The sequence below is a fragment of the Bombyx mandarina genome, chromosome 28, assembly GCF_030267445.1.
Source record: "Bombyx mandarina strain Sakado chromosome 28, ASM3026744v2".
In the NCBI taxonomy this organism is placed as follows: domain Eukaryota; kingdom Metazoa; phylum Arthropoda; class Insecta; order Lepidoptera; family Bombycidae; genus Bombyx; species Bombyx mandarina.
In genome coordinates, this window is record NC_143233.1 from 3,508,436 (window position 1) to 3,563,480 (window position 55,045).

Below are 55,045 nucleotides of genomic sequence, written 5' to 3' on the forward strand. Positions count from 1 at the left end.
TAATTTTTTGTACGTTATTACAAAGTTAAGTCGTACACTATGTGCATTACTAATTTGTACGCTATTACAAAGTCAAGTCGTACACTGTGTGCATTACAAATAAAAATCTTACGTTACGGACGTTTTTTCCCGGTTAAGGTACCCCTCCGCATCGTCCCATAAGGAACTTCGTTCCAAAAACTAGCTGTGCCGACCCCAGCTAGTGGGACAGGGGAAGAAGAGACTTTCATAACGATTTTCTTAGGAAGATTAGTTGCAGTGGTTTCCCCTTGCCACATACACCAGTCCTTTTGGAGATCATTTAGATCTCCAGGCTACTGAAGCCTCTTCTGGAAGGCTTCCCAGCCAGGTGTCAGGGGTTATACCGCCACATCTTGGTCACTAATTCCTCGTCCGTTGTCTAGCTCGTGAGGCACATAACATCTGGCCACAGTAATGATACTGAATGACGACTATGACCACTCTGACAAGAGTGATACGACAAACAAGAATTAGCTTAATATGTAACGCCAATTTTGAACGTCATCTTCGCCGACTTCAAAATGTCTGATTAACTTGGAAATTCGCTCTAATATTCTGACCAGTACTATAATGCTATAGAATAAAGCTATTCTATATTAATAGATTATGTATTTTTAATGCTCAGATCGGTAAACAAGCTCACCGCCCAACTGATTTCATAGAAATCACACAGCGTGAATATCTTTGTCTCAAGAAGAAGGCAGGATAGTGATACTTATCTCTGCAGTCTTAAGAGACGCCACCAATAAAATATATGGTAGTATGAAAATTTTCCTTTCCTTGATGTGGCTGTAGGCTAAATTGTCAGGGGATGAAACACAAAAAAAGATAAAATTGATTATTTTTCTCCTTTGGATAGTTTACGAAAACATAATTAACTCCACAATAATGCAACCGCCAACTAATTGAAAAGTTTAATATTATTTAGAATTAACTCCATTCTATATATTTTTAGCCGTTCTGTCACCCAACATTCTAAGGTCAGAGATTTAGCTAAGCAATTTTGACTGTTATATCTTCCGCTACAAGGTGCTACAAGTTTCCATATTGTAGACAGCTTTTATTCTAAGAGTCGAACGGCGTCGCTTCAGTATCAAGAGTCCAAATTAAAATGAACCTTCTCCTTCGATTTTCCGTTTGGAAATTCTGGCTTTCGTCGCGTTCATCGGATTTCAGAGGTCTGAACGAACTGGTCACGAAAATATCCTGTACTTAAGCAAATACTAGCATTTAACTTTTATGGAACTATAACATACATATTCTTTAATAAAGTTATGTTTTCTGTTCTGTCTCGGGCTTTACTTAGAATTACTATTATGTTTTACTTAGAATTTCTCACGAAATTACTTGTATCATTTTGACTTTGTCTACTACTATTGGCTTCTAATTTTCGGAGGACTTTTTTGTGTAGGCTTGTGGACAAGCTTATAGACCGCCATAAACCTTCAGACACGAGGGTTAGATTAGACAGCAGAATGATTGACCCACGATTTTTTTTATGTCTTAGATGGGTGGACGATCTCACAGCCCACCTGGTGTTAAGTGGTTACTGGAGCCTAAAGACTTCCCGGGATCTGGACGAGGCCCACAGCACGCAATGATTGCGTGCTGTGGGCCTCGTCTGCGAGGGAGGCTGGACTTCCACCGGGCGCGTCCGTAGGTGGCGGATCACGGGATCCTCTGGGCGACATTCCCAGAGGTATCGTCCGATCTTTTTCGTTGCAAGGATTCTGTGGGTGTAGGTCCTAGGTTTAGGATTAGGTTTATATGCAGTTTGAAGTCCTAGGTGTAGGATTAGGTTTAGGTTAGCTTAGTTAGGCTTTGCAACGAAAGAGATCGGATGACGCGGACCAAACCAGCACTAGGAAGAGCGGAAGGACTGCGCCCTCCACACTCTTCACTAAGTGAAGAGTGCTCCTTCTGGAGAACGCAGCTTCCGATGGCACCGGTTCGCCGGCGTGCCGTGAGCGGTGGCACCCTGTGCCCCATTGTGGTGAAAGTGAGCTGGCGTTGCATTTCTGCAACTGCTTGCCGCTGGTTGCCATGTCCCCGGCTTCGGCTACAGGGGAACGCCCCCCAGATATGGGAGGTACCGGTTCGCCGGCGTGGCTCCGTGGTTGCTCGTATCGAGCGTCGGGCGGTTGTCTGCTGGGTTGCCCTGTGCACTCGGTAGCCTTCCGGCCAACCCGTAATCCCCACTGTGTGGGGGACGGTGGCCGCTGCCGTAAGGCATGGGGTCGCGAGGACGTAAACCTCTATAAAAAATGCCCCAATCCTAAGCTCCGATGCCCGGCGATGGGATGAATGGCTGGAGGGAGTCCAGTCCCGAGGGCATCACCTGATCCCAGGGGACCTCACCCCTGGTTAAATAAGAAAGGACAATTATGAATAATGGACAATTGTAAAGAGAAATTACCCCAGGAGGGTACCTCCCGCTCAGCGGGAGGAGAATCCCTCCGTGCCTACGAGCAATCGGAGGCATGCAGCCCCTCGTATTCTGGGGGGGGCAACAATTGCCAAGACGTAGGAGGTGGTAGCACGAACCGCGAAAGGGAGAGGATCCCATTCGTGCAACTTGAGCGCTGTGACAGCGCGCTCTCACTACGCTCAACGCGAAGCTCCGCAAGGGGATACGCGTCAAGCGGTCGAGAGTCGCCGCTGTTCCTGCAAGACAGCGTTGGGCGATCTATCAGCCGGAACCAGGCTGAACCAAGGACTCGGAGGAAGCGGAAGACGGTCCAACGACCGGCGACCACCGCTCCTTCCGACTCATCGGAGGTTGAACCCGCGCCCGCCAAATTCATGGCGGTTGAGGAAGGGCCGGTAAACGTTGTGGTGTGTTCGGCCATGGAACGTAGTCAGGAGCTGAGGCTGACTTATAGCATACCAGCTGTTACCCCTTCGGTGCGAACCGATGCCCCCCGCTGTCGGACAGCGGAACGGACCCGAGAAGGTGAGGTTGAGCGGCTGACCCGCTCCCTCATGGAGATAGATCCAGATGACCCCGGAGGGAAGTTTCATGTGCTGAAGGAAATTGTCTCCTCAGTGGCGTCCAAGTCAGGCTCTTTAAAGGGCACGTACGTCCGGGCCCTGAAGTGTGTAGCCGCTACCCTGGAAGTATATCTGGAGGCTTTCCTTCAGCGCACAAGCACGGAGGAGGTAGCCAACCTGCGGTCGCAACTGGAGCGGTTGCACTCAGAAAATGGGGAGCTACGGATGGAGAGCGTGCGTGCGAGAGAGGAGTTGACTGATATGCGTGCGACCCTCGATGGGGTTGTTGGATGCCAAAGCAATTTGACAATTCCGCCACCCCCGCTAGAAGACATCCTACAAGAAAAGGATAAGGAGATCGAGGAGCTGAAGCGGCAAATCACGATCCTGGAGGCTCGCACCTCCAAAGTTGAACGCGCGAGGCCATTGCTGGCGCACGAGCGCCCCGCGCCTATGTCATCGTCACGTGGAACAGTGGCGGCACCAGCGCCTTCAAAAGCCACAGTGACCAAAGTGGGTGCAGCACCCGCGACGCGCGCTTTGGCTAACTTGGCCGCACCGGTCAAGTCTGCTAGCAGGCGAGTGCATGCTCAGCCCGCAAGGCCGCCGACCGCCGCTCCTGCCCCACTCCAGCCAGCAAAAGCGGGGCCTGGAAGGAGTCGCGCTAAGCAGAAGAAGGGCCTGAACGCCGCCAAGCAGGCGCAGACCCCCCAGCCCCGTCCGCTACCATCCGCCCCGTCCAACATGAACGAGGCGTGGACCACAGTGGTGAGGCGGGGTGGAAGGAAAACACAAACTTCGCTTGACCCTCGGCCCGTCCTTGTGGCCGCCGCTCCCCAGACTATGGGTCGAGAGGCAGCTAGGACAAAAAAGAAGGGGCGGAAGTCAAAGAAACCGCGCGCCCCACGGTCGGCGGCAGTAGTTTTAGAGCTGCTGCCGGCTGCGAAGGAAAAAGGCTTCACTTACGGGGAGGTGATGGCCCGGGCGCGCTGTAGCGTTGATGTAGACGCTATAGGCGTAGAGGGTGGCATCCGAGTCCGGCACACAGCTAACGGGGCTCGGCTGCTTGAATGTCCCGGTGCCGACTCCAGCGCGGCTGCGGACAGACTGGCGGCCCGGCTTCGCGAAGTCCTGCCGGACCCGGAAGTCGTGCGAATCGAGAGGCCCGTCAAGATGGCAGAGATTAAGGTGACGGGCCTGGATGAGTGCGCTACTCAGATGGAAGTGGCCGCCGCTATTGCATCGCAGGGCAACTGCGCCCTCGCTCAAGTGAAGGTGGGAGAGCTCCGGAGTTGTTACTCTGGGGCTTTCACCGTGTGGGCGCGTTGCCCCGTGCAGGCGGCCACCCTCTTGGCCACGCCTCCACAAGGTCGGCCTGCCGACTCGCCGGGGAGGCTGCGCGTGGGTTGGGTGATAGCCCATGTGCAGCTGCAGGAGGCACGTCCATGGCGATGCCTCCGGTGCTTTGGCACCGGGCACGGCCTCGCCAAGTGCCCGTCGGCTGTGGATCGCAGCGGACTTTGCTTCCGTTGCTGTCAGCCCGGACACAAGGCAGCCTCCTGCACCGCTGCAACACCGCACTGCGTGTTGTGTGATGCAGCGAAACGGCGGGCCGATCATCGGGCCGGGGGTCCGGCCTGTCTTTCCGCACCCTCCTCCACAAAGAGGAGGCGTGGCGGGAAAAAGAAGAAGTCAGAGGAAGGGCCGGCTGCGTGTGAAACAGCCGGCCGGTCAGTTCCCGCCGCGGCCGCCGGGCCGCAAGGCGGGACGGAAGACGAGGGAGCGATGGACGTGATACCTCAATAATGGATCACGTCCATCGCTTCCTTCAAGCCAACGTGAACCACTCCGCCAGGGCGCAGGATCTCCTCGTCCATACCATGGCGGAGTGGTTCATCGACATCGCGATCGTCGCGGAGCCATACTTCGTACCTTCCGACCGGGAGGACTCCTGGGCCGGAGATGTCGATGGCTCCGTGGCGATCGTGATGCGACAGTCGGCGGCGTTACCCCCCTTGGAATGGTGGCCAGGGGATCTGGGTACGTCGTAGTTAGGGTCGACGAAACCGTCGTGATCGGGGTGTACTTCTCTCCGAACAGGAGTCTCGCCGAGTTCGAGCAGTTCCTGGGTGGGCTCGAGGCGTTGGTTCATCGCTTCGAGTCTCGCCCAGTGATACTAGCGGGGGACCTCAACGCTAAATGTACGGCGTGGGGATCCCCCCGCACGGACTCGCGTGGCGAGTTCCTGTCGGAGTGGGCTTTCGCGACCGGCCTCTGTCTTCTAAACAGAGGTTCGGTCGCGACCTGCGTGCGGTGGAACGGGGAATCACACGTGGACGTATCGTTCGCGTCCCCGTCCGCCGCGCGCCGTGTCTGTGGTTGGCGTGTCCTCGAGGGGGCGGAGACGCTCTCGGATCATCGGTTCGTCCGATTTGAGCTCTCCGTTTCCATCTCGTTGAACGCGCCGGCCGAAGACGCCCGCGGCGAGGAGGAGCTCCCGCGTAGTGCTCCCCGGTCATTCCCGCGATGGGCACTGAAGCGCCTAAACAAGGTGCTTGCGGTGGAGGCGGCCACAGTGGCCGCGTGGGCGCCGATGCCCGCGCGTCTAGTTGACGTGGAGTCGGAGGCCGAATGGTTCCGGGGCACGATGCGTCGCGTCTGCGATGCTGCGATGCCCCGGGTCAGCGGTCGCGCTCCGCGTGGCGGTGCGTATTGGTGGACGTCCGAGATCGCGCTCCTTCGAGAGGAGTGCGTCCGGGCGCGCCGCCGAAGCGCTCGCCACCGCCGTCGCCGCCTTCGCGATGCGGACTTCGCGGAGGTGGCGACCCGCCTGCATGCCAACTGCCGTCAGAAGCAGGAGGCACTGCGGCGGGCCATCGGCGAGGCCAAGTCTCAGAGCATGAAGACGCTTCTGGAGACGCTTGACCAAGATCCTTGGGGGCGCCCGTACCAAACAGTCCGCAAGAAATTGCGGCCGTGGGCGCTCCCGGTGACGGAGCGTCTCCAGCCTCAGCAGCTGCGGGAGATTGTCTCCGGGCTGTTCCCGCGGATGGAGAGGAGCTTTGAGCCCCCTTCCATGGGCGCGCCACCACGCGGTAGCGTGAGCGGTGATGCCCCTGCTGAGGTAGTACCTCCGAGCATCTCGGAGGAAGAGATTCGTGCGGCCGTGTCGAGGATGCGGAGGAAGGACGCGGCCCCCGGCCCTGACGGTGTTCACGGCCGGGTCTGGGATTTGGCCTTCGGTGCCCTTGGGGACCGGCTCGTGCGGCTCTTTGAAGCCTGCCTCGAGTCGGGACGGTTTCCGAAGCAGTGGAAGACGGGCAGACTTGTTCTGCTGAGGAAGGAGGGACGCCCTGCGGACTCACCTGCGGGGTACCGTCCCATCGTGTTGCTGGACGAGGCGGGAAAACTGCTCGAGCGGGTGGTGGCCGCCCGCATCGTCCAACATCTGACGGGGGTGGGTCCCGATCTGTCAGCGGAGCAGTTCGGATTCAGGGAGGGCCGCTCGACCATCGATGCGGTGATGCGCGTGCGTGCCCTCTCTGATGAGGCTGTCGGCCGGGGCGGGGTTGCACTGGCGGTGTCCCTTGACATCGCCAACGCGTTCAACACCTTGCCCTGGTCGGTAATCGCAGGGGCGCTGGAGTATCACGGCGTCCCTGCGTATCTCCGTCGGCTGATCGGGTCCTACCTCGAGGATAGATCGGTCGTGTGCACCGGGCACGATGGGACGGTGCTCCGCTTCCCCGTCGAGCGCGGTGTTCCACAGGGGTCGGTCCTTGGCCCTCTCTTGTGGAACATCGGCTATGACTGGGTTCTGCGGGGCGCCCTTAGCGCTCCTCTCCCGGGTCTGAGTATAGTTTGCTACGCGGACGACACTTTAGTCGTGGCCCGGGGGAAGGATTTGCGCGAGTCTGCTCGTCTTTCTTGCGCGGGGGTGGCCTTCGTCATTGGCAGGATCCGAAGGCTGGGTCTGGAGGTGGCGCTCGATAAATCCCAGGCCCTGTTGTTTCACGGGGCCCGGAGAGCGCCGCCTCAGGGGGCCCACCTTGTGATCGGAGGCGTTCGCGTCGAGATCGAGGCGACCGGGTTACGGTACCTCGGTCTCGTACTGGACGGTCGTTGGAGCTTCCGCACTCACTTTGAGAGATTAGGTCCCCGATTGATGGCGGCTGCCGGCTCGCTGAGTCGGCTGTTGCCGAACGTCGGGGGGCCTGGCGTGGTGGTGCGCCGCCTCTACACGGCGGTGGTGCGGTCGATGGCACTGTACGGGGCTCCCGTGTGGTGCCACGCCCTGACCCGCGACAACGTTGCGGCGTTGCGACGTCCGCAGCGCGCGATTGCGGTCAGGGCGGTTCGTGGATACCGCACCGTCTCGTTCGAGGCGGCGTGCGTGCTAGCTGGGACGCCTCCCTGGGACCTGGAAGCGGAGGCGCTCGCTGCGGATTACGCGTGGCGATGCGATCTCCGCTCCAGGGGGGAGCCGCGTCCTGGCGCGGCGGAAGTTCGAGCGCGGAAGCTTCAATCTCGGCGTGCCGTGCTCGAGGCGTGGTCTCGCCGCCTGGCGGACCCCACCTACGGGCGACGGACCGTCGAGGCGATCCGCCCGGTCCTCTCGGACTGGGTGAATCGCGACCGAGGACGTCTCACCTTCCGGGCGACGCAGGTGCTCACGGGACACGGCTGTTTCGGTCGCTACCTGCACCTCGTCGCCCGGAGGGAGCCGACGCCGAAGTGCCACCACTGCAGTGGCTGCAACGAGGACACGGCGGAGCACACGCTCGCGTACTGCCCCGCTTTCGCGGAGCAGCGCCGCGTCCTCGTTGCAAAAATAGGACCGGACTTGTCGCTTCCGACCGTCGTGGCTACGATGCTCGGCAGCGACGAGTCCTGGCAGGCGATGCTCGACTTCTGCGAGTCCACCATCTCGCAGAAGGAGGTGGCGGAACGGGAGAGGGAGAGCTCTTCTTCCCTCTCGGCGCCGTGCCGCCGCCGTCGAGCCGGGGTTCGGAGGAGGGCGTTTGTCCAGCTCCAGCCCCTATGAGGAGGCAGTCTCCTCCCGGTGATGGTCACGGGGCGACCTAAGGGGGTTGAGGCTGCGCCGCACGCTACCGTCACTCTAGCGCGCTGGCACCAGGAGGACGGGACGGCGCGTCGGCGGCTGCGGACTGCGATGCGGTCCGCATTTTCGTCGTCGCTGTCGTCGCCGAACATACTGTTGAAGAGCAACCCGGTCGGCGGTGTATCGCGTTCCGACCCGGCAGGCTGGTTCTGGCCCAGCGGGGTATCCCGGAACACCAGCGGCACCGCCCGGGCGGCCTGGTAGGGCCGCCGTACCGCGAAGACTGACGTCGTTGGTCGTCGACTATCGCCTCGACGACCCGTCGGTCGGGCGTCCTCGGGGTGGCGCCGCGTGTCTGGTTGTAGTGTTGACCGCGGGAACCCCCCTACTCTGAACGGGTTCTGACCCCGGACGGAGATCGGACGTCGGGTGTAAGAGTGCAGGGGAGTCGTTTAGTGGGTGGGCCCTAAAATCCTTGGGCCCGCGATCTGCTCTCAACACCTGCAGATCGTTGAGTCTCACATACCCCGCGCGCCCCCTAGGCGCGGGGACCTCGTAGGAGGTTCGGCCCCCGGCCCGAAAAAAAAAAAAAAAAAAAAAGCCTAAAGACTTAACAAGGTTAACCAGCCGTATTAATGTAGATGGGTAATTTTTTTGTGGATCAGGTAATAAGAAGTTGTATAAGTAACAAATAGGCTTTTTATTAGTTTAGAAAAATAAGTTGAAGTGTGCAATATGATAATACTGGAGTATAGCAACACCGCCAATACTGCCACACCAGGAATCCAGAAATAGCCTCGCTGTCCCAATTAAATTTCACAACAGTTACCCTACCCTTAGAAGGGGCGGTAGAAGTAGGCAGAACATTTGACCGCAGCCAATATTCTTTACTAAGTAAACGCCGTTTGGGGATTGCGGTATTCTGGTAAAATACCAATATAAAGTTGTTACCAATTCACTTGTGAATCTCTTATTCACCTTTACGACATCCAAGAAGTAGAATACAAGTAAAAACGAAAAATGTATCTCGAAAATGCATCACAAACATGATTTGTAAGCTTACTAAGCCGGTCGTTGTCATCAGGTGACAATTTGAAAACTCTGAATTATAAAACAAAATCTTTCATCGATTCATAAAATATCGTTGAATAATTTTCCTGCTGGAAGAATTTGCACGAATTTCCGAAACTTTTGAAATTCATTACGAACGAACTTATTGAAAGTTGAGGCGACGGGGGTCCCTTAAGGTCGCCGTTAACTCGTCTTAAGTAACTTTGTTAACTTTAATTATACCCATTACGATGATTACTGTTGAATTTGTCGTCTATTGATGTATTTTAATATATTTTTTCATCTAGAACCGCTGAACATTTTAAGGTAAACGCAACTGGCGTTTCTAACATTAATAGTATCTTTAATATTCCAAATTACAAAATATCCAGGCATCTTCAGCGAATCCTCACGGATAAAGTTTGCGACAAAACGCCTGCAAGAGATATTAAACAGATAAATTAGCTTGAAGTATGTGAAGTTGATATCAACAGACTTAAAGAAGTTCAACATGGCGAGAAAGGCGGAGAAAGGTATTTTTAGGCCATGTAGCATTCTCGTGCAATAATTACAATAGCGGCCAAAGCGAGTGGTCATAATGGAATAAGTATAAATCTAGCAGGCTCATTGAAAATGCCGAGGCTGGGCGCCCTAACACTACCATAGGTAAAGCCATCGCTGAAGGTGGAGACAATTAAGTGAATGTGGACTCGTTTCATTTATAATGATCGTGTTTGCTTCTGGATACGACTAGAAAACCATCTACAAATGATTTTTTTTTTAAACTATATTTTAATGAAGTGATTATTAATCTCCTCTAATCACATAATGTTATTTTGAGATATTACTGTTAATGCGAAGTAGCTCGTATCGTATTCAAGTCCCATCTTATTTATTTCCATCGCCAAGTAATTCCGTTTCAATTTCGTCGACTGTATTCATAATGTCAATATCATTGACAATGTCAATATCATTTTAATCTTATGGATTTGTACGATTTCTCTTCCATATAATAAGGCTCCTATTGGTAGTCACTAAATTCTTATTGACGAGAATTCTTTTTGAACATGTCAGGTAAAATTTTACTAGGGACACTTTCTTTTCTTGCTTATAATCACAAAAGTTTTTCTTTGAACGTTATTATGCATTGTCAGGAGTATGTAAAGACGTGTTTTCGTGAGATTTGCGTTATTTGTCGGTCGTCTATCATATTATAGAATGGATTTGACTTGTTTGCCCAGAAATAACAAATCTTTAAATTAAAAAGTGTCTTGTTCAGAAATATTTGGGGATGATAGTAGTTTGCCTGATCTATCTATATATATAAAAATGTATTGCTGTTCGTTAGTCTCGCTAAAACTCGAGAACGGCTGGACCGCTTTGGCTAATTTTGGTCTTTAATTATTTGTAGAAGTCCAGAGAAGGTTACAAGGTAGATACATGTGAAAGTGAACGTAATTAAATAAAAATAACAATTTTGTTTTCCCTTTGATGTGTCCCCCGTTGGACGGATTCCTTTTGTTTGTTTTAAGTTTATTTATAATACAAAAGTTTAGGTCTTTTATTTATCGATTGAGGCACTACGAAGTCTGCCGAATCAGCTATTTGTTAATAAAAAAATACAGAGATGCAACTCCTACCTTTCAATTTACTTGGTTATTGCACTAGATAGATACAGGAACAGGACACCTCAGTTGCTCAGTGGTTACTGAAACCCAGACATTAAAACATAAATACGGCCACTGACCTGGAATCTCGAGGTAATGTACTCTAATGGCAATATCAGCCTTCAAATCAAAAGGCTTTGCGGTGGCACTAGGCGAAGCTAAAGATCCTATGATGAGTTCTGATGATATTACTCTTAACTTTTCTCCCCGCAGTTTAACACCAACGTCCAGCTTGCTTTTGCTTCATTGCAGTCAGATCAAGAGACTCAAGCTCAAGAGAGATCAAATAGACTGATTTGAATTATGGGACTGGATTTTGACCTTAAAACGAGTGTGACATCAGTGAGTTCTACTTACACCAAACGATCTAAATTTATTAAAGTACTCTGTTATTCTGATCTCAGTTACCAGCTTTTAATCTTCTTAGTAATCATTTAATCGATAAAATGCAAATACAAATAATAGCATTGTTTCAAAGACTGGAACTTTAAAAGCGTGTCCTCGAAGACATTCAATACCCTATGTCAATGTTTGTTCAAGTCTGCAAACATTGGCGGAGAATTAGAACGGTTCTATTGAAACGATAATCTATTGAAGATTGGATGGGGTTTGGTGCAATTAGGTCTTTGGAGAAATGATCTGGTTTTTATCATTGTTAAAGTCGTTAATTTGGGAAGTTTCATGGTATATGGTGGTTTTTATTTATTTTGAGAGTTTGCGACTCGCAATTAAACCGGTTATCGTTCATTCGCACTTCATGTAATTTCACTGTACAATTTCCGATGAATGGAATACAGTTTTCTTGATCGCAGACGACTAATAAATTTGCACATTAAAGACGTTTGGAAGTCGGGCAGTTTTTTTCAAATTTTAATTTTCGCGTTATGAGAATTGCTTGTGCCAGATAAAAAATTCTAATATAGTTAAGTATATATATAGGATAAAATAGTTTTTACATTCTGAATATTCCCAAATCCGTTTAGTTTGCTGTTTGTACTTCGTAAAATTGAAAAAGAAAGTTTTATTATCGATTTAATTGGTGATTATAAATCCATTTTGAGTGTGAGACCGACCTTGTCTAATTCCACTGAAAGTAGAATTACTAGTGGAATTACCACTTTTACTGGTGGTAGGACCACTTGTGAGTCCGCACGGGTAGATACCACCGCCTTGACTATCTCTGCCGTGAGGCAGTAATGCGTTTCGGTTTGAATGGTGGAGCAGCCGTTGTAACTATACTGAGATCTTAGAACTTATATCTCAAGGTGGGTGGCGCGTTTACGTCGTAGATGTCTAGGGGCTCCAGTAACCACTTAACACCAGGTGGGCTGTGAGCTCATTCACCCATCTAAGCAATAATAATAAAAAAGGTACTCTTGAGATAAGGTTAGGACGGAGAAACTTCAAAGCTCTATTTTACCGAATTTATTTATTTATTTTTTCCATGTTTCACTGCCTTTTTAGAATTACTGGTATTGCAAGAGACGACGGCAAGAGACCGGATGGTATGAGTTTGATTCCATGGAAGATAGGCCGGGTGCTGGTACGGGATGCAACCTGTTCAGACACGCTGGCCCCTTCCCATCTACATGAAACCAACAATAGAGCTGGTGCAGCTGGAGCGGCTGAAAAAGCCAAAGCATGCAAATACAGGGGTCTAGGCTCGGAATATATTTTTATCCCATTTGGTGTGGAGACCCTTGGTCCGTGGGGTCCTAGCGGCCTAAGGCTTTTTAACGAAATAGCGAAAAGGTTAGTCGACACCACAGAAGACCGAAGAGCTGGCAGCTACCTTGGACAAAGAATTTAGCTAAGAAGCTATTCAAAGGGGGAACGCTGCCAGTATCTTCGGAACATTGCCTAAAGGGACTCCTTTTAATAATTTCCTATTCGTGCACTCTTGACAGAGTGGTCGTGGTCATGCATCAGTCGGATCCTGCGATACCGATGCTCTCGCGATGCGACGCCATGTGGCACGATGTTTCGCAGAGTGAGAGCAAACATTTATGTTGGAGTGAGTAACAGATTTTATGAGGTCGGTCCATCGTGTTGGAGATCGTCCGCGAGATCCTTTTAATAATATATTTTAGTTATTAAATTATTATTTTTAATATTTATTATTTAATATTAATAATATTAATTTGGTATTTAATTTTAATTTAATATGAGATATATTAATATGATTGTCACAATTGTCAACAAATTGGCGATTACTAATTAACAACACATCCATGCCCGTTATTTTTTCGTATTTGCTTCTATCAATACCAGTTTCCTTTTCTCTCGTGTAACTCTGACGTCGTATCTAAAAACAAATTAATATTTCATTCCGGAACATAGAAGCGGTTTTTCGTATAGCAGAGTGTTGCTTAAATCATTTTCGCGTTTGTTGAATATTAATGACGGCCGATATGCGTGGTCGGAAACCTTAACTTTATGTACGGAATCTCACCATGAATATTCACTATGAAACATCATGTATAAGTACTTATGTATAGTAATAAATTGACGTGTTTCCGATATATCTGGGTTGTTTTGTCAAGGCTGCAGATTTTTGTGGACTTAGTTTAAAATTTTATCTATCTAAGGCGAATGTAGAGCTTTTTTTTTATTGCCCTTGTAGGCAGACGAGCATACGGCCCACCTGATGCTGAGTGGTTACCGTCGCCTATGGACTTCAGCAATGGGCAGAGCCAAGCCGCTGCCTACCGTTTACCTCCTTACCTCCTTACAATTACTTGTAAAGTGAAGTTTATGGAATAATTGGAATTCCAGTAGACAGATACAAGATATTTAGGGCTATGTTTAAATATTCAGATGCAGATATTTAAAAGCCTACGATAGTAGTTAAAGTTCCTGAATTAAAAGCGGTCTGAGAAACTTAACCTGTTTTGTGCTCTTTCGCGTTATGCATTATACGTCTGACACATTTACAAGGAAAGAACATGCACGCACAGATTCCGCAATGAAATTGTTTTTGGTATTTAGGTCTACTGGCTGGGACTCGAGCCCCGGAAAGGTGAATACGCTCCGAAAAAGAACTTTGTTTCAGATATAGATAGATAGAATAGATTAGATGTCCCGAAACCACACATCTTTAAACTTCATTGAATAAAGTACATTGAGCCTTGGCTCTCCCTAGAAATTGACTTATAGAAATCAAAACGTAACAAGATAACGCTAAACATCCATTATCTGACCTCCTTTTTTCTCCTTTGAATATAAAAAATAAAATAACATGAAGGATATTTTTTTTATAAAGGTTACCTTTTTTAAAGTCACTAACTTCGTTTCTAAGGGATGTCTCAGCGGCACAAGCTGTATCTGAATTCCTTTGTTAATATAAAAGAAATTGCACGAAAGGCACAGATATCACCACTACTCACAAAACATTACCTTAGACAAAGATATTTAAAACTAAAACAGACTTTAAGACTAAAACAGTCCAGATCTAGATTGTCGAATTTTAATCAAGAAACCTTTGTCCAAGACCAGTCCTTAATTCAAATCCAGTTTAATTCTACTTCTATGTGAATTCTAAATAAAAATTCCATCACTACTTAATGTAAATGTTTCTTAGATTTACAAATTACAGAATACTCGGAGTACCTAGTCTCTAGCGACTAAAATGCCTAGTCTATAGCCTATAGGTTCGGGTAAATATTTAACACCTTATCTTCAGTGAGTTCATTTACCTATTTAGCGCAATAAAATAAAAACTATGCATCAGGGTTTCACTAACAACCATGCCTAACCGGTATAAAAAACGGTTTTCAGTCCAAGGATTTTCATATTCTTTAGTTTCGACATAAAACCTAAAGCTACAAAACATACAATGGTTAGTACGTGTAAGCTACGTCTATCTATGTCTGAGACTACGACACGATCTCAAGGAACGGGCGATTCAAACAGTATCTCGCTGGAATTGCTTGTTTTTATTAAATTTATTCCGCCAGTGCCAAAATACAATTGCTTTTCCAACAGCTACGAGATAGATAAAATAGATTGTTTCGCAAGAATAATATATTTGTAGTTGTAGTTATTAAATTTAAGAATATTGAGTGTATTTCGTTTGTAGATCTATCGATCGACAAACCACAAAAAACACACACAATGTTAATCTAAATTTTAATCTACTAAGGGACAATGTGAAAAATCTTTGCATGCATAAACAACACTAAAAAAGGATTGCGGCAATATAGTAGGAAATAAAATAAAATATTATTGATTTATTTCAAACTGAAGTAGATTCTTATGCCTAGTTTTTTTAACACATTGTTTATTGGTGATTGGGAATTGTGAGTCCGTACAAGTCCTCTTTCTTTACTCATATATGCGGTGCAGCAGTTGAACTTTCTATTGTCAATACAGGAATAAAATTTAAAAAAGCTTAAAAGTGCATAATATTTTATTTCCCGTTCGGTAGGTGAAATTTAAAATGTAAATTTTTGAAGAATATTGTATTTTCATTAACTATTAGGATGATAAGTCGGTACGCAGTGGCTTAGTATTGCTCTGCCCCTAGTATTGCTCACGTCCATAATCGGTGGTAATCACTCACTATGATATGGGCTGTATGCTCATCTGCCTAAAAAGGCTATAATTTTTTTTCAATACTTTGCAACCTACATCAGCTCGTATCCTCCCCGAATCCTGATCATGCAGGAGCCAGTCACCGTCGACGCCCTAGACACGTCCTTACGGATCCATTAGATCCAATAACCTTTGCATTAGACGCCTTCAGCTCTAACACTAGGAGCAGGCTTAGGGACCCCGGTAACCGTACTCGTCGAACTCGACAAAGAGTTCGCCGTGCAACCTAACCCATGAATCAGCTCGCTGAGTTTCTCGCCGGATCTTCTCAGCGGGTCGCGATTCCGATCCGGTAGTAGATTCATTCGCGAAGCAGCTGCTCTTAAGCTGTTAGGTCTCCTTCGGAGGCGCTCGGGTAGCTGTTAGTAAATCCCACCCCTCCTGGCTGAGCCTTTGCTCGCCCACCTGTCCTGTTGAAGCTGGAAAGGCCTTTGGGCCACCAGTAATCCTTCAATCATAAAAAAAAGCTCGTATCCGCAGGAATGCTGTGTTAACCTTGAAAGGAATCATTTGTATACACTTAGGTTATCGAAGATCAGTTAGTTTTTTTTTAAAAGAAATATCTAATTGTATGTTCATTGGGTTTCGTTGTGAATGATCAAACCGTGGAATAAATGGTAAGCATTCGACATTTCCCCATGTTTTAGATGTTAATTCGTATTACGAATCTAGCTTGTTCGCATGTCCTCTTTGGGTCGGCGCCAAATGTGATGCGTGGTGCCTACGAGCCGTATTTGTAGGGTGAAATGTAATCTTTTAGTGCAATGCGAAGTTTTTTTTTTTAAGATCCTACTAGACTTAAATTCCAGTATCAATTTATACACATAATTGTAATAGCTGTGTCATTGTTCATTATATCTGTAGTAGCATCTAAGTTTTCGCAGGTCGCAGACAAAATTGCATCTACTTTCTATGTAATTTGCTTTTTTAATATTTTGTCATTGTCGTGGCCTAAAGGATAAGACGTCCGGTGCATTCGTGTTGCGCGATGCACCGGTGTTCGAATCCCAGGCGGGTACCAATTTTTCTAATGAAATACGTACTCAACAAATGTTCACGATTGACTTCCACGGTGAAGGAATAACATCGTGTATTAAAAATCAAACCCGCAAAATTATAATTTGCGTAATTACTGGCGGTAGGACCTCTTGTAAGTCCGCACGGGTAGGTTCCACCACCCTGCCTATTTCTGTCGTGAAGCAGTAATGCGTTTCGGTTTGAAGGGTGGGCAGCCGTTGTAACTATACTGAGACCTTAGAACTTATATCTCAAGGTGGGTGGCGCATTTACGTTGTAGATGTCTATGGGCTCCAGTAACCACTTAACACCAGGTGGGCTGTGAGCTCGTCCACCCAAATAAGCAAAAAAAAATCGAATAGTGAACTGATTTCGTGGTCACGGACAATAATGTGATGCCAAAGGATGTCCTTTATAGAATATTGCCCGATGTTTCCCCTTAGCAAAATGACTCCGTATACAAAAAAAAACTTACAGTATTTTTAGCTCATATAGTTTGTTACAATTTTATTCACGATTATTAGTATGACTACGATAAGTTATATTCAAAGATAACGGCCGTCTGGTGTAGTGGTAAGTGACATGGTCACTACACAAGGGGGTCGCGGGTTCGAATCCCGCCAAGGGAAGATATTTGTATGATAAATATAAATGTCTTTTCCAGGGTTATGGATGTATATTAAATATATGTATGTGTATAATAAAAATCTTACATTTATTTCCGTTATCTGGTACCTGTAACACAAGTTCTTTACGAACTTATCACGGGACCAGTTACCGTGGCGTAATTGTTAAAAAAAAATATATGTTTAATAAATAATAAATTAATAATAATAATAATAAATGTTTAGGCTAAGCATTCAATGATTAGAGGCTGAATCCGACAAATTGTAACAATGTTGTTGATACTTTAAAATTAAATTAATAAATGTTTTATTAATGTTAATCAAGGTCAAATGAGACGCGGTCATTAAGCTCTTAGATAAGATATTAAAACTTATTGTAGATAAGATTAAATATAATAATATACATGCATATAGAGATACTAAGCTTCTAGAAGCATAGCAAACGATCAAACAATCAAACAGAGACTGGCCGGACATGTTTGTATGTTTTGCTTTTAATTAATTGTACTCCTTTTTTTTTCTTCTTTATTGCTTAGATGTGTGGACGAGCTCACAGCTTACCTGGTGTTAAGTGGTTACTGGAGCCCATAGACATCTACAACGTAAATGCGCCACCCACCTTGAGATATAAGTTGTAAGGTCTCAGTATAGTTACAACGGCTGCCCCACCCTTCGAACCGAAACGCATTACTGCTTCACGGCAGAAATAGGCAGGGCGGTGGTACCCACCCGTGCGGACTCACAACAGGTCCTACCACCAGTAATTACGCAAATTATAATTTTGCGGGTTTCATTTTTATTACACGATGTTATTCCTCCACCGTGGAAGTCAATCGTGAACATTTATTGAAATCCTAAAATGTGTTCCTCATTCTATAATAATTGATTAATGAAAAATTATTACGCTAGATAGAATTACGGTAGTGGTTAATGCATTCATTTTAATAGCATGTTATATTTGCTTGAGTGTATTTCATTACTGGTGGTAGGACCTCTTGTGAGTCCGCACCAGTGAAGCAGTAATGCATTTCGGTTTGACGGGTGGGTCAGCCGTTGTAACTATACTTGAGAGTAGATGTCTATGGGCTCCAGTAACCACTTAACACCGGGTGGGCCGTGAACTCGTCCACCTATCTAAGCAATAAAAAAAAGTGTCATTTTCCAGAGAGGAAACAGAAGAATACTCTCGTATAGAGTACACGCGACACCAAATTATTCTTAACAAAAAATAATTGATACTCAATATGGAATACGGCTTATCTGGCACAGTCCTGCTCTGGTACATTCGTCACTCAAACACCAAACATCATAAATCATTTTCGTGTAACAACTATTTTTCATTTTCGCCACTATCATGTACCGACTTGATTTATTCAACTATTATCTTATTGTGTGTTACGCTGTGGCTCGAGATAAATAAAATTTCACCAAAGTACAACTTAAAAACTGTATTCAACACTTAGAACACTTAAAATAGTAAAAAAAACACTTTAAAACTCTCAATTCGCTTGTTCCGCTTCGCTTCAGGTGATCCGTTCGATGTTTCGCTTCGAGTATAACGTATATCTCAAAGTGTTTTTTTTTTTATTGCTTAGATGTGTGGACGAGCTCACAGCCCACCTGGTGCTAAGTGGTTACTGGAGCCCATAGACATCTACAACGTAAATGCGCCACACACCTTGAGATATAGTTCTAAGGTTTCAGTATAACGGCTGCCCCACCCTTCAAACCGAAACGCATTACTGCTTCACGGCAGAAATAGGCGGGGCGGTGCGGACTCACAAGAGGTCCTACCGCCAGTAATTAGGCAAATTATAATTTTGCGGGTTTGATTTTTATTGCACGATGTTATTCCTTCACCGTGAGAGTCAATCGTGAACATTTTCTGAGTACGTATTTCATTAGAAAAATTGGTACACGCCAGCGGGATTCGAACACCGGTGCATCGCTCGATACGAATGCACCGGACGTCTTATCCTTTAGGCCACGACGACTTCAAATGTCTATGGGCTCCAGTAACCACTTAAAACCAGGTGGGCTATGGGCTCGTCCATCCATCTAAGTAATAAAAAAAAAGAATAAAAGAAATCGATTTTAAATTTAACCGGAATTTAGCAGAAATTAGCCTTATTCTTGATGATCATTTTAAAATAAATTTGTTGGTAAAAGAGTCGGAGGAAGATGACTTAAATTTTGTTCAAATTTAAAACCTACTCAAATTAATATAGTTACTTGTATGCGTCACAAAATTAATACTGACGCATGTTTTGGCCATAAAGTAATCGTGCGTTTTATTTTGGTGGACGGGAAAACCATTTTACCAAAGTTTTAGTTATACTAGTGGTCCCGCAGTAGTCGAAATTCGACTATAATTAATTGGAATTGTAAGTTTGTACACTATTATGATTGTATTCTATACTTCTATAATCACAAATTTCGCCAAGACTACACTATAAAAAATATTAACAAAGACAAACAATATTTATTCTATTCTCAATTTGACAAGAGACGTCAAGAACAAAAGTTTGACAATAAATAGTATGCATGCGTGTGTGCGTCAAATACATGGTATGTAGTGTGTGTTATGTTTTCTTTATTGATTTAAAGTATCTCTTAAGCATTTTTTTAAAAAAAATTAGCATTGTGCACTTCTTCTCTATATTCTCTATAAGTGTGGAAAATTTGCTACTCCTCCGTCCGCGCAATTTTCATAAAAAGGGATACAAAGTTTTAGCTTCACGTATTCATATATAGATAACCAGACTAGACGCTTTTTTTTTTTTTTTTTTTTTTTTTTTTTTTTTTTTTTTTTTTTTTTTTTTTTTTTTTTTTTTTTTTTTTTTTTGAGGAAATCGCCGGACTTCCGCCCTTTTCTGGGGATACTGGGCGGGGTATGTCAGAGTCGAACTGACTAAAACCTCCTGTCGCTCAACAACCAACGTCCAAACCTCGCATGAGACAGAACTCATGACAAGGCGGGGGGGGGAAAGTGAAGCGTTTAGTGCGGAGCACATCTCTCCCATCACCCTCCCCCTCGGGACGCCGGACTGGCGGTCGTCGGCGCCACGACCACCAGCCCTCTCGGTCGGCAGACTGTCCGAAGCCCGCCTAGATGGCGCCGGTTAGAGTGGGTTACCCTACGGAATACCCCGCTGGGCCAGAACCAGCGTGGGTCGAGGATAGCCGGCCTTCCATCACCCGGATGCTCTTGCGTAAAACGCGTGCAGAGCAGCTTGCACGTCGTCTTCTTAGGCCCCCCTCGCCGGTCCCCAGACCGACATGTGAGGGGGACCCGAAACACTTAGAGGGCCAGGGCTTGGGCGAAATCCGCCTCCCTGGCCCCCGCTCGACGGCGCCGGGATTGTGCGTCTCTCACGCGCCCCGCCGCCTCCTTCTGCGAGATGGTGCACTCGCAGAAGTCGAGCATCGCCTTCCACGACTCGTCGTCGCCGAGCATCGATGCCACAACACTCGGCAACGACAAGTCGGTTCCTATTTTTGCGACGAGGACACGGCGCCACCCCTCCCATGCGGGGCAGGCGACGAGCGTATGCTCTGCCGTGTCCAAGTCGCAACCACAATGGTGGCACTCTGCCGTCGGCTCGGCTGTGATCCGGTGCAGGAACTCACCGAAACAACCATGCCCAGTGAGCACCTGCGTAAGCCGGAAAGTGAGGCGTCCTCTGTCACGATTCACCCAATCCACAAGGACCGGGCGAATCGCCTCGACGGTCCTACGACCAGCCGAAGGATCAGCCAGCCGTCTGGACCACGACTCCAGCACGGACCGCCGAGATTGGGCCCTCCGTGCTCTGACCACACTGGGGCTGGGACGCGCCACGCCCCGGGCACGAAGTTCAGCCCGCCACCTATAGTCAGCGGCGAGCGCCTCCGCTTCCAAAACCCAAGGCGGCGTCCCAGCCAGTACACACGCCGCCTCAAAGGAGATGGTGCGATAACCACGGATGACCCTGACCGCGATGGTGCGTTGCGGCCGTTGCAGCAGCTTCGCCACCCCCACGGCCAGGGACTGGCCCCACACGGGCGCCCCGTATAGGGCCATTGATCGCACCACCCCCGTATAGAGACGGCGCGTCACCTGGTCAGGCCCCCCGACGTTGGGCAGAAGCCGGCTTAGCGCGCCGGCCACCCCCAACAAACGAGGGACCAGGTTCTGAAAGTGAGCACGGAAGGTCCAACGACTGTCCAGAATGAGGCCGAGGTACTTCAACTGCACCCCGACCCCGATACGGACGCCTCCAACCACGATATGGGCATCGACAGGTGGCACTCTCCGGGGCCTGTGGAACCACATGGCCTCGGATTTACTGAGCGCCACGTCGAGGCCCAATCTCCTAATTTTGCCGACGACATGCGCCACCCCAGCCGTAGCAAGACGGGCAGACTCAGCAAAACTCCCCCCCCGGGCCACGACCAACGTGTCGTCCGCGTAACATATTACGCTCAGGCCCGGGAGGAGGGCACCTCTCAGCACCCAGTCATACCCGATATTCCACAAAAGGGGGCCGAGCACCGACCCCTGTGGAACACCGCGCACGACCGGGAACCGGTGCAGGATCCCACCATGTCCGGTACACGTGACCGATCTGTCCTCTAAGTAGGAACCCACCAGCCGGCGAAGGTAGGGGGGCACTCTATGTCGTTCCAGCGCCCCCCCTATCACGGACCAGGGCAGGGTGTTAAACGCAGACTAGACGCTTAAGCGGGTTCTATTCTATTCTAAGTGCGGGTTGTCTGCGAAAATGTCAGAGAATTTTTTTAGGTATAAAAAAAACAGTACAGCGAAAATTCGGCCCTACCGTTCGCAAGTAAATGTTTTTAATTAATTTACACAGTTTTAATGGAAGGAACCCATAGGAGAATTCCAATTATGACTCAATAAAGATTTCTTTGTCCATTAAAGAAACAAAAAGATAAAAGATCTTTTTGCCTACGTTGTAAGATATCTTGGTAATTATTATCCGAAATTCGCCTTAAGGGCCCAATTATATTTTTACTTGAATAATTTCATTTTCTCGTTTTCTTTTAAGCATTAAAATCGTGTATTGTGTAATGTGTATCTCGAAGGTATTTTTAATGTTGTTGATTGTAGTAAATTTGAATGCGTCTGTATTTTGTATCTGTATTTTTCAGTTCAAAGAATTTACATGTTGATTTTGTGGTATTTTATGTTGAAATCGTTTATAATTTTGGTCTTTAATAACTTTAATAAATTCTAAAAAGGCGTAACATTTTTTAAGGTGTTTATACAACACTAGCGACCCGCCCTCGCTTCGCTTCGGAAACATTAAAACACACATGAAACCAAAAAAAAAAAATTAAAAAAAAGTAGCCTATGTTCATCAGGGACAATGTCGGCTTCTAATGGAAAAATAATTTTTCAAATCGGTCCAGTAGTTTCGGAGCCTATTCGAAACAAACAAACAAACAAATCTTTCCTCTTTATAATATTAGTATAGATATTATTATTATATGCATGTCTATATGATATGATTGAAACTACTTTTTGGGTTAATCTTATAATAATTCTTTTATGTTCCACAATATCTAACGCTTCGAATACTTCAATTGTCCAGACCGTGAAACACTACGCAGAAAGGCCGTTCTATTAATGAAATTAATACTCAGAAATAATGTCACGCTTTTGCGTCCAAACGCTCTCTTATAAATATACTAGCGACCCGCTCTCGCTTCGCTTCGGAAACATTAAAACACACATGAAACAAACAAAAAAAAATAAAAAAAAAAAAAACAAATGTAGCCTATGTTCATCAGGGACAATGTCGGTTTCTAATGGAAAAAGAATTTTTCAAATCGGTCCAGTAGTTTCGGAGCCTATTCGAAACAAACAAACAAATCTTTCCTCTTTATAATATTAAGTATTATAAATATAAATAGTTGTTGTTCCAAGAAGGTTTGACAACTTATTAATAGTCCAAAAATAATTCAGTAACTTCAATTGCTAACATAAATTACGTTTTACACATTGTCACTTAATTAAGTCGGTAAGAGCTGTATGAAATTTGAGTTTTGTATTTGCCTATTGTTAAGCATTTTTATTGGTAGCGCATAGGTTTTGTGAACACTCAGGGAACACAGATTAGACAACACAATTGAGACTTTAAGTTAAGTGATTACAGTCTAAAGTCGCACGAGCCAATTCAGAGCCAAAAAAACCACGTTCCCTAAACTGACTTTTGCATTGCTTAGATCAGTTCTGGACTTTCTCAAGATTCACCGCAGGTTCATCTGTTACCGGAGCCAACTTCCACCCAATTTCCCAAAAAACAGAAAATAACTAATAGACGAAGGATGAGCATAAATAATTACTAAAACAGCATAATGCTAAAATTAGACTCTGAAGAATATAGGTACTTACAGTGCCAGCAAAGAAATGAAAGAAAATCATAGGATACGTAAAAAAAATAGAAATGTCAAATCAGAATTGTATTCAAGTATGTATCAAAAGAGAATATTTCTCTTCTCAGATGTCAAAATATCAAAGACTTGTCACTTAAATGCTATACATATTATTATATTAATAGTGGAAGCACCTGTTGTTTCCCTGGGTGTTCTATCGTTTTTTTAAGTACAACTTTGCGAAGATGATTACTGTGACGGGTACAGTCATGTACAGGAATGTAATTTTATGTATTTGACAGTTGATTTGTGTCATCGTGAGAGAAAAAAATGCGTTGATAAATATACTTTTTTCTGGTTGGCTGGAATTGGAGTGTTTTTGTCAAATGGAAGATGAAGATTGGTTTTATTAACTTTCTGAGATGATTTCTATTGAAGAGTTAAGTGAATAAGTAAAGAAGTTATATTATCTCACCCTGGGTGAAGGCCTAGCTTTAAACTTTTAATGTTTGCAGAAACTTTAGAGGCTTTTATCTAAAATGTACTGAAAATATAAGAAAAGCTATTTAAAATTTTGCTAAAATTACATACCGAGAGTCTGGTAATTGTTTGATGCTAAATGCGCTCTAAGGGTTTTTTTTTATTGCATAGATGGGTGGACGAGCTCACAGCTCACCTGGTGTTAAATGGTTACTGGAGCCCATAGACATCCACAAAGTAAATGCGCCACCCACCTTGAGATATAAGTTCTAAGGTCTCAAGTATAGTTACAACGGCTGCCCCGCCCTTCAAACCGTATCTAAGGGCCTACTTTGCGGTAGGCAGCGGCTTGGCTCTGCCCCTGGCATTGCTGAAGTTCATGGGCGCCGATGGTTATGGTTATCTCCGAGTGGTTACTCACGACCAGGGCTACCTACAAGGGCAATAAAAAATATATATTAGTTAAAATATATTATTTAAAAATAAAAAACAGGCATATGTTGGTGACTGTATCCACTTTTATATCCAAATAAAAAAATCGTTCATACGACCGAAATCGAATCACTTTTACTCCATCATGGCGGACACGTTCTCTGCTTTTCACCGAGTTCTATCCTTTGCAGGAATATCAATCTTCAAAGAAACCAATTGGAACTCAAAATTCTGGTTCACCGTCCAAATATTCAACTTTATCATTGGACTACTTTGTTTCCTCTTCACCTCTGGTTTCGTAATTAGCAGTTCCTCTGACCTTCTTCTTTTCATTCAGGGCGCTTGTATTTGGAGCACCGGTGTCATTATGACAATAACACTTGGAATATGCTTAGTTTTTCGCATCCAATTCCGAGATTTTCTAACCGAGATGGCTTTTAGAGATGCAGCATTGGATATACCTATCGTTGATTACATTTTTAATGTCAATAATGGCAAGAAGATGATGCAGCTTAAGAAATTGGTTGTAGAGTCGCAGAAAGATTTGTTAAACTATACTAGTTTACTGTTGAAGATATATGTAACGGGAGTGTGGCTTTGTGCCACATTGTATCTCTGCAGTCCAATTTACAGTATGCTTGTTAGTGAAGACAAATCTTTGAGGCTGCTAGGTAAGTACTTTGAGTACGTTTTTAATTCTATTAAAAATAATAATAGCAAATATTATGAAAGTTTATGATTGATTGATTGATTGATGAAATGTATGATTGATTCAGTGGTGCAGTGGTCAGCGCTCTGACTGTTGCGCCGAGGGTCGTGGGTTCAAAAATTTGGGTTTGAAATTTAAAACAAATTTATATTTGAAAGGCGAAAACTAAAAGTTTTGTAATTCCTTGTATTGTGATGAAGCTATCGGTGTATGTAATTTTTTTTTCAGCATTCGACATGTGGTTTCCCTGGAGTTTGGCGGATATAAAAGTGTACACCTTGTCATTTATATTCCACGCATATGCGGGTTACTTATGTTGCATAGGTAAGTTTAATGTCGTGAGTGTCTCTTCAAATCATCTTGTTTTTAAGGCCATGAATAGTATCGAATTATTATCTTAAATTGCATATGATGATGAATTGTGATGGGTCTTCAAATATTCGAGGTTGGAGGAATAATATTAGACATCATGGGATAGATAGAGATAAGCCCCACTCAAAAGTAGTTGGGCGAATTATATCAAAATAAGGATAAAATTTAAAGCATCTCATATTTAAAGACTGTCACATTTTATTATTATAATATTCCTTGAAGAAGAGCATTTGACCGAAGGAAATATAGATAACGTTGCCAACCTTGTCGTGGTACAAATGATAAGATGGCCGGTGCTCTCGTATCCAATGCCGACTGTGGTCGATGCTCAAATACACGTGCAGACATGACTATTTTAAAGATAATACATGCATGACATATGTTCACAAAATTTTACTATGTACATCCGTTAGTTAGCATCGTCTTGTAAAAACGAAGACCGAAATTTGTTAATTTTTTTATTATTATTTCGATGCGTGGACGAGCTCAAGGTTCACCTGTTGTTAAGTGGTCACTGGAACCCATAAACATCTACAAAGTAAATGCCGCCACTCACCTTGAGACTTGAGTTCTAAAATCTCAGTTTTTACTGTATATCAGTACCTACAGTACAGTATATACAACAATTTCACTTTTCATGGGGTGTATTGTAAGAGCTCATGCGTTCAATTCCATTATGCCTATTTCTGCAGCGATTTTCTCGAAGTCGTCATGGCCTAAAGGATAAGATGTCCAGTGCATTCGTATCCAGCGATGCAACGGTGTTCGAATCCCGCAGGCCAATTTTTCTAATGATATACGTACCAAATGTTCACGATTGACTTCCACGGTGAAGAAATAACACCGTGTAATAAAAATCAAACCCACAAAATTATATTTGCGTAATTACTGGTGATAGGACCTCTTGTGAGTCCGCACGGGTAGGTACCACTACCCCGCCTGTTTCTGTCGTGAAGCAGTAATGCGTTTTGGTTTAAAAGGTGGGGTAGCCGTTGTTACTATACTGAGACCTTAGAACTTATATCTCAAGATGGATGGCGCATTTACGTTGTAGATGTCTATGGGCTCCAGTAACCACTTAACACCAGGTGGGCTGTGAGCTCGTCCACCCATAAAAGTAATGAAAAAAAATCAGTCAAGTTTGAATGATGGGAGAGCCATCTTAAAATACAGTACAGATTTTGGCGTTTATCGATGGACGGCTCAATTGTCTCGGCAATTAAGAGGAAAAAACCCCAGATTAGTTGATTCTTATACGTTTCAGCTTACCCCGGTCTTCAATCAACGATAATTCTACTGGTCGGTCAAATTATTCGTCAATTGAGGATATTAAATTTCATTCTACAACACTTGAACGAGCTGGTGCTAGAACTTAACCAACAGAAAGATGAAAAATGGCAAAAATCCTGCACTACGGTCCTGTCTCAGTGCGTTAAACATTACGTAAAAATTAAAAGGTAAATAAGTATTGCTTAGGGAAATAATTTTTTTTATTGCTTAGATGGGTGGACGAGCTCACAGCCCACCTGGTGTTAAGTGGTTACTGGAGCCCATAGACATCCACAACGTAAATGCGCCACCCACCTTGTACCATAAGTTCTTAGGTCTCAAGTAAGTTACAACGGCTGCCCCACCCTTCTAACCGAAACGCATTACTGCTTCACGGCAGAAATAGGCGGGGCGGTAGTACCTACCCGTGCGGACTCACAAGAGGTCATACCACCAGTAAAACTTAAGTATAACTTAATAAACTATTGTATAATGATGTGGTTAATTATGTTTTAGATTCAGCAATCGCCTAAATGTAATATGCCGCCCTTTCTATTTGGCGTTGATTCTTGTGGCCATTATCCTTGTTTGCATGTGTTCGGTGAAGATTGCTATTTCTGTACGTATATGATGCAACATTTTCTTTATATCAATTAGTACTTGTTTTTGCAATATTATCACTTAATTGGCTTCTATGAATTATCCGACGTCTAAGAATTAAATTCATCATCATCATCATTATCCTGCCCTTCTCCCAGTCACCTGGGGTCGGCGCAACATGTTTTATCCTTCCATACTCTTCTATCATATACCATTTCTTCGCTCACTCCCCTCCTACCCATATCGTCTTTCACACAATCCATCCATTTCTTCTTAGGTCTACCTCTTCCTCTAGAATTCCTAAGAATTAAATTCATCTAGGTGATAAACAAAAACTAAATAAAGATACCCGCTAACCGCTTCCCATTTTTAAATGTAGAATCGATCACCCAATAGAACTGGTTAGCGACAAATCTAAATTTCAACCAGAGCGCTTTCAAGCTTAGCAACGGTATAAGTTAAGTTATATAATGCTGTCAAATTAATTTGTTCACCCTGTTTTTTCCAACTCCTAAAACCGTCACTAGAGAGCGCTGTAATACGCAAATCCGTTGTCATGATACCCTTGTCATAAGTGACACTGTATCCTAGATTATTGATTTTTTACTTTAATATACAAGTTTTTCTAATCCAAGTTTATTTTAATAATCATCCCTCGGAAAGTCGAACATGGTCCAATACGAGCCAGATAAGAAAACAACTAATGATAAACAACAATTTTAAGTGCAAAGAATGTTACAAACCGTAATTAACACAAAACTATTTCGTTGCTAAGTACTAGTGAATGTGAAGAATGGGCCCGGACAGTTATATTAAAAAACCGATATTCAAAATAAGATATTTAAGGCAAAGATTAATTTCAAAAAGTCACCTGCGTCTAGAATAACAAGGGAATATATCGAAACGAGATTGCAATTATTGGAACAACACTGGTTAGTTTGAAGAAAATCACCAGAATGTTATATTGGGATGCGAAAATAACGAATATAGCTATTAAACAAAAGGTACAATAACAAACGTTACATCGCGAACAGCATTCTGGCCAGGCTGGTGGGCCAAAGGGCTTTATCTTCAGAGTCATCCAACGGTGTTAAACAAATACTCGATACGACAAATGATTGCTTGCACGCTTTATCTAACCTTGGTATACCTATATCGACATGGGACATCCTGATTATATATCTCATCACAATAAAATTGGATAATGAATCCCAGAAACAATGGGAACAAAAACTAAGCGAACAGGCTGATCGATTGCCTACACTAAGCGAGTTCCAATCATTCCTGGAATCAAGATATCGAGCACTCGAGTTTTTAGAACCAAACCAAAGAAGAGAGTTTAGAGGCAAAGATGCAGCGGATAAACCGAAGGTGTTCAGCGTGACGACGTCTGTATCCTGCCCATTCTGTTCGGGACATCACTTGCTTTATCAATGCAAGAAATTTGTACAAGAAGCCATCGGGAATCGCCGGGACTTCATCCAGAAGAGAAAACTGTGTTTCAATTGCTTCGGAGCTAACCATTCGGTAACACAGTGCAAACGACGCACGGCTTGTCGGTGCTGTGGCCAACGTCATCACTCGCTGCTGCACCAGGAAGGCGGCACTCACAATCCGACCCTGGCGGGTCCTAGTCAGCCCACTAATCAACAGCGGGAGCCAGCACAAGAACCGCAGGCAGCGGATCACGTGGAGCGTGTTGTCAGCCATTTTTCTAACAGTGAAATGAGATCAAGTAGTCAAGTAATGTTAGCTAGCGCATTAGTTTATGTATCCAACAAGGGTATGTATCACACACTTAGGGCATTGTTGGATCAGGGCTCTCAAGCCTCGTTTATTAGTGAACACGCAGTTCAACTTTTGCAGCTTTGAAGGTTGCCAGTTCTAAGTACCATATCTGGTTTAGGAGGAGAAAAATCTAGTATTTCAGTAAAACATATGGTTCAATTTAAAGTACAGTCCACATATAACTCTTTTAGCTATCCCGTTCAAGCCTATGTTTTAAACTGCCTAACATCCACTCTTCCTTCACAGCAAATTCAATTTCAGGATTGGCCGGTATTGTTGCAATTGCAGATGGCTGATCCAGGATATGGTACACCAAGCAATATAGATCTTCTACTGGGCGCTGATGTGTATGGTCAGGTTTTGTCAGAAGGCATATTGAGAAATCCACCTGGAACCTTGACAGCTCAAAATACACAGCTGGGATGGATCCTGTCGGGACGAGTTTAAGTTAGTGGGGATACTCCTTACATTATTAGCGCACATACCCATGACAACTCAATCAATGATTTGCTGCGTCAGTTCTGGGAGATTGAAACTGACTAGCATCATCCACTTTTATCCAAGGAAGAAGAATCCTGTGAAAGATACTTTGAATCCACTACAACTAGGGACAGTTTGGGTCGTTATGTTGTAGGTCTTCCTTTTCGCGACAACAATCCACTTGCTCAAGAAGAAACTTGAAAATAATCCATTCTTGAAGCAAGAATAATCCAAGGTAATAAATGTAGCCACCTGGCTATGAATCATATAGAAGTAATTAATGACAAACAAGAAGCTGCTAAGCCAGGATGCGTTTATCTACCTCATCATGCAGTTGGTTGTTCGCGAGGACAAAAGTACAACGAAGGTCGGCGTTGTTTTCGACGCTTCGTGTAAGGGTACCAGCGGCAAGTCATTGAACAATGATTTATTGGTAGGTCCAAGGCTTCAACCAGAGTTACGACACATAATTATGAAATGGCGTACTTATCCTATATGTTTCGCAGCGGACATAGTTAAGATGTATCGAATGGTCAAGGTCGTACCAGAGCATACTGACTTCCAGATAATGTCACAAGGGTACTATCAAATGTAAGAAATCTAAAATTGTAAGACCAGTCTCCAAACTTTGCATTTTGCCTATCGCTTTTTAACATTACTTACCTGAATAACTGTAGATATTTCATGCAATGTATGTAACTTAAATGTATCTTTGGATGCATCAGCTATTAAGTATTTTGTTATTGTTTAGTTGTAAGTAAATACGAACTGTTTAAAAGCAACCCTTGACTGAACTTTGTCGTTATTATGGTTTCTTTAATGTGTAATTTATATTTAGTTCATGTTGAGCAGTTCTTTATTGATTACTATTAGGTTAAGATGTTACGGTTTCATGGAGATGTTAATTGTACATGTAAAATTTGATGGCCTCATTGTTGGCTATGAACTTTTGTAGTTCATGGTGGGCGGAATGTTCACCCTGTTTTTTCCAACTCCTAAAACCGTCACTAGAGAGCGCTGTAATACGCAAATCCGTTGTCATGATACCCTTGTCATAAGTGACACTGTATCCTAGATTATTGATTTTTTACTTTAATATACAAGTTTTTCTAATCCAAGTTTATTTTAATAATCATCCCTCGGAAAGTCGAACAAATTTTTAATTGAACTCTCTGAATAAATCAATTTTTAGTACATTCACATACTCACATTAAAATTGGTACAATACATATTTTATTTGAATTGTAATACTTCGACAGGATTTTTAGTTATTTATTGAATTCTGCAATCGACTTTTACTAATTACTAACTTACTACTTACTTAATTACTACCTCCAGAGTGTCAGGGTCATTAACTTATTTAATTACATTTAGTTCTCGTCGAGGATCGAACCGTGCAAGACCGGAGTTAAAACTTCTTAATTGCAAGTATAAAAACTGGAAGCGCCACTTTCTTTCAGGATAAGCTGAGTCCGGACACAATTAAGTATTACGTGCACGAAATCTGTTTTATCTTCGTCGTGTTAATGTTTTGTTTATTGGGACAGCAAGTCGATGACGAAGTGAGTGTTAAATCTATCTACCTCTATATATAAAAATGAATTGCTGTTAGTTAGTCTCGCTAAAACTCGAGAACGGTTGGACTTTTGGCTAATTTTGGTCTTGAATTATTCGTGGAAGTCCAGAAAAGGTTTAAAAGGTGAGTAAATATGAAAATGCTCGGAATTATATAAAAACAAACAAATTTGTTTTCCCTTTGATGTGTCCCCTGTCAGCGACAAAGTAAGGAGTGTTAGCAACCCGGGAAGATTTTCGATATAGACATACCATTAGCAAATTGCAGTTGGTGTCCAGCACGCACATTCGCATTATCCAGTGAATCTTTCCAATAACTACTGGAATATATAGGGTTGGCTATAAATTTACGTATTCATTGGAGAAATCATAATACGCAAAATTGTTTTTTTTATTCTAGTGTGCATCCCTAGAGCTTGCTGTCACAGAGAAATGGTATATCTTTAATCGCGCACACAAGCAGAATGTGCGAATATTCAAAATGGCGCTCAGTCAAAGAATGCCTATTTACATTTTCGGTACTATCACCCTATCATTGCCAACATTTACTTGGGTAAGATGGTAGTTGTTTATGTCGGAAGCAGGAAAGATTTTTCATTTTCAACACTCAAAAATGAATCATGAAGAGGGTAGAGAAATTTGTTTGCTCCTAACATCCTTTTTTATTGCCCTACAGGCATACGGCCCACCTGATGGTGAGTGGTTACCGTCGCTCATGGACATCAGCAATGCCAATGATATAGTCATGCCGCTGCCTACTGTAACTACTGTACTCTCCTACCAGCAGTCTTCAGTCTACTCGTGATCATGGCGAGATATAGGGAACTTATCAAATGTATAAAAATGTGGTCATAATTCATTAAAGAGGGTGTACATAATAATTATTTTTAATGAAAAAGATAATAATAATTAAATTGTTGCAGTTCATCAAAACAGGGATGTCTTTCTTCACTTTGGTAATGTCCGTTTTAGAAGAACAATAAATCTCAAAGACACTGAAACCGTTAAAAAACAAGAAGAATCACGTTGGAAAATTAATATAGTTAAAATAAAAATTATCACAAATATAATGTACACATGTGAACAGTGATTTTTGTAGTAAAAGTTTTCGTTTGAGTACTAATTATTTGTATTCGAATATTACTCATCGGAGAGTAGGTAGCAGTGTGCTTAGTGCGAGTTTTTTAACGTTTTCGATAGCGTAAAAGTTAGCTCATATTTGTATGGAATGGGATCGTTTGCGTACGTTTTTTTTTTTTATTGCCTTTGTAGGCAGACGAGCATACGGCCCACCTGATGGTGAGTGGTTACCGTCGCCCATGGACTTCAGCAATGCCAGGGGCAGAGCCAAGCCGTTGCCTACCGCTTAATACTCTCCACAAGCCTCGTTTGAAGAAGGACATGTTAAAGCGCTCGGGAAACACCGTGGAGGGGAGCTCATTCCATAGCCGGATGGTACGTGGCAAAAACGATCTCTGGAAACGTTTGCCGCTAGGGGCGGTGTTCCCACTGCATACAAAATTGGCTTAACGTTTACGCTATCGAGAACGTTAAGAAACTCGCACTAAACACCCAGCACTATATATTGTACTGCAATAATATTTACTTTTAATAGGGCAAACTGTGAGCCTGCACGTATCATGCATTTCGATTAAAATTTTACTAATATGTCATAAGTTATTTTTTGGCATTTACGTTATAATTTTCATGGGCTCTTCTGGCCACTACCGGATGGGATTCATTTAATTCCGGGCGCCGAACGTCCTACAATTTTCCCACGTCTAGGGGGCACGCGGGACATCTGGGATTAGTGGCCGATGTTCGTAATATACACGATCGGATTACCTATGCTATTGTTAAATTTTTCGTATTTTCTTTAGTTATCACGAATCGTATCGACTGCTATGCAGTTTTTGTTGTTGAAATTTTTGATGCGAAGCATCTATAGCCGCACGTAAAACCGATTTCTGGCGACGCGTCGCCACGCTCTTATGATGGTATATATATACAGTCTATATGCAGTAGTGTGCACGGTGTGGCGACGCGTCGCCATGCGCAATCGACTGTGCGATTCTCTCCCACTCGATCCGGCGTTAAGCCATCTCTCTCGCTACACTGAGCTCGGATACCTATAGTGTATACTCCGTAGTGTATACAGTGTTGTTTACTACAGTACACATAGCCTGTGTTTTACTTGAAAGCAAATTATTTTTTCGTAATATTTTATTTTATCATTATGACATAATATATTTAGTTCTTAATTATCGCAAACTGTTCTTTTCTGCATATTACTTTTACAAAATAATGTCGATGTTTCCCATCTGCGAGGCGTCCAGTGACGGCTCACATTTTTACAGTTCTTTTTGACACTTCGGCGAAAGCTCACATTGTAGCATTGACCCATGACGAGTTATCTTGCTAGGGCCAGTGCTAGCAACACTCCCGGCTTGAGCCCCGTGAGCTCACCTACTAGTTCGGTGAATCTAGAATAACCCCTCGAGATTACTAGAATAGGTAGGAAAAAAAATACGAGTTATTTTTGGTTTTTAAATGTGTGTTTTGCATACATGTAGGATTGGTAAAAACGGAACGTATGAAAATAGTGTGGAACGGAGCGTTAAGATGTGAGTGAGAGAAAACGGAAAGAAAGAGAAAAGAGAATGACAGAGAAAAGTAAGATGGCGACGACGGTTAAAAAATGACCAAGGCGTAATAAAAGTGTTAATTAATTATTATTTTTAATAACAGAAGATTTTGGAACAGCGTAACTTTTATTTTATGCGCGGCGATCCCTATTTTACATACATTTCCAGACTGTAACAGGACAGTACCGTTCCACTACTATTTTATAGTATACGATCCTAGATATCAAATGCAGCCACAACCTCATCTACTCTATCCTATAGAGTGGTGAATTCAATCGGAAAAATGTAAATAGTATCCAAGATTGATTCAGCGCGATATTGCACGTCTGCAACAATAATGGTTTTTGATAGTAGTTCTTAGCGGCAGAAAATAGAGTTCATTTTTGAATGGCACTCAATAAAAATGTCATTCTAGACTTTAAGTAGACGATATAATGAAGCATTTTATGGTGAATGATCAATGGATCCGCGTCCAATAAAATTTACTAGGATTTACGATTTTTTGCAAATGAGGCACAAGTTCCATTTTAAATTTATGTAAGTTATGGGACCACAAAAATAATGAAATTATTTATTCTGTTTATTTTCTCTTCCAAGCCCCCAATTTTTGAATATTCTCTAGTGTTATATGTGCTGGTTATAGGTATGTGTAAAAGATAATGGAGAAGAACTATGCGCAGAGATTTTTACTGGAAGGACATTAAGAGCCCTAATTGATAGGTACCACCATCTTTTTCTGGGTTGAAGCGTTCCGTATTGGATTTTTCAAGAGCTGTGAGTTGTTTTACAGAATAGTTAAGATTACGATATTATGTTCTGAGGGGGTTGGCCGCCTTCAGAAAGCTACAAGAGGGCTGTGAGTTAAGTAATGAACAGAGCGGTGGTTACAATGTAACATTAATTTTAAAGTATGACCAGGGAAAGGGTCACATTTAAATAGAACGTGAAAAGCATTTGCTCGCGGAAATTCAAGTCAAGTTGCCATAAATTCGTAACTACAAGGCCAGTCTTCGCTGAGCCGTGCTCGATTTTATTTTCAGCCTCAACGCATTGGGTAATGATGATTTTACGTCTCTGCTGTGCAGCGGAGAATATTTTCGTAATGTCGTGCATATTATATATTGGTATTTTATAAGTTTATTTGCAAAGTTACCTTCAATGATATCTTGTTAGATTGTAATGTCAATAATAAGGTCGGCTTGTTTACGGTAAAAAATAATAGTTTAAAAAAACTAACAAAAAACGCTTTTATAGAAAATCCAACTAAAAAATAGAAAATAAATTTTAATAAATTTGAATTAAAAATAGTGTAAGAAAAAATGATTTTATTGTAAAAAAGCGTGGACCACTTGTGAGTCCACGCGGGTAGGTACCACCATCCCGCCTATTTATTTTATTTTATTTTTATTGCTTAGATGTGTGGACGAGCTCACAGCCCACCTGGTATTAAGTGGTTACTGGAGCCCATAGACGTCTATAACGTAAATGCGCCACACACTTTGAGATATAGTTCTAAGGTCTCAGTATTGTCACAACGGCTACCCCACCCTTCAAACCGAAACGCATTACTGCTTCACGGCAGAAATAGGTGGGGCGGTGGTACCTACCCGTTCGGACTCACAAGAGGTCCTACCACCAGTCATTACGCAAATTATAATTTTGCGGGTTTAATTTTTATTACACTATGTTATACCTTCACCGTGGAAGTCAATCGTGAACATTTGTTAAGTACGTATTTCATTAGAAAAATTGGTACCCGCCTGCGGGATTCGAATACCGTTGCATCGCTCGATACGAATGCACCGGACGTCTTATCCTTTAGGCCACGACGGCTTCATTTCTGCCGTGAAGCAGTAATGCGTTTCGGCTTGAAGGGTGGGGCAGCCGTTGTAACTGTAAAAACTTATATCTAAGCACTCATATCTCAAGGTAGATAGCGGCATTTACGTTTTATATTTCTATGGGCTCCGACAATCACTTAACATCAGGTGGGCTCTTCCAACAATCTAAATCTTATCAACTCATTAACGAGATGTCTTATTTCCAAAGTAGAAAATAGAAAACGGTATCCTTTTGGAATCTCGCACGATACATTGCCCTAATTAAAACAAAACACAAACCAAAATGATGTTATTGTTTCTCTTCGATCGGTTCCTCACTGCTGAGGATCGTGACTCCGTCCGATTTCGTCAACCAACTGTCTCCATCGATCCCGCCCTGCAGCCCGGTGGAGTGCGTCGCTGATAGGTATCCCCAGTTCCTCCGCTATTTGGTCCGACCATCGTTTGGGACCTCTACCCCTTTTTTTTTTTTTTTTTCACAGGAGAAAATCGCCGGATCCCCACCTGCCGTGCGTATGTGGGAATCGAACCTCACTAAAAACTCCTGCCACTCACAGCCGGCGCCCTACCCCGGACCGGGCGGGAACCCAGTCGGAGTTAATGAGACGGCGGGACAGGGTTTACGCAGAGCACATTACATACATCCCGCCGTCCCCCAGACGCCGGACCGGCGGCCGCCAGCAACATGACCGCCGGTTCCCTCGGTCGACGGGCTAAGAGCCCGATTGATAGCGCCGCGCTACACCTTCCCCCGGAGCGGTCGGGGGAACGCGACCTACCACGCTGCCCCACGCCTAAGCTCCTCCCCGCACAAAGCGGGTGGAGCCCGAAGCTCTTAGGGGGCCGGGTTACGGACGGGACCCCGGTCCCGACCCCCTGCTCGGCGGCGGCGGGTTTCTGCGTAGTGAGGAGAGCTTTGCCTCACTCGCCCCGCCGCCTCCTTCTGCGAGATGGTGCACTCGCAAAAGTCGAGCATAGCCTTCCAAGACTCGTCGCCGCCAAGCATCGACGCCACGACGCCAGGCAGCGACAAGTCTGGTCCTATCTTTGCGACAAGGACACGGCGCTGCACCTCCCAAGCGGGGCAGACAGCGAGCGTATGCTCCGCCGTGTCCAGGTCGTGTCCACAATGGTGGCACCTCGTCGTCGGCTTAGCTCCTATCCGGTGCAGGTACTTTCCGAAGCATCCGTGCCCAGTCAGCACCTGCACCAGACGGAAGGTGAGACGTCCTCGGCCACGATTCACCCAGTCATAAAAGACCGTGTAAACCGCCTCGACGGTCCGTAGACCCCACGTGGGGTTGGCCAACCGCCTGAGACCTCTACCCCTAGGCCTTTTTCCCTCTATTTTACCGGTCACCACAAGGCGTTCCAAATTGCTGGTATCCCTACGTGCAACATGACCAACATACCGCAATATTCTTTGTAGGCAGATTGTGGATAGAATTGTTTACGTCGATCAAAATATATATATAAACCTCGATATTTATTCAGACAGAACCAGAATCGACTCGAGGAAATAGTGTACACGTAGGAAAACATCTCCCCTATAAGAATAAAAGGAAAAATCATTTGTTTTATTCGGATTATTTTCTTAGTCGATGCTTCCATTTGTGTTAATGGAATGAACTCGTTTATATGGGGTGACATCTCCATAGAGCAAAATATTCTTGACTTTCTACGTACGTCATATTTTTACGTTGATAGAATCAATTTATGATTTGTGTCGGCCAAAATATCACTAAAATAATTGTGCTTAGTTAGTAAAGTAGTTCAAACGTACACTTTTGCCAATCTTATCTTATCTTATACCTTTAAACGAGCAATTCTTGTATATTAATATATACTTACGAGGGCTGCACTAAAAGTATCGGGAATGGAATATTTCCACTGTTCCTGTCATATTAAAATCTTTTTAATTGAAAACTCCTTGGTTTTAAAAATGGAATACCATTTATTTATTTAAAAAAAGATTCTCGGTCTTGTCACGAGGTTTTGTCAAACTTGTTTAGTCGTTGAGAAAATGGAATTGACTCGAGAAAATTCAAGAGCGATGATTTATTATGACTTTCGAAGTGGTTTAACACAAAAACAGTGTGTTAACCGGATGATTTCTGCATTTGGTGATGAAGCCCCATCCAAAACCACAATTTATCGCTGGTTTGCTGAGTTTCAACGTGGACGTGTCAAGCTCAGTGATGATCCCCGTCAAGGTCGTCCAAAAACTGCAGTCACCCAAGAAAACGTTGATGCTGTGCGTAAGCTGATTGAGGAAGATCGACATGTGACATACCGCGAAATTCAGGCAACTTTAGACATTGGCATGAGTCAAATACAAATAATCTTGCATGAACAATTAGGTGTAAAAAAGTTGTTACCGCATTCGCTCTGTGAAGAGCAAAAAGCGGCTCGCATTACTTGGTGCGTCAGAACTCTCGAAAGATTCCACGCAGGATCCTCAAATGCTGTATACAACATTGTATCAGGTGACGAATCCTGGATATACGCATACGAACCCGAAACAAAAAACCAAACTAATTCGAAAAATTGTTCGTTCACGGAGTGTTGCAAAAAAAATGGTGGCCACGTTTGTCTCCAAAACCGGCCATGTTACGACTATTCCTCTTGAGGGACAAAGAACGGTTAATGCAGAATGGTATGCTAGCATTTGTTTGCCACAGGTCGTTTCTGAACTCCGTAAAGAGAACTGCAACCGCCGCATCATCCTCCATCACGACAATGCGAGTTCTCACACCGCGCACAGAACAAAAGAGTTTTTAGAGCAAGAAAACATAGAATTATTAGACCATCCGCCGTACAGCCCCGACCTAAGCCCTAATGATTTCTATACTTTCCCTAAAATAAAGAATAAATTGCGTGGACAGAGATTTTCATCACCTGAAGAAGCTGTGGACGCCTACAAAATGGCCATTTTGGAGACCCCAACTTCCGTATGGAATGGTTGCTTTAATGATTGGTTCCATCGTATGGAAAAATGTGTCAAATTTCGCGGAGAATACTTCGAAAAGCAATAAATACATTTTTAAATGGTAATGTTGTGTCACTTCGTTAATTCCCGAAATTTTCTGTGCCGCCTATGTATATGATCTGAATCTCGGAAACGGCTCCAACGATTTTCATAAAATTTAGTATACAGGGGATTTCGGGGGCGATAAATCGATCTAGCTACGATTTATTTTCAGAGAATGTTGTTTTATTCGTATTTTCAATAATCAACTCTTCCCGACATCTATTGGCGAATAATAATACTATTTTTCTTAATTGAGGGCAACTAACCGTTTTAAAGACACAATAAGATGGCGTTATCATCTAGTTTTCTTTTAATAGAAGACGTCCTGAGTTCCAGACGCGCCTAATGTTCGAATCGCGGCTGAGGTGCCATTCTGAGGAAATACTTATTTATCTAATACGTATTTCCTATCGAATTTCATGTAGGAATAATAACTTTGCAAATCATTGTATTCATTGATGGTACGACATAGACATAGGTATAATTATTAGGTCTATTTCTGCCGAGAATCAGTCGAGCTTTCCGTTTCGATGGGGGAGGCGGTGCAGAATACAATTCTTTGTAGACTGCGGCTTGGCTCTGCCCCTGGCATTGCTGGAGTCCATGGGCGGTGGTAACCACTCACCATCAGGTGGGCCGTATGCTCGTCTGCCTACAAGGGCAATAAAAAAAACAATTGAGTCTTAGATCGATTAGATAGATAGACTCGTGTCTCAAGGCAGCATTAACATATTGATCTTCTTCATCTTTCTCACATCCCACATTATCAAGCTGCATAGGCATGAGTTTTACGACCGATTCCTGCATGGCGTCAAAACTTCTTTGACTTGTAGATATACGACAAAGGGAAGATTTTCCGCCAAGCGGGTGATATTTGCTCGGTAGACCGACGGTCCAAAGGTTGTTGTTCGGAACTTGTATATATGCAAGCTTACCTTGAAAATGTCGTAAGCGAGATTCAGGCATCTGTCAAATATCTGGCGTTGTATGATGGCTACCCGCCACAGACTTCTCTACTACCATACTTTTTCCCTACCTATTCCCTGGCTATTCTAGCTACGCTCGGATGAGTAGGTGTGCTCACGGGCTCAGCCTGAGAGAATTTGCTCACATTAGCTCTAACAAGAGGAGTGCTTCGCAGAATCTACCGCCGGATCGGAATCGCGACCCACTGAGAAGATCCAGCGAGAAACTTAGTGGGCTGTGTCTACGGGATACTACCATAGCATGCCATACAAAGATTCTGTTCTGTTTTTTATTTTAATTTATTGCTTTAATGTGTGGACGAGCTCACAGCTCACCTGGTGTTAAGTGGTTACTGGAGCCCATGGATATCTACAACGTAAATGCGCCACCCACCTTGAGATATAAGTTCTAAGGTCTCAAGTATAGTTACAACGGCTGCCCCACCCTTCAAACCGAAACGCATTACTGCTTCACGGCAGAAACAGACAGGGTGGTGGTACCTACCCATGTGGACTCACAAGAGGTCTTACCACCAGTTTCTTCTTTTCACATTACTTTTGATTCTATGATTTGCGTTTTATTTTAATGAAGATTTGCATTAAAGTTTAGTTTTGAAGAAATACCAGAACGATAAAAATAGCATTCACATTTTATCAATTTTCTTGTATTTTCATAACAATTCACTATTGTTCATGGGTTTAGAATGCCAAAACCATGGCTACCATGAACCAGTTCAGCCATCACCGTTCAATTACCATATTTTGATTATGCCAATTGGCCACTGAAGTTTATAGACACGCTGTAGTTCAAGCATAGGTAGAGGATCATGATGTCACAATTAATTAATTCAGCCTTTATAATTTTATTGTTCCGATTGGATTTTGATCTTGCCCCTACTTGTAAAAGTTCTTGAGCTATCCAACCAAAAGCATTACACGAATGTCAATAATTCTATTTGAATAAACATATGATAATGATATCATAATCGGCCCATAGTCGTCCAATGGACATAGACCTGGTGGTAGGACTTCTTGTGAGGGCGCACGGGTAGGTACCACCACCCTGCCTATTTCTGCCGTGAAGCAGTAATGCGTTTCGGTTTGAAGTGTGGGGCAGGGCTTGTAACTATACTGAGAACTCAGAACTCATATCTCAAGGTGGGTGACGGCATTTACGTTGTAGATGTCTATGGGCTTCAGTAACCACTTAACACCAGGTGGGCTGTGAGCTCGTCCGCCCATTTACGCAATAAAAAAGGCCTTTTCCAACTGAGCTCGAACTTAGGTTCTCCTCATCCATCATTTGATTTGAATCTAGCGTACCAGTATTTGTTGACAGATCTCCTGTGTGCAAAACTGCTAAGAACTTATATAAGTTATACAATAGATGGTCTCTTAGTACTCCACATTGTTATGAGGCGGAGAATTCTCTATAAATCCCCCAAGCGAGGAGTACGTCGGTTTAAGCTTCTACTTGAGAACACGCAGACTGCAACTTGTATTGTTTTCAAGTTTGGATCCGTCATTATTGTTCTACATAAAGACATATGAAATTACAAGATATAAGTGGAAAATGTAGCGTGGGTAGACCGCGATGTGAAGCGATGATCTATGGATCTCAGGGGAGGTCTGTGTTCAGCATTGGACGTCTGTGGGCTTGATGATGATAATATTGTTATTTTTATTACAAACTAGCCTTTGCCCGCGACTTCGTCCGCGTGGAATAGTTACTTTGGCAAAACGCTAAATTTTACTCGCCTCTTCATTTACGTAGAAAGTGAAAATGTTTTTGAATAATAGAATGTTAAAGAGTTATTTAAGGTACCAAAATCACGCTTTTTAACCGACTTCAAAAGAGACTCTCATACCTTAGACAGATACAGATACAGAGAAGACTCTCACACATTACTTTAGCGAAACTTAAACCGTTTCCGCAGCGCACGCAGTGGAAGCTCTCAAAAGGGATTACAACCCCGATTTTGAAACATTATTTATTGATATGTCTCTCACAATTCTGCTTGCTATCGGTTTCGATACACCAACAAAGTCGGCTATGGAGATGAGCATGGTACCCATTGCATAGAACCGTAACGTCAATGGCGTATTGGAGAAACTTCATGATTCCTGAAAGTTTATAACGAAAGTTTATTACCGTGTAGATTCAGGTACATGCATAATCCTTGTGTATTATTGAGAAGGTATATAATAACCTTGATGAAGTCACGCGGATAAAAGTTATTATTTCATTTAAAAGCTGATTGACTGCAGGTTTAGATAAACTAAACCTAAAGGCGAACTCGGCATCATCGAGACTCTGCGTGTAATTGATTCCTCTGGTTTATCGAGAAGCACGACGTCCCCGAAAGCTGTCATCGTGAAAATCAATATAATCACTATCGCTATCAGAAGTACTATTATCCCAATCCGATAATTGGCCTAAAACCTCTAGATCACTGTCACTATCATCTGTAACTAATGAAAATGCCATTTTACTTAGTTTTAAATAAAAAAAAACCACAAAATATAAATACTTGAAAATCGTAATCGATCCTAAATATGAAAAATTCCTTGGATTGCAAAAACAGATTGTTCACCCGATCGAAACAAATGTCAAAATGGAAAGATCGGTTATTAACACACCCTAACTGTCATTTACGTACAGATGGCAATCGGCAATCTGGGATCGGTCCTCCCAAATATAGAACATGTTGCAAGATAGCAATCTCGATCTGTGGATTGATTATTGGCACAGTTTTAACGAAAAAAGGATTGCGTTTCCTATCTTAGATAGCTAAAAAGGGATTGAGATAGCTTATTAATTTCGGGCGTACGCTGGACTATTGTAATAATGACAAATAAGTATCAAAGATAATCAACAAAGAAAATTACATCTCAGAATACAAAACGTTCGCAAGTAATTTAATGTCGCCGTGTCAAATATTTTCCTAAAGACTTCCCCTCCGCGACTTTATCGTATGAATTGTGAAGAAAATGTAGGCAAAACTTGTCAAAACTGCGGTCTGAGTTGAGCCGGTCTTGTTTTGTATGACTGTGTTAATAATGCCTGTCGTTTGGAATTTGTGCATAGCTAAGTTGAGGAAACAGATACATTAAATAATCGTTTATGTATTGCACACAATTTAGGGCATACGATACATTTGATATTAACGGCCGTCTGGTGTAGTGGTAAGCGACATGGTCACTACACAAGGGGGTCGCGGGTTCGAATCCCGCCAAGGGCGGATAATTGTATGATAAATATAAATGTCTTTTCCAGGGTTATGTTTCTTCGGCGCGCACTCTGCGGTACCGTGGGTTTCGTGGAGTCGGAGTGGTGGGGCTCGATGGGGTTTAGTCGGTAGTCGTTCTGCGGGGCAAGTGCTTCGCGCGCCTTTTTCAAGGCGTAGTCTCCTGTGAGAAATTGGGGGAGGTGAAGGACCTCGGTCCTTCTCTTCCCCCCTTCTTCCTCTCAGGAGGCGCCGGAGTCCGACATAACCCGGTCCGTTAAAAAAAACCCCCTCGAACGGGTATCCGTAAACGGATTCCCCAGCGTTAAAAAAAAAAAAAAAGAAAAGGGTTATGGATGTATATTAAATATATGTATGTGTATAATAAAAATCTTACATTTATTTCCGTTATCTGGTACCTGTAACACGAGTTCTTTACGAAGTTAGCACGGGACCTGTTAACGTGGCGTGATTGTTAGTAAATATTTATTTATTTAAAAAAAAAAAAAAAACAATATATATACAGTCAAACCTGGATAAGAGAGAGTTCAAGGGAGCACAATCTCGTTCTCGCTTATAGAGGTTTCTCACTAACCCGAGTTTCTCGCTGATGCACCCTCTGAATTTCATTTCGCGATTTTCCGGATTCAAACGCATTCACTATTCACTTAATGACAGTACTTTAATTTTCCGTTTCGACATGATGCAGAACAGAACTTTCCTTCGCAATTGATTAACGATAAACTGAGTAAGTCCGACAAACAGGACGGTACACAGGCACACGGGTCCATTCGAAAAGAATGCGATAAAATAACAACGTTATTTAGTTCCACGAAATAGAATAGGTTCAATATTGACGAGAAAACAATACAAAAACAACGGTAGGAAGTTCCACGAAAGTTAAGAATGAGTCATAAAATAGCAAATGATGAATTTGTAATTTTTTTTGTCATTTGTTCCTCCTAATGATATAAATAAATAAAGCTCGACTGTCGCTTATAGAGGTATAGATAAGTAGCAGTCTCACTTACGGAGGTCCATGAGAGAAAAACGACTCTCTCTTACAGAGGTTTCTGTTTCTCGCTAATAGAGGTTTTGGGAGCTTAAAATGACGGGTCCTGGCTATTACTCTCACTTATAGAGTTTTCTCACTTATCCAGTTCTCACTTACCCAGGTTTGACTGTATATATATATACATTGTAAAGATATCGTTGGAGAAAGTGTAAAAATCACTACAGTAAAATTAATTAAGTACATTTTACTATAATTTATTTATTGCTTAAATGGGTGAATGAGCTCACAGCTCACCCGGTGTTAAGTGGTTACTGGAGCCAATATACAACTATAACGTAAATGCGCCACCCACCTTGAGTTATAAGTTCTAAGGTATCAGTATAGTTACAACTGCTGCCCCACCCTTCAAACCGAAACGCATTACTGCTTCACAACTTAAATAGGCAGGGTGGTGGTACCTACCCGTGAGGACTCACATGTGGTCCTACCACCAGAAAAGCGTAAGATGTTAAAAGCAGCAGGGAGGCGTACCCCGCGATCCTATTAAATCCTAAATTAATTGCACGCAATTACAATTGCAACTACATGCCATTACTATTACAATTATTAATCGTCGAGTATTATTGTATTCTATATATCAGCAGTGGGATCGACCCCGGAAGCGAAATCAAGTATATATAACTGGTATATTTAAAATTCAATGTTTTATCTTAAGATGCTGTCTATCAGTATTGAAGTTGAGGTGTCTATGAACTACGACCAAATTTAGGCGACCCGTGTGTCTTGATAATCTCAGCTAATTAAATACCTACCTTTTGCAGTAGGTGGTAGGACCTTTTGTGAGTCCGCGCGGGTAGGTACCACCACCCTGCCTATTTCTGCTGTGAAGCAGTAATGCGTTTCGGTTTGAAGGGGCAGCCGTTGTAACTATGCTGAGATCTTAGAACTTATATCTCAAGGTGGGTGGCGCATTTATGTTGTAGATGTCCATGGGCCCCAGTAACCACTTAACACTAGGTGGACTGTGAGCTCGTCCACCCATCTAAGCAATAAAAAAAAAACATACTAATAAAAATTTGAAAAACTAATTTGCTAAATCAGAGTATAAATAAACCTTTTTATCATTACCTTACTTACATTACATTAGGTTACTAAATTTTCCATTAATTGGAATACTTAGTACAGTATTGATCGGTATACGATCTTAGAACTCATATCTCAAGGTAGGTGGCGGCATTTACGTTGTAGATATCTATGGGCTCCAGTAACCACTTAACATCAGGTGGGCTGTGAGCTCGTCCACCCATCTAACCAATAAATAAATAAAAAAATACTAATAAAAATTTGAAAACTAATTTGCTAAATATTTTTATCATTACCTTACTTCCTAATTAAATTTTCCATTAATAGGAATACTTATTAAGGTATAGATACATCTGTAGTTAGTGCATCACAATATGTCGAACAGATAATGACACCATCGATAATAATAATAATAATAATAATAATAATGTTTTTATTTCAAGTATCCATGACTCATATAAATTGTTAATAAAACTTGACCTATGTTATTAGTTATATTTAGATCACAATGAATTACTGTGGTAACATCCCATGGGAGATGGCACCACAGCGACCCATGTATATACAGTCCAGCCTGCTTGCGATCATGCTCAGGATACTGTTGGAGCTGGCTCTCACTCTGTTTACCAGAGATGCACACCTCTTACGCATGGTAGCGTAAAAACAATCTATGTGCGCGTCTGCAAACATCCCTGATGCGCTACAAAAGCGGGGCAGCACCACCAGCACCCTAAACGCGTTATTGTATTGAACACGGAGAGCATTGTACGATCTTTGAGTATATCTAGCCCACAAGCTGCACGTGTAAAAGTTAGTACAGTAGGCCCTAAAGAGGGTGACCTTGACTTTAAGTGAACACCGTGCAAACCTGCGAGCTATCATGTTTGCTCTAACCGACAACGCTTAATAGTTCATGCGATCTTAATAATCTATATCTATACTAATATTATAAAGAGGAAAGATTTGTTTGTTTGTTTGTTTCGAATAGGCTCCGAAACTACTGGACCGATTTGAAAAATTTTTTTTCCATTAGAAGCCGACATTGTCCCTGATGAACATAGGCTACTTTTTTTTAATTTTTTTTAAATTTTTTTTTTTTTTGTTTCATGTGGGTTTTAATGTTTCCGAAGCGAAGCGAGGGCGGGTCGCTAGTATCATTAATAAGAACAGACACATTCACAATAAAACAACGCTGCAAACCTTCAGTTTTCGAACGCACAAAAAAAAAGCATATGTGATTTCTAGCCTTCTGTCGCAAACTTCTCTTGGGCTATGTTTAATCAACTGCAATAATAAAGCCGTATTCGTGGCAGCTCTGTTGGTAATGTACTCGAAAACGGGTTTGCTTCTGTCAGGGCGTCGTGCGAACGCAAAATTATAATTTCGACTTAAAATTGTTTCGTATTTAAGATTACTGTTGTTTTATTTTTTAGCGGTAAATTTCACAACAACTTTTTTTTTATTTTTTTATTTATTTATTATTTGTGGTCATAGGTTAACAAAGATTAATAAGTTAATATTAATAAATGTATCAGTATGTCCTGCTAGTAAAGCGTACGAATATTAGGTGTAAGTATAATCTACATAAAGTAAAAAAAAACAAATTATAATTATTGAACTCTATTCTACTTTATTATCTAAATTATCTAAAGTTATCGTCTAAATATTCTGACATACTATAGTAATCCTTATCTAATAAAAATACTTGCAATTTTTGCTTAAAATCTTGTAAATCTATTGTCTTCAAAATTTTTATAGGAACTTTATTAAATATTCTTGATGACATACTAAAAAAACTCTTGTCATAAAGGGCAGTTCTATGAGGTAGCGAAGAAATCTTTAAAGTATTCCTAACAGATTGCGGTTTTGCAAACAGATGTTTGTTCGTTTTGACAAAAATCGCTACCTCATAAATATATAAAGATGTAAAAGTCATGATTTTTAACTTTTGGAAGAAAGGCTTACATGAGTCTGGTACATGAATCTTTGCTATAGCTTGAATATAGACTAAAACAATAATTATCGAAATCGGTTGGCGTGATATTGAGTTATTGAGTTATTCATCTATTTGTCGCGCACGTATTTAATGCAAATTTACGACTTATATGGTTTTCTCATTTATACCATTCATTATCGGAACTGGATTAAATTAAAATTGGACCACGCGGGAAGCGTCAGCTTTCTAATAAATAAAGAATTATCAAAATCAATTCACCCAGTCAAAAGTTATGAGGTAACAAACATAAAAAAAAACATAGTCGAATTGAGAACCTCCTCCTTTTTTGAAGCTGGTTAAAAAAAACAAGATACAAAACTCGTAATGTAACCGCAAAACAAAATGACAACTCTTTTTAGATATACATATTTTTTTATAATAATTATTTTAAATGTCATTAAAAACGAACCTAAAAATTGAAAAAAAAATGCTTTTCATGATATTATCAAAATAACCCTTCTACTTCTTAAAGTATTTATAACTACTGATACCATGCACCTCACGCTTTTTTTACAATAAAATCATTTTTTATTACACTATTTTTAATTCAAATTTATTAAAATTTATTTACTATTTTTTAGTTGGATTTTCTATAAAAGCGTATTTTGTTAGTTTTTTAAACTATTATTTATATTTCATTTTTTAGTTGACTTTAAATTTTTTCAATATTTTTTTTCGATTTTTTTAATATTGTATTATCATCGGTCCTTAATAAGTAGGGGTCAAAATCATGTTCAAAGATTCCGTTACAAACATACATACGTCTAAAACTAATCAAAGCGTATTAAAAATAGTCTATAAGTTATAATCGCTGAAAAATACTTAATAAAACTACCGCTCTGATAAATTATCCTTACAAACTTAATTCTTAGGTCAACATCTTGCTAATTGGAGCAGTACTGAGTCAGTTTAATCTTTGTCTGATTTTAATTCGTAATGTTATTAAGACAGGGAGCCCGGCGGTGTCATTATTAAAAACTTTTTAAGCCCTCATGAAAGCTTTACGAGACGTTGAAAGAACTTACGCTGGCACGGCTTTGAGCGCTTGTGAACACACGCTATGTAACTTCGTTGATATGTACATATTTTTTGCTTTGACACGTGAACGAGCTCACGCCCCACGTGGTATTAAATGGTTACCGAAGCACATGGACATAACGTCATAGTCAAAGGTCACCCCATCCTTCAAAATGGGAACACATTATTGTTATGCGGCAGAAATAGGTTGGGTGGTGGTACCCACCCATGCAGACTCATTAGGCACTCTACCACCACGCAAACTATAGCTATTGCAAATTTTATTATTACCACACTATGTAATTCCTTAAATGTGAAGGTCATTCGTGAACATGAAGGTGGGTGGCGCATTTACGTCGTAGATGTCTATGGGCTCCAGTAACCACTTAACACCAGGTGGGCTGTGAGCTCATCCAGCCATCTAAGCAAATAAAAAAAATTAAAATAAAAATAAACCTATATCTATTCAATATCAATCAAGCGCCTGCTGACTATGTGCCAGGAAAGGATCCGGAGTTGCTTTGGGCACATAATGCGATCCTTATTGCACAGCCTGGAGAAACTCATCATTCTCGGACAAATGGAGGGGAAGCGCGCTAGAGGAAGAGCGCCAGCTAGATGGGTGGACCAACTCAAGGAGGTGACTGGAGGCCAGATACAGGGAGCGGCACATATGGCGCAGAACCGGACCGAGTGGAGAAGATTGACATACAGTCACGATCCTCAGCATTGAGGGAAAGACCAGAAAGAAAGTCAATATTTTATTATAAAAAAAAAACACCTGCATGCGGAATTCGAACACTGGCAAAGTCGCATTACGAATGGCCTAGGCGTCTTATCTTTTAGACCACGAAGACTCATAAAAAGTTTTGGTTTTGGTAAGGCGTAATGTGAGCGTGTAAGTACTGTCATAATGTTTATTAGTTATCTTATGGAAGACTTATGTATACGGTGAACTGTTCAATCTCATATCTCAAGGTGGGAGAATTAGTTTTCTTTGTGTTCACGGCTTCTTCATACCAGAAAGATGATTTCGATTGTATTAATCTCATAAAGCCCTTGTATCGTGTATGTAGTCGAATAATTCTTACTACTTACTACTACTACTACTTATCACTTCTTACTGGTGGTAGGACTTCTTGTGAGTCCGCGCGGGTGGGTACCACCACCCTGCCTATTTCTGCCGTGAAGCAGTAATGCGTTTCGGTTTGAAGGGTGGGGCAGCCGTTGTAACTATACTGGAGACCTTAGAACTTATATCTCAAGGTGTGTGGCGCATTTACGTTGTAGATGTCTATGGGCTCCAGTAACCACTTAACACCAGGTGGGCTGTGAGCTCGTCCACCCATCTAAGCAAAAAAAAAAAAGCATTCTTTAATTCAATGCAACACAAATTAGATCGTTGCAATTATAAAATCTATTCGTCAATTATATAGGTATATATATATATAGGTAGCTCTACATAGAAAAAAAATACGACTAATAAGCGTGGAAATAAAAAGCTCCAAGTGACGCTCATGAGTTACAGGAGAGGCCTTAGTTGCTTAGTCTGCAGTCGGAGTCGCAACGAAAAAAGGCTGAGGGCGGTCGAGCACCACTCTAGACGGATATTGCGCTTTTCAAGCTTAGAACAAAAAAGCGCTCTACCCTATATAGTTTCGTTACGTCGGTGTGCAATTTGTGTGACCGGACTTGAAATTTTCTAGTGACGTGGGCAGCGTTCTTTAGTTTCTTGACCGTCTTAATACTGTGACGTGTGACGTTTTCTTATTTATTTACTAGCTGACCCGGCAGACTTCGTAGTGCCTCAATCGATAAATAAAAGACCTAAACTTTATTTAATTCCAAGATTTTCATATTTATCTACCTTTTAAACCTTCTCTGGACTTTGACAAACAATTGAAGACCAAAATTAGCCAAATCGGTCCAGCCGTTCTCGAGTTTTAGCGAGACTAACGAACAGCAATTCATTTTTATATATATAGATTGCTCAGATAGGTGGACGAGCTCACAGCCCACCTGTCGTTAAGTGGTTACTGGAGCCCATATACATTTACAACGTAAATGCGCCACCCACCTTGAGATATAAGTTCTGAGGTCTCGTGTGACGTTTCGTTGAATGGATTATTTGAATTCGAGAGGCACAGGTTCGAACTTTAATTGATCTTAACAAAATTCAAGTTGTAATAGAATTGGCAACAGAATAACACTTTTGAGATTGTATTCACTTCGAGTATAAGATCTGAGTGTAAATAAATCTTATTGTTAAAGATTTTCACTTAAAATATCCTTTAAGAAGATAATTGTTATTTTTTTAACAATATCTCACTTCTGATCTGAACAATATACATTTATGTACCTTATAATGTAAATACAATAATTTAAGCCTCAATTTTATAGACCGATTGTTTCGGTATGAATTGCAGCACATTGACTTTGTGTGTCATCATTTAATTTTCTTCATCTCTCGTTAGGTCAAGATTTTAAAACGCAAAAGTACTTTTCATTATATATTTTAATTGTTTTTGATAGAAACATATTATGTAATTTGTGCAAATTGTTTTTTTTTGTACCTACCTATGCTGATAGCCTTGAAAGGATATTTCGGCTTCGCCCTAGCGTGTAGGTGAGCTCTCGGTGCTCAAACTGGAATTATTGCTAACACTGGCCCTGACGAGAGCGGTGCTTCGCAAAATCTACCACCGGATCGGAAACGCGACCCACTGAAAAGATCCGGCAAGAAACTCAGTGAACTGTGTCTATGGGACAAATTGTTAATGATGCTATATTGTATTGTAATTATTATTTTTTACTGGTCTTATTTTACCTAGAACGTCTTGTGAGTCCGCATGGGTAGGTACCACAACCCTGCCTATTTCTGCCGTGAAGCAGTCATGCGTTTGGGTTTGCAGGGCGGGCCGTTCTACTGTACTGAGGCCTTAGAACTCATATACCTATCAAGGTGGGTGGCGAAATTTAACTTTGACAATTTAACTTCGTAGATGTTTATGGGCTGCAGTAACCTCTCAAAACCAGGACGGCCGTGAGGTTGCCACCCATTTATTAACCCCAACCAGCAATAAAAAAATAATTAACCTTGTTTGAAGTCTTGTCTCATTGATGACGTGTATCTTTGGACTGCAGTATCATACAGAAGCTGTCTACGTCACTAGATCTGCCATAAAGTAGATTCCCTTGAAAAACACACTCTTTGAACTATTACTTTGAAACATGACTTCCAAACTCATTGTTCAGGTAAAGAAATGCCTCAAATTTCGTTCGAAATTTTCAAACTGCTAAGTAAATTTTCGGTTCAAACTCCAAGGCAACTATTTTAATAAAGAATGTCTCTGACGTGACCTGTGTCATTTGAAACTATAAGCATTGCGTCCTTCTCTAACCCAGGAAAGCGCTCGTTGTCTAGAAAAGGATGGACGTCGGTCATCTGGCCAGCAGTAAAAACTGGCGGAAATTGGTCGGACCCTTTTCAATGTAACGCCAAACCTATCTGTGGATAAGAAAGTTTCTAAATTAAACATAGGGATTCAGAGTTCTATCTTACATTCGTTTTAGTTTATAGCATTGTACACAGAGTGCATTGAAATAGATATTGTAAATGTACCTAGATACTGTGGGTTATTCTGAATATCATAATCATAAAAAACAAATTCGAAAGTTTAACTTTTATGGCAGGCAGCGGCTTGGCTCCTCTCTGGCATTGCTCACGTCCATGAGCGACGGTAACCGCTTACCACCAGGTGGGCCGTATGCTCATCAGCCTGCAAAGGCAATAAATCTTACTCGCGACGCGTGAAGTCAACGACCTCGAAGGGTAGCGCGTCTTTCATTGCTTGTTCGCGAATTGTTAACTGACGAAAGCTATAAGTATTTCTGCTTAGTTTTTTTCCCCAACTATTGACAGGTCGTAGCACATTCGCGTTTTGAAATCGAAAGCTACCTCCTACATACACACCTAAACTTAAGCCTAAACCCTCAGTTAAGTCAGTTACCGACTTAGAACTTTCTAGACGGAGTGAATCGAGCCCGCATGGTAGGTGCCGCTTTTCTACCCAAACATCGGTCAAACATTCCCCTAAAAGAAGCAACATCGTGTAATATTAATTAATCTTGCAAACAATATAATTTGCGTAATTACTGGTGCTTATGTTGTGAGTCCGCATGGGTAGGTACCCAATCTATTTCAGTGGTGAACGAGTAATGCGTTTCGGTTTGAAGGGTGGGGCAACTGTTGTATTATAAAATTGGGTCTTCGAACTAATGTCTCAACACACATTCCGCTTGCAACGCCATTGTGCTATTACTGCCGTGAAGCAGTAATGCGTTTCGGTTTGAAGGGTGGGGCAGCCGTTGTAACTATACCTGAGACCTTAGAACTGATATCTCAAGGTGGGTGGCGCATTAACGTTGTAGTTGTCTATTGGTTCCAGAAATCACTTAACGTCGGGTCCACTCATCTGAGCTATAACAAAAAATAAAATCCGTTATATAATACATACATAACGAGCTCGCTTTCTGGCCATGTTTGCAAAAAGACTCCACAAAACGCACCTCCCAGTACACACGGGAAAGATAATAAAAGCTAGTTTAATGAAAATTAAAAAATTCAGGGTCCGCCGCCGAATGGCTTCCGCCAGGACACGAAACAGTCGCGGCCCATAAACTTCTGTTGTATTCGTTCTTATGATTTCCATTTTACGATTTCATAATGTGCTCGTAAAGTCACTAGAAGTGCGCGGTCCGTGTTCTTTATTGCCTCGATTTGTAATTCTTTAATGCGCTGCTGTAGGTCGTGTAGGTTCTAAGGTGATAGACAGTAAGTAATGGTAATGATAATGGAACCTATTGAACATCGTTTCAGGTGTTACATGAAAATCACTACATAGTATAAAACAAAAGTCGCTTTCTCTGTCCCTATATCTGTCTGTCCCTATGTATGCTTCAATCTTTAAAACTACGCAACGGATTTTGATGCGGTTTTTTTTAGTAGATAGAGTGATTGAAGAGGAAGGTTTATATGTATAATAAAATCCATTAAATAGTGGAGAAATTAATAATAAATTACAGTTTCTTACGTTAATTACGGGTCGCTAGTACTAAATAAAGTGAATAAAACATGTAAATATTTTAATTTTTCAAAAACTTTAATGGTATGTAGTGGCTTGGTTTTGCCTCTGGCATTGCTGAAGTCCATGGGCGACGGTAACCACTCACCATCAGGTGGGCCGTATGCTCATCTGCCTACAAGAGCAATCATTTTTTTTTGTCTTTTTGTGTTTGAAAAATCTAAATGTGAAGAAAGATTATTTGATATAAGAAAAATAAATTCATATAACACAAGAAAGGGTCATCCCTTAGTAAGAACAAAAGAAGAAACAGAAAAAGTCCCTCCAAACGGCAAGTTGCAATGGATATCCATTTTATACACGTTATACACGTTATCTCTATACTATATACTACTGGATTACTATTGGAGATACAATCCAAGGAAGGTTGATGTCAGACAGGGGAGGGTCGTTAAACACATGCCACATCCCCGATGAAGAACGATAAGAGACCATGCTTTTTTATTACTTAGATAGGTGGACGAGCTCACAGCCAACCTGGTGTTAAGTGGTTACTGGAGCCCATAGACATCTACAACGTTAATACAGCCACTCACCTTGCAGACGGTCAGCAAGGGAGACGAAGAAACCTAATTTTTTGCAAAAACTTGTTAAGTTTTTTGAAAATTATGAATAATACTCGACTCCATTCGTTTTGCTGTGAGAATTTTCTTGGGACACAGACTAATTGTTTCTCGTGCGTCGTACTGTAACGAGTCATGGAATAAAAGCCTTACATGTCAACTCATATTATTGTCATGGCGGTGTTGAATTCAAATTTTATTAAGCCGCTTAAGAACTGCCTTTTGAACACGGTTTTTAAGCTTGGTAGCCATGTTCGTTTGTATATAACGGAATTGTTGATAATTATTTTTACCGACTTCCAATTAAATTCTGTCTTGTTATTCCCTTCCCACAAAACCAATTTCAATTCTCACTCCTTTACTGTGCACGCGGTCAAACTGTGGAATTCGTTGCCGGCTGACATCCGAGTTTGCAAGTCTGTTTCTGTTTTTAAATACAAGGTCAAACAATTCTATCTCTCATCAACCGAATGATCATTGTTCTATACTCTTCGTATATACTGTGTTACTTATAATATTTTGTATTCAAGTTTAACAATATTTGCTATGTGTATGTGCATTACTATAATTCTCATGTTGTATTTGTTATTTTAGCTGTTCTACACACACTCATCACTTTTAATTATTATTCTCATAATCCTCTCGCGGGTCTGCTGGAAGAGATTTCTTAAAGAAATAAGCAGTGCCTTTGTACATAATTTTCCTATTACTCTGTACTATGTCTTCCTTTTTGTGTGTACATAAATAAATAATAAATAACTTAAAAACTTGCACATGCAATACCGTTTGATGGGAATATAATAATTTTATAACTTCGCTCTAATATCCCTTCAAGAGGTAGGCAGCGGCTTGGCTCTGCCCCTGACGTTACTGACATCCATGAGCGATGGTAACCACTCATCATCAGGTGGGCCGTATGCTTGTCTGCCTACTATTACCTAGGACATAGTACCATGGACTTTCGAAGTCGTCATGGCCTAAAAGATAAGACGTCCGGTGCATTCGTATCTAGCGATGCACCGGTGTTCGAATCCCGCAGGCGGGTACCAATTTTTCTAATGAAATACGTACTTAAGAAACCTTCACGATTGACTTCACTATGAAGGAATAACATCGTGTAATAAAAATGAAACCCGCAAAATTATAATTTGCGTAATTACTGGTGGTAGGAGCTCTAGTGAGTCCGCACGGGTAGGTACCACCTCCCTTCCTATTTCTACCGTGAAGCAGCAATGCATTTTGGTTTGAAGAGCGGGGGGCTCTTGTAACTATACTCAGACCTTAGAACTATATCTCAAAGTGGGTGGCGCATTTACAATGTAGATGTCTATGGGTTCCGGTGACCACTTAACACCAGGTGGCTTGTGAGCTCGTCCACTCATCTAAGCAATAAAATAAAAAATAA

At 42.3% G+C, this 55,045-nt stretch overlaps 1 protein-coding gene across 1 annotated transcript; it reads left to right on the top strand.

The window, feature by feature from the left end:
- The first annotated feature begins 24,458 nt into the window (after positions 1-24,458).
- Positions 24,459-32,844, top strand: Or49 (olfactory receptor-like). Its single transcript, XM_028174854.2, has 7 exons — positions 24,459-24,991; positions 25,258-25,353; positions 26,666-26,858; positions 27,187-27,289; positions 30,999-31,100; positions 31,514-31,666; positions 32,037-32,844. Exons 1-7 carry the CDS (start codon positions 24,466-24,468, stop codon positions 32,094-32,096), a joined length of 1,233 nt encoding a protein of 410 aa, XP_028030655.2. The 5' UTR covers positions 24,459-24,465; the 3' UTR covers positions 32,097-32,844.
- The last annotated feature ends 22,201 nt before the right edge of the window (positions 32,845-55,045 follow it).

Excerpts from the sequence above, each read along its gene's own strand:
- Or49 (XM_028174854.2), top strand. The coding sequence starts at position 24,466 with ATGGCGGACACGTTCTCTGCTTTTCACCGAGTTCTATCCTTTGCAGGA. Across the intron at positions 31,101-31,513 it reads GACAGCAAGTCGATGACGAA|TGTGCATCCCTAGAGCTTGC; the intron begins GTGAGTGTTAAA and ends TTTTTATTCTAG. Across the intron at positions 31,667-32,036 it reads CATTGCCAACATTTACTTGG|TTCATCAAAACAGGGATGTC; the intron begins GTAAGATGGTAG and ends AAATTGTTGCAG.